At 36.0% G+C, this 69117-nt stretch overlaps 1 protein-coding gene across 1 annotated transcript; it reads right to left on the minus strand.

Annotated features, from left to right (window-relative positions):
- Window positions 1-25152: 25152 nt before the first annotated feature.
- LOC148954933 (toll-like receptor 6) lies at window positions 25153-60573 on the minus strand. Its single transcript, XM_089099204.1, has 2 exons — window positions 56902-60573; window positions 25153-25327 (listed from the first exon to the last, which is right to left on the minus strand). The coding sequence occupies exon 1, from the start codon at window positions 60498-60500 to the stop codon at window positions 56916-56918; it is 3585 nt and encodes a 1194-aa protein (XP_088955330.1). The 5' UTR covers window positions 60501-60573; the 3' UTR covers window positions 25153-25327; window positions 56902-56915.
- Window positions 60574-69117: the final 8544 nt, after the last annotated feature.

Genomic DNA, 69117 nt, shown 5'->3' on the forward strand with positions numbered 1-69117 from the left:
AGCCTACCCTCCACCCCCTAAATTGACCATGCGGATTCAAAAATACCAATGGCACTTGCTTGTGAGTAGTGGAACACTCCGAAACTTGACATTTTATTATATTTTGGTGTTTCATGCAAGAAAATGCACGTTCCACAAAGCTTGAGGTGCAGTTTTCCGCTCAAATAGAAATGCCTAGAAGCCATAGAATGTTTTCATAACAAATTAACACGATTAGTTACAAAAAATGGCAGAGGTAAAAAAAATGGCTAAACTATATGAGTCTTGAACAGTCTTGGATAGTATAAACAAAATCAAATTGAATATTAGATATATAAAGATATTAATTGTTGACAGATCCATCAGTTCAAGATTTTTTTTCACTGTAATTTTTATTTTCATTTTCAATGCTGCAAGAACTTGAAAATAATAAATATGTAATATACGAGTAATTCGTTTTCAGTGAAGTACCAATGGCGCAGAAGGCTTTAGGTTTTTACAGTTAAAGAAGGGGGCGGTATCCAAATTTTGCTTGTGGTGAAACTATATTTGTCTTGACCGATCTTGAAAAGAACTAATAAATTAAACTAAATATTTGATGCATAATGATATTAATTACTAAAAGCTCACCAGTTCAAAATTTTACTGTAATTTTAATATTTATTTTCAATATTAAGTACAAAAAAACATTTGTAATATAATTCGTTTTCAGTAAAGCGCCAATGACGCAATAGGTTTTAGGCTTCTCCAGTGAGACGATACCCAAACTCTTGTTTGTAGTTATTTTTATTCGATTCAGACTTGATTTGCATATTCAATTTAAGTTTCACTCGTTTTAAGATTTATTTATTCATTTAAATTAATATATATTGTATGTTTGTTCGCATTGATTGTTTATTTATTTTCTGTTCGTTTTAAGTTTCATTTATACCTTAATAGCAAATTATATGTTTTCGTTTTAAGCTTGATTTTCATATTCAATCTAAGCATTACTCGCTTTAAGATCTATTTATTCATTTATATTATTGCTTTTTGGATGTTTTTTGCTATGACTTTTTATTCAATCTGTGTTCGTTTCGATTTTCATTTATTCTTTAACAATAATTTCTGGTCGTTTTTGTTTTTAAATTTAAAAGGTAATTTTATATTCATATCTTAATTTTAAAAAAGCCTTTAAATTTCATTGAAAAAATTAATTTTATGAAATTTTTTTATATTAATTTTTGTTCGTTTTTGATTGCAAAAGTTTCAAGTTTTTATGGCATGGGGGGGGGGTGCTTACTGTCCGATTTTTCTTTACTTTAAAAAACGGATCTACAAATTTGAATTCAAATCGAATGAGGCTTTTTTCAAAGTCTATACGATTACCTCTTTGATAAAAACCTTATATATGAACAATAGACAGCTTGCATATCATGTGAACAGCGATTGACAACAATGAATGGATTGAAAAAAAAAGATCCAATAAGGGGGTTTAGACCATTTCAATTGCTGACACAAAGGGATCCCGGCTGTTTGGAATTGACCTTAATAGGAATTTGTGTGCCAATGCAATTTTGCATCTATCACAGAGTATGTATTTTGACCTTATAATTGGATAATTATAATAGATTTTCTATGTGTTCTTCCCATACAAAACCCCTTCCCATGAGTTATAAACCCTCCTTAATAATTTATGCCCCAGGGCACAACTTACAACGCCTACCCCTGGGCCCTGGTGGGCTGTGTCGACACCGGAGTTTTTTGTTATCAGAACTTTGAACTATTTTAACAAAATGTATACCTCAAAATTTTTATCTGATGCATTTAGAGCGTGGAGGAGGGAGAGGGGCTAGTTGCCCTTCAATCTCTTTTGACTCTTAAAAATTGAACAATAACTTTCAATTTTCAATCAAATGAGCCCTCTCTAAAGTTTATGCGAGCATCCCTTCCATAAGAAATAATCTGAAGGATTCGGATAATCCTTAAATTACAACCCTTGCCGTGGAAGCATTTGGGGAGCTGTAATCCTCAAAGACCTAATTTCCAGAACTTAAAACTACGTTTAATAAAATGGCTGTCTTAAAATTTTGATTGAATGTGCTTGGGGACAAGGTGGGCGTGAGAGGGGGGTTAGTTACCCTTATATTACATTTAACTATTATAAAAGGCACTAGCACTCAGAATTTCCAATCGAACGAGCTTTTTTTTAAGTTTATACGACGCTACCATCTATACAAACCTTATATGTCCCCAGGGCATAACTTAAAACCCTTGCCCTAAGGGTTGTGGGGGATTGTCTCCCTAAAAAACATATTTTCTATCTGTAAATCAACTAAGCTGAACAAAATGGCTGTATCAAAATGTTGTTTGGATGTGTTTGGGACCGATGGGCGTGCGAGGGCTAGCTACCCTCCAATCACTTTTAACTATTAAAAAGGGCACTAGCCCTTTGAATTTCCAATCGAATGAGCCTGTTTTGAAGTTTCTACGACAACGCCTTCTACAAAAACCTTATATGCCCCCAAGGCATAACTTAAAACCCTTGCCCTGAGGGTTGTGGGGATTGTCCTCCTCAAAAACACATTTTCAATCTGGAAATCAACTACGCTGAACAAAAATGGCTATCTCAAAATTTTGATTGGATGTCTTTGGGGGACTGATGGGCGTAGGGGAGAGGAGGGGCTAGTTGCCCTCCAATCACTTTTGACAATTAAAAAGGGCACTATCCCTTTGAATTTCCAATCGAATGAGCCTGTTTTGAAGTTTCTAAGACAACGCCTTCTCTAAAAACCTTATATGCCCCCAGGGCATAACTTAAACCCTTGCCCTGAGGGTTGTGGGAGAATGTCCTCCTCTAAAACATATTTTCTATATGAAAATCAACTACGTTTAACAAAATGGCTATCTCCAAATTTTGATTGGATGTGTTTGGGGGAATTATGGGCGTGGGGGGGCTAGTTGCCCTCCAATCACATTTAACTATTAAAAAAGGCACTAGCCCTTTAATTTCCAATCGAATGAGCTTTTTCTGAAGTTTATACGACAACACCTTCTATAAAAACCTTATATGCACCCAGGGCATAACTTAAAACTGTTGCCCTGCGGGCTTTGGGGGATTGTCCTCCTCAAAAACATATTTTTTTTATCTGGAAATCAACTAAGCTGAACAAAATGACTATCTCAAAATTTTGAGTGGATGTATTTGGGGGAATGATGGGCGTTGGGGAGAGGAGGGGCTAGTTGCCCTCCAATCACTTTTGACAATTAAAAAGGGCACTATCCCTTTGAATTTCCAATCGAATGAGCCTGTTTTGAAGTTTCTACGACAACGCCTTCTATAAAAACCTTATATGCCCCCAGGGCATAACTTAAAACCCTTGCCCTGAGGGTTGTGGGGGACTGTCCTCTTCAAAAATATATTTTCTATCTGGAAATCAACTACGCTGAACAAAATGTCTATCTGACAATTTTGATTGGATGTGTTTGGGGAAATGATGGGCGTGGGGGGGGGGTGAGGGTGCTAGTTCCACTCCAATCACTTTCGACTATTAAAAAGGACACTAGCCCTTTAATTTCTAGTCTAATAAGCATGTTTTGAATTTTCTAAGAAAACGCCTTCTACTAAAAACTTATAATCCCAAAGGGCGTAACATAAAAACTTTGCGTTGAGGGTTGTGGGGGAGAATCTTCCTCAACAATATATTTTCTATCAGGACATCAACTACGCTCAACAAAATGGCTATCTCAAAATTATGAGTGGAGGTGTGTGGGGGAATAATGGGCCGGGGGGGGGGGCTAGTTGCCCTCCAATCATTTTCGAATATTAAAAAGGGGATTAGCCCTTTAATTTCCAATCGACTGAGCCTGTTTTTAAGATTCTACGACAACCCCTTCTATAAAAAAATTATATGCCCCCCAGGCCTTCACTTCAAACCCTTGCCCTGAGGGATATGGGGGAGACTCCTCCACAAAAATCTATTTTCTATCTGGAAATCAACTACGCTGACCTACTTGGCAATCTCAAACTATTGTTTGGTGGTGCGTGGGGTAATAAGGGCCGTGGGGGGGGGAGGGGGCTAGGTACACTCCAATCACTTTCGACTATTAAAACGGGCACTAGCTCTTTAATTTCCAATCGAATGAGCCGGTTTTGAAGTTTCTACGACAACGCCTTCTATAAAAACCTTATATGCCCCCAGGACATAATTTAAAACCCTTGCCCTGAGGGTGTGGGGGAGTATCCTCCTCAAAAACATATTTTCTATCCGGAAATTAGCCACGCTGAACAAAATGGCTATCTCAAAATTTGATTGGATATGTTTAGGGGAAGGATGGGCGTGGGGGGGCTATTTTCCCTTCAATCACTTTCGACTATCAAAAAGGGCACTAAAACTCTCGATTTCCAATCGAATGAGCCCCTTTTGAAGCTTCTACGACGGCCCCTTCCATATCAAGCGCCTCTGGGAAAAAAAAAATAAATAATACATAATAAAACATTGGAGCCGTATGGCCTTTACTATAGGCAACGCTACAGCGTTGCCTCTGAAAGTTTCTCCCACATAAAATATCCCCAGAAAATTACATCTTCACTGAAATTCCTCCAGAAGAGTACTTGCGGATGATTTCGCCTTAGACTCTCCTTAGGATACTCCTTAGCATACAAAAATTCTCGCATAAAAAGGCTTGTTTTTTTTATTGAATTTCTAATTGCTTTTCAAATCATACCTGAAAATTTGTTCCTAAAATACCCCCAATAGAGATTTTGTCCCGCGGGAAATCTCTTCCCCACCCCCACAAAAACAGACCCCAAACAATTCCAGTACCATTGAAAATTTCCCCTGGACAATTCTCCCGGAACATTATCCATCTGTAAAATTGAGTCGCCAAAGAGAAAGTAAGACACATATAAATATTTAAAATAAGAATTCTGGCAAATTCTTCCTGTGTAAAATTTCCCCCGGAAACTTTCCTCCCCACGAAAGATTATCCCCGTGTAAAATTCCCCACAGGAAATTCCCAATAATAAATACCATATGTAAATAATGGGTAAATTTCGTAACTTACAGTCTTTTCCATAGAAAGAAGAGGGGCGGATCATGTCAGAGGAGGAGGAGGGTGAATAGGAGGATGTCTAGCTGCCCTCCAGTCTTTTTGGTAACTTAAAAAGGGTACTTGAGCTTTCTGTTTCGATTTAAATGAGCCCTTTCCTGATCTTCTAGGACTATTAGTCCGATACGATCTACCCTGAGAAAAAATAAAATAAACATGCATCCGTGATCTTTCTTCTGAAAAAAATAGAAAATTCCATATTTTAGCAGGTGGGAGCTTGAAACTTTTACATTAGGGCTCTATAATCCGTTCATTCTGCTGGTGCCGTTTTCATTAAGGTTTCTTGACTTTTTAGGGGTGTTTAACCCCTTTTTGAAAATTAGGTACATTTTCTCAGGCTCGTAGCTTTGGATGGGTGATATTAAACATTGTTAAATTTTTTGTATTTAGAACCAGCATAAAAATCCAACTAATTTGATGTACCTGTTGTTACAAAAATTCCGTCCTCATTACAGTTCATTACTATGAACTGTTTGATAAATTGTCATCAAAACACTTTTGTAGAATTTTGATTGCTATCAGAGCTAACTGTTTGCAACGAGCTTTTTTTCACAATATTTAGATATTCCATTCTTTGTTTTGCATAGATACGTTGACTTGGCTTTCCTATTGAAAATAAGTCTACATTGCAATTACTATGCTAATAACAGCAATGGTAGTTATGACCGAAATATTTAAATTTGAAAATTATAACTGCTTAAAATCAGCATTAGGATGACCAACATTCCCCACAATGGCTTGGAAATTAATACAAAAATATAAAAATAATCTTGTTTTTACAAGACAAAACTGTTTATCTCCAGAGGAATATTTGACAGAGAGGCAGGATTATTACCGCATCTCAGCTTGGGAATCATCAGCGATAGCGACTGGTTTTTGTCGGTTGCTTTTAGCATGCTTTTGTTTTACTAAGGAATTACGAATGAGAGAGAAAAAGTCGCCTTTTCTTTAGCAATGGTGAAAAAAGATATTCCTTCTTATGGAACATGGAAAGCGTCTTCCTCTGTCCTAAAATATTTCCGTTTATAATAATTTTATTTAGTCAGTGTTTTGGACGATTCAAATTTTGACATCAATCAGACTGCAAATTGTATTATGAGTAAACAAGTTCATTTTTAGCAAAGTAAGATAAAACGGGATTTCGTCAAGCTTGGTAACATGAAAAGGAAAATAAAAAGTTATAAATTCTCTCGAATAGTAAACGTAATTTTAAGTAGCCTGATTTTACTTATAATCTGATTTTACTTAAATCAAGCTTGTAATCGGAATGATGCATTGGCAGAATGAGAAAGCAGACATTTCTTCCTCTTTCAATTATAAGCCATCTGTATTCGGCCCTTGTTCACTCACATTTAATAATTGTAGCAGCTTTTATCTTGGTACGTTTCCTCCGATTATTCGTTCCGTACGCGCTGTACAAAATAACACTGTTCGATCGTTGAATATTCTACTGCCCCGGGATTCGATAAGAAGCACATATGAGCGTTTAAGGGTTCTGCCTGTTTCCAGACTATGGGCATTGTTTAGCTTTTTTTCACATGTTGTCTAAAACATGGTATTCCTTGCATGCGTGAGCCTGATAGCTGGTGTAGGGCGGCCTACTTGAGAACCTTGTATCACGATTATGAGACCCGGTTGTCTATAAATGTTAATATCCCATTGGTTTTTTTAGCACGTTTGATATTTTTAGTCATTATAGGTGAATCAGAAGTTGGACCCGTCTTGATCAAACTACAAAAAATATCCGTGAATTTTTTTTCGTGTAAGAAAATAAGTAAGAATTTTTTAGTAAATATGATTTTTGAACCTGTTTATTTATTTTGGGAATTGTTTCAATTTGGCTTGAGCACTCAGGATATTATTACTATGTGATAATACGACCAAAAATATTTACCAATATTTACCAAGAATTCAAATCGTTTACCAGTAAAATTTAGGATGGCAAAGATGAAATATGACCTAATTGATTACCACGTTTGTACCATATTAGTACATACAATTTACCACCCCATCGGAAAATAAAATTGCTTCTCGAGGTGGTTATTAAGCTGATGTTCTATTCTTGGTTACTCTGAATTTCTCTCTCATGAAAAAGAGCCTGTCTATTAACATAAAAAAGAAATGAATAAAACCATTTTGCACATATACTTTTCGTTTATGTTTTTATTTTCAGCATTCTGTATTGCTTCAATTTAAACTATAACTCCACATAAGATTCAAAGCTCGTGACTAAACGAAAAAAAAGTGAGGTTTGGATTTATATTGCTCTCTCTTCAAAGCAAAGTATAAACATATTCATGGTAAGTGTGAAATGGACAAGCACAATTTGTCCATTTCACCAAGTTCTTGATTTAAAGTTTTGGTTAAATTTCGATTGAGGGAGTTTGGTGGGCTCATTTGCAGTGCGAATAAAAAAAAAAAAAAAAAAAAAAAAAAAAAAAAACAATTTCCCAAGTAACATTTGAATTTCAGATGCCAGAGGATTAAAAAAAAACGTCTGGTCCCGCTGCAAAAACAAGAGAAGAAGAGGTCTGCGACGCGAATTGGAGTCAAGGAGAAGAGTTCGGTCTAATCAGCATGTCCCAAAATCTTGCAATAGAGGATATAGGAGCTGGCATTACTATTAGCATTAATACTGCTCTTTGAAGACGCGATCAAACGGATGCTTGAGACTGTCTTTTCTTTAGATTAATTTAAAAAACTTTTTCCACAAAATAAGTTTTTCAAAGAAAAGTAAAGAACTCCATTAAACAAAAAATGAGCAAAAATAAAATCAAATAATCTACCAAGCGTGAAACTACCACAAATCAGCATCTATAAATAAATGAAACCCAAAACGAACAGAAATTAAAATAATTAACCGAGTCAAACTCAAAACGAGCAGAAATTAACATAAGTTGGGCTCAAAACCCCTATGCCTTCCCAAGGCCAGAACAAAATTTGCACTTTACTGAAAAAATATAAATGTTTTTACTTTTATAACTTTAATAAATCAAATAATATTAACATTTTGATTACTAAATATCAGTACATGTATATTAAACTGACAATGCACATTTATTTGAATTTTTTCAGTAAAGTGCAAATTTTAATCTGGCCTTGGGAAGGCATAGGGGTTTTGCGCCCAACTTATGTTAATTTCTGCTCGTTTTGATTTTGTCTCGGTTAATTATTATAATTTCTAATCGTTATTGGTTTCATTTATTTATCGATGCTGATTTGTGGCAGTTTCACGCTTGGTCTCATTTTTGGTTTAATTGAGTTCTTTCTTTTCTTTAAAAAACTTTTCTGTGGAAAAGGTTTTTTAAATTAATTTCTGTTCTTTTTATATTTACATAGTCTTTTCAGGGAAAACGAAAATAATACTTTAAATCTTTTCGTTTTTTTAAGACTTTATAGTTTGGCCTGCTATTTGTATGCTGGAGAAAATTTTTCAGCAATTCTTAAAACATACACCCTTTTAAAAATCTGGACACAAATAATTCTGTTTAATTTAGTTTCATACCTCCTCTAGTTGCCCTGAATTGAAAAATTGATACAATTCACAAAAAAAATCTGTTTGCTTTCTTTGATAGCTTGGATACACTTACGCTATTTTGATTTGGTCAAATTTTAAGAGCAGAAATGGGAGGGTTGGCGTGGGAGGGTGGCCGTGGGAAGATGGGAGTGGAAGGGGGATTAGTTGCCCTCCTATCACTTTTGACTATTAAAAAGGGAATCAGGCCGTTCGATTGCCAATCGACTGAGCCTTTATGGAAGTTCCCCTGACTACTCCTTCGTTACAAGGTGCCCTGGTCTAAACAACAACAACAACAAAAAATAGTACATTATACCCACTTTGATCTTTAAAAATGTCAAGCCTTTCAATCACTGTCGACTAATTAAAAGGGCGTTAGGTCTTTCGATTCCCAATCAAATGAGCCCTTTTGGAAACGACAACGCTTTCTATAAACACTTTATATACCCACAGAGCGTACATTAAAACTCTTACCTTAGGGTCTGTTAGGGTGGTTATCAAACAGTTCGTGGTAACGAACTGTAAGTAAGGAGCGACCCGGCTCAATGGTAACCGAAACTCTAGAAAACGGGTTTTTGATACCAATAGATATATCAAAAGAATCAGATTTCAATGCTGATTTCAAATATATAACTTTCATCAAGTTTAGAGCTACCCATCAAAAGTTACGCGCCTGAGAAAATTTGGCTGATTTTCAAAAAAAGGGGAAAGACCCCTAAAAGTTATAGAACCTTAATGAAAATCACACCATCATATTCAGCGTATCAGAGAACCCTACTGTAGAGGTTTCAAGCTCCTATCTACAAAAATGTGGAATTTTGCATTTTTTGCCAGAAGAAAGATCAAGGATGCGTGTTTATTTGCTTTTTTTTTGTTTTTTGTTTTTTTTTTCCCCAGAGGTGATCGTATCGACCCAGTGGTCCTAGAATTTTGTGGGAGGGCTTATTGGAACGGAAATTAAAAGTTCTAGTGCCAATTTTAAGTGACCAAAAAATGGAGGGCAACTAGGCCCCCTCCCACGATCATTTTTTTCTCAAAGTCCTTTGATCAAAATTTTGAGATAGCCATTTTGTTCATCATTGTCAAAAATATGATAAAAATGTCTTTTAGGATGACTTGATCCCCCAAAGTCCCCAGGGGGAGGGCTGAAAGTTATGAACTTTACTCAATGTTAACATATAGTATTGGTTATTGGGAAGTATACAGACTTTTTCAGAGGAGATTTTTTCTGGTAGGTGGGGGCCGGCGAGGGTCGGGGGCGATATGGAAGGGACATCTGTCCCTGAAGGAAGTGTTCAGGGGGGACGGGACATTGCCCGGCCCGCGCACCCTGATTTCCCAGCATTATTAAAGAGAAAGAACAGGAATTAAATAAAAAAAAAACTAGTTTTTCAACTGATCAACTGATTGTGATTAAGAGGTCATTTTTAAAGAACTGGAAAAAAAAAATTGAACTATAGTTTAAAGAGCAGGGTATTGACTAGGGGGCGAACCCCCAAGCATACGTGTTAAAAATTTATGAATATAGAAGTTCGTTACGTAAGTTAATTCTAAGTTACGTATATTTATTACTAATAAAAACGTTCGTAAATAAAATTAAACAAGTTTCGAGAAAGCCATTTAACCAAATAATATGAAATTTTGTTTTAATTATTCATGTACGGTGAGCCACAATCAAAACCTGCATTAATTCAAAAACGTTCAAAAATTAAATAAAAAAAACAAGTTTTTTTAACTGAAAGTAAGGAACGACGTTAAAACTTAAAACGAACAGAAATTATTCCGTATATGAAGGGGGCTGTCCCCTCCTCAACGCCTCGCTCTTTACTCTAAAGTTTGACTTTCTCACAACTCTATTTTTTTAAACAATAAAAAAACTTTAGCGTAAAGAGCGAGGCGTTGAGGAGGGGACAGCCCCCTTCATATACGGAATAATTTCTGTTCGTTTTAAGTTTTAACGTCGTTCCTTACTTTCAGTTAAAAAAACTTGTTTTTTTTATTTAATCATCCTCTAAGACCGAATTTCCAGAACTTTCAACTGCGTTAAACAACATGGCTATCTCAAAAAATTGATTGGATGTGTTTGGGGAAATGGTGGGCGTGAGAGAGGTGTTAGTTACCTTCCAATCACTTTCGACTATTAAAAAGGGCACAAGCCACTCCAATTACCAATTGAATAAGCGCTTTTGAAGTTTCTACGACAACTTCTTCGATAAGAAGTGCCCTGCTTTAAAGGAAAAAATTAATAAATAATACATTGTGCCAACATCGTTCTTATATGCCCCCAGGGCATAACTTAAAACCCTTTCCCTGAGAGTTGTGGGGGAGTGTCCTCCTCTTAACTTAGTCCCCGTTTCTTGTCTCGTTCTTGAGTGTCCCCGTTCTTTACTTAAGCAGCGCGATCCCGCTGCCTATGATTTATACAACAACTTTCTATATAAACCTTATATGCCCCCAGGACATAACTTACAACCCTTGCACTGAGGGCTCTCAAGGGGATATCATCCTAAAAGACCTAATTTCCAGAACGTTCAACTACGTTGAACAAAATGGATATCTCAAAATTTTGATTGGATGTGTTTTGGAAAATGATGGGCGTGAGAGGGGCGTTAGTCGCTATCCAATCACTTTCAACTATTAAAAAAGACATTAGCCTTTTCAATTTCCAATTGAATGAGCCCTTTCGAAGTTTAAACGACAACGCTTTCATTAAAAACCTTATATGCCCCAGGGCATAATTTACAACCCTTGCCCTGAGGTCTGTGGGGGGGAGGAGGTTTCATCCTTAAAGACCTAATTTCAAAAACTTTCAACTACGTTGAATAAAATAGCAATCTAAAAAAGTTGAAAGAATGTGTTTGGGGATATGGTGGGCGTGAGAGGGGGGTTAGTTGCCCTCAAATCACATTATACTATTAAAAAGGGTACTAGCCCTTTGAATTTCAAATCGGATGAGCCATTTTTAAAGTTTTTACGACAAAGATTTCAATAAAAACCTTATATGCCTCAACGGCATAACTTATAATCCTTGCACTGAGGGTTTTGGGGGATTGACCTCCTCAACAACATATTTGCTATCTGGAAATCAACTACGCTGAACAAAATGGCTATCTAAAATTTTTATTGGATGTGTTTGGGGGAATGATTGTGGTGGGGGGGGGGGGGCTAGTTGCCCTCCGATCACTTTCAACTATTAAAAAGGGCACTAGCCCTTTGAATTTCCAATCGAATGAGCCTTTTTTGAAGTTTCTACAACAACGCCTTCTTTAAAAACCTTATATGCCCCCAGGTCACAACTTAAAACCCTTGAACTGAGGGATGTGGGGGAGTTTCCTCCTCAAAAACATATTTTCTATCTGGAAACCAACTACGCTGAACAAAATGGCTATCTCAAAATTTTGATTGGAAGTGTTTGGGGAAATCATGGGCGTGGGGGGGGGGTAGTTGCCTTCCAATCACTTTCGACTATTAAAAAGAGCACTAGCCCTTTCAATTTCCAATCGAATGAGCCTGTTTTGAAGTTTCTACGACAACACCTTCGATAAAAACCTTATATGCCCCCAGGGCATAACTTAAAACCCTTGCCCTGAGGTTTGTGGGGGAGAGTCCTCCTCAAAATATATTTTCTATCTGAAAATCAACTACGTTCCACAAAATGGCTATCTCAAAATTTTGATTGGATATGTTTGAGGGAATGATGGGCGTGGGAGGGGGGGGGGGGGCTAATTGCGCTCCAATCACTTTCGACCATTAAAAAGGGCATCAGCCCTTTCTATTTTCAATCGAATGAGCCCTTTTCGAAGTTCCCACGACAACACCTTCGATACGAAGTGCCCTGGTCTAAACAACAACAACAACAAAAAATAGTACATTATATCCACTTCGATCTTTAAAAATCAAGCCTTCCAATCACTTTCGACTATTAAAAAGGGCACTAGGCCTTTCGATTTCCAATCAAATGAGCCCTTTTGGAAACGACAACGCTTTCTATAAACACCTTATATACCCCCAGGGCATAAATTACAACTTTTACCCTAAGGTCTGTTAGGGTGGTTATCATCCTCTAAGACCAAATTTCCAGAACTTTCAACTGCGTTAAACAACATGGCTATCTCAAAAAATTGATTGGATGTGTTTGGGGAAATGGTGGGCGTGAGAGAGGTGTTAGTGGCCTTCCAATCACTTTCGACTATTAAAAAGGGCACAAGCCACTCCAATTTCCAATTGAATAAGCCCGATTCGAAGTTTCTACCACAACTTCTTCGATATGAAGTGCCCTGCTCCAAATGAAAAAAATAATAAATAATACATCGTGCCAACGTCGTTCTTATATGTCCCCTGGGGATAATTTAAAACCCTTGCCCTGAGGGTTGTGGGGGAGTGTCCTCATCTTTACTTAATCCCCGTTTCTTCTGTCACTCTCGAGTATCCCTGTTCTTTACTTAGGCAGTGTTATCCTGCTGCGTATGATTTATGCAACAACTTTCTATATAAACCTTATATGCACCCAAGGCATAGCTTACAGCCCTTGCACTGAGGGCTCTGAGGGTGTTATCATCCTAAAAGACCTAATTTCCAGAACGTTCAACTACGTCGAACAAAATAGATATCTCAAAATTTTGATTGGATGTGTTTTGGAAAATGGTGGGCGTGAGAGGGGCGTTAGTCACTATCCAACCACTTTCAACTATTAAAAAAGGCATTAGCCTTTTCAATTTCCAATTGAATGAGCCCTTTCGAAGTTTCAACGACAACGCTTTCAATAAAAACCTTATATGCCCCAGGGCATAATTTAAAACCCTTGCTCTGAGGGTTGTGGGGGGAGGAGTTTTCATCCTTAAAGACCTAATTTCCAAAACTTTCAACTACGTTGAATAAAATAGCAATCTAAAAATGTTGATAGGATGTGTTTGGGGAAAAGGTGGGCGTGAGAGGGGGGTTAGTTGCCCTCAAATCACATTCGACTATTAAAAAGGGTACTATCCCTTTGAATTTCAAACCGAATGAGCCCTTTTTCAATATTCTACGACAAAGATTTCAATAAAAACCTTATATGCCCCCAGAGTATAACTTATAATCATTGCCCTGGGGGTTGTGGGGGAGTGTCCTCCTCAAAAATATATTTTCTATCTGAAAATCAACTACGCTGAACAAAATGGCTATCTAAAATTTTTATTGGATGTGTTTGGGGGAATGATTCCGGTGGGGGGGGGGGGCTAGTTGCCCTCCGATCACTTTCAACTATTAAAAACGGCACTAGCCCTTTGAATTTCCAATCGAATGAGCTTTTTTTGAAGTTTCTACAACAACGCCTTCTTTAAAAACCTTATATGCCCCCAGGTCACAACTTAAAACCCTTGAACTGAGGGATGTGGGGAGTGTCCTCCTCAAAAACATATTTTCTATATGGAAATCAACTACGCTGAACAAAATGGCTATCTCAAAATTTTGATTGGAAGTGTTTGGGGAAATTATGGGCATGGGGGGGGGGCTAGTTGCCCTCAGATAACTTTCGACAATTAAAAAGGGCACTATCGCGTTGACTTTCTAATCTAATGAACTTTTTTTAAAGTGTCTAAGACAATGCCTTCTATAAAATCCTTATATCCCCCCCGGCCATAACTTAAAACCCTTGTCCTGAGGTTTGTGGGGGAGTATCCTCCTCAAAACATATTTTCTATCTGGAAATCAACTACGTTGCACAAAATGGCTATCTCAAAATTTTGATTGGATATGTTTGAGGGAATGATGGGCGTGGGAGGGGGGGGGGGCTAATTGCGCGCCAATCACTTTCGACCATTAAAAAGGGCATCAGCCCTTTCTATTTTCAATCGAATGAGCCCTTTTCGAAGTTCCCACGACAACTCCTTCGATACGAAGTGCCCTGGTCTAAACAACAATAACAACAAAAAATAATACATTATACCCACTTCGATCTTTAAAAATATCAAGCCTTCCAATCACTTTCGACTATTAAAAAGGGTACCAGTCCTTCGAATTTCCAATTGAATGAGCCTGTTTTGAAGTTTCTACGACAATGCCTTCTATAAAAACCTTATATGCCCCAAGGGCATAACTTAAAACCCTTGCCCTGAGGGTTGTTGGGGAATGTTCTCCTCAAAAATATATTTTCTATTTGGAAATCAACTACGCTGAACATAATAGCTATCTAAAATTTTGATTGGATGTGTTTGGGGAAATGATGGGCGTGAGGGTGGGTTAGTTGACCTGCAATCACTTTCGACTATAAAAAAGGGCACTAGAACTCTCAATTTTCAATCGAATGAGCCCCTTTTGAAGTTTATACGACGACCCGTTCCATATGAAGTGCCCAGCTCTAAAGGAAAAAAAATAATAAATAGTAAATTGTGCCAACATCGTTCTTATATTCCCTCAGGGTATAACTTAAAACCCTTGCCCCGAGGATCCTCCTCAAAAACGTATTTTCTATCTGGTAATCACTACGCTGGACAAAATGGCTATCTCAAAATTATGATTGGATGTGTTTGGGGGAATGATGGGCGTGGGGGGGGGGGGGGCGGGGCTAGATGCCCTCCAATCGCTTTCGACAATTAAAAAGGGCACTCGAACTCCCAATTTACAATCGAATGAGCCCCTTTTGAAGTTTCTACATTAGCCCCTTCCATATGAAGTGCCCTGCTCTAAAGGAAAAAAATAATACATAGTACATTGTGCCAACATTGTTCTCATATACCCTCAGGGCATAACTTAAAATCCTTGCCCCGAGGGTTGTGGGGGAGTGTTCTCCTCAAAAACATATTTTCTATCTGGAAATCAACTACGCTGAACAAAATGGCTATCTCTAAATTCTGAATGGATGCATTTGGGAGAATGATGGGCGTGGGGGGGGGGGGCTAATTGCCCTCCAATCACTTTCGACTATTAAAAAGGGTACCAGCCCTTCGATCTTCCGACAATTCCTTTTCTATCTGAAAATCAACTACGCTGAACATCAAAATTTTGATTGGATGTGTTTGCGGAAATGATGGACGTGGGGGGGCTAGTTGCCCTCCAATCACTTTTGACTATTAAAAAGGGCACTAGCCCTTTGAATTTTCAGTCAAATGAGCCTTTTTCCAGTTTCTATGAAAACGCCTTCTATAAAAACCTTCTATGCCCCCCAGGGCATAACTTAAAACCCTTGCCCTCAGGGTTGTGGGGGAGTGTCCTCCTCAAAAACATATTTTCCATCTGGAAATCACTACGCTGAACAAAATGGCTATCTCAAAATGATTGGATGTGTTTGGGGGAATGGTGGGCGTGGAGGGGGGGGGGAGATGCCCTCCAATCACTTTCGACTATTAAAAAGGGTACTAGCCCTTCGAATTTCCAATCGAATGAGCCTGTTTTGAAGATTCTACGACAACGCCTTCTATAGAAACCTTATATAGTTATTCCCCAGGGAATAACTTAAAACCCTTGCCCTTAGGGTTGTAAGGGAGTGTCCTCCTCAAAAACAAATTTTCTATCTGGAAATCAACTACGCTGAACAAAATGGCTACATCAAAATTTTGATTGGATGTGTTTGGGGGAATGATGGGCGTGGGGGGGGGCTAGATGCCCTCCAATCACTTTCGACTATTGAAAAGGGCACTCGAACTCTCAATTTCCAATCGAATGAGCCCCTTTTGAAGTTTCTACAACAACCCCTTCCATATGAAGTGCCCTGCTCTAAAGGGAAAAAATAATACATAGTAGGCTACATTGTGCTAACATTGTTCTCTTATGCCCTCAGGGCATAACTTAAAACCCTTGCCCCGAGGGTTGTGGGAGAGTGTCCTCCTCAAACACATATTTTCCATCTGTAAATCTTCTACGCTGGACAAAACGGCTATCTCAAAATTCTGAATGGATGCATTTGGGGGAATGATGGGCGTGGGTGGGGGCTAGTTGCCCTCCAATCACTTTCGACTATAGAAAAAGGCCATAGCCACTCCAATTTCAAATCGAATTAGCCCTTTTCGAAGTTTCTACGACAACTCCTTCGATACGAAGTGCCCGGCTGAAGAAAAAAAAAACACATTGTGCCCACATCGTGAGAGGGGCGTTAGTCGCTATCCAATCACTTTTAACTATTAAAAAAGGCACTAGCCTTTTCAACTTCCAATTGAATAAGCCCTTTTGAAGTTTCTACGACAACGTTTTCAATTAAAACTTTATATGCCCCAGGGCATAACTTACAACCCTTGCCCTGAGGGCTGTGGGGGGAGGGGTTGTCATTCTTAAAGACCTAATTTCCAAAACTTTCAACTACGTTGGATAAAACGGCTATCTAAAAATTTTGATCGGATGTGTTTGGGAAAAGGTGGGGGTGAGAGGGGGGTTAGTTGCCCTCAAACCATTTTCGACTATTAAAAAGGGTACTATCCCTTTCAATTTCAAATTGAATGAGCCCTTTTTCAAGTTTCTACGCCGAAGATTTCAATAAAAACCTTATATGCCCCCAGGGCATAACTTATAATCCTTGCCCTTTCCTTTTGAATTTCCAATCGAATGAGCTTTTTTTGAAGTTTCTACAACAACGCCTTCTTTAAAAACCTTATATGCTCCCAGAGTATAACTTATAATCCTTGCCCTGGGGGTTGTGGGGGAGTGTCCTCCTCAAAAACATATTTTCTATCTGGAAATCAACTACGCTGAACAAAATGAATAACTAAAAATTTTGATTGGATGTGTTTGGGGGAATGATGGGCGTGGAGGGGCTAGTTGCCCTCCAATCACTTTCGACTATTAAAAAGGGTACTAGCCCTTCGAATTTCCAATCGTTTGAGCCTGTTTTGAAGTTTCTAAGTTTCTATTTTTACTTTGCTGAAAAAATACAAATGAATGTACATTGTCAGTTTAATATACATATACTAATATTTAGTAATCAAAATGTTAATATTATTTGATTTATTAGTTACAAAATTAAAAACATTTATATTTTTTCAATAGAGCGTGAATATTATTCTGGCCTTATAAAGATATAGCAGTTCTATACCTAACGTATGTTAGTCTCTACTCATTATGAGTCACACATAGTTATTTATAGTAGGGTCTGTACGTTCTGACGTTCAGTTATTTATCGATGCTGATTTGTGGTAGTTTCACGCTTGGTAGACTATTTGATTTTATTGTTGCTCATTTTTTATTTAATGGAGTTTTTACTTTTCTTTGAAAAACTTATTTTGTGGAAAAAGTTTTTTAAATTGATTTTCTTAAAAACCAGACCCTTTCGACAAGCTTTGGCAAGGTAAAGCACTTTTGAAACTTCAAAAGATAAGACAACTCTTGGTAGAATATAAAATGCCATCCTTGTCAATTATTGCTCAGAGATCGCATGTTTTAACATTATGCTCAAACACCTCTGGGGAAACATTTAGGTTTTTACCTTTGTCGTTTAATTTTTCATCAGGCAAACTATTTAGTAATAATCTTTTCAAATTTAAGAGAGCATCACAAAAGCGTTTATTCAATAGCGGAAATTTTTATGCTAATCCTTACGACGTCTTTCAAATACCGCCTGATTCATCAATCAATTCATTTGAAAACTAACAATCCGAAATTTAGTAGCCAACTGGGATTGTGAAAAAGGTTCTGAACAGGGGCCAAACTTACTAGAATATATGGAAAGGGGGCGAAAGTTTTTTTTTCAAAAACCAGGGGGGGGGGCATTTTACTTTTTAAAAAATCAAGAAAATAGGAAAAAAGATATTTTTCAATCAAAATACCAAAAAAAGGTTTTTTTCGAAATCTAGAAGGACAAAAATTCTGCCCCCCCCCCCCCATTGTCGTCCTTATTTGTGAAAAAGGAAAGAAGAAAACTGAAAATTTTATGCAATACATGCAAGTTAGTTAAGCTGGAGCTTACACCTAAGTTAGAAAGACAATGAAAACGAGGAGGTAATATTGGAATTCAGGGGCAGTAGGCCTATAGAATATAACGAAGTCACTTATTTGTCGGTAATTTTTACTTAATTTTATAGTTTTTGTTAATTTTTGACGAATTGGGACTTCCGATATAAATTTATGTATAAGGTCCATATCTAAACTAATTTTCACCTTAGTTTATTAATTAATAAAAATTGAATTAAACCAGGTTAAAAAAGTAAATTTAAGATTAAAAAATAAACATTACCCTCTAAACTAATATTCAACTCTCCTTGTTTAATTCGCGATTTTAGTTGTCATATATATAATAAAAAAAAAAAATGAAATTCAGTACTAAAAAAAACGATTGTTTTTATAATATATAAACGGCTATACTCATGTATAGGCAATCTGGTCTTAGAATGTATCTACTTCAAATTTGGAGCCTTAATGCCAAATGAAAGATTAAGTTTTTAAAATTTAATCAACTTTTTTTTTATTAAGGTAACATCAAATAAGTGCTATATGTCTAATGTTGTGCATGCTAGAGCTATGGGATTCTCTTCACTTTGCCTTTAGTCACTAGTTTCTTTCTAGCATTCTGGTAACAGAGAAACGATAATCTCGTAAAATGTTAATCTATTGTTTGATGGGTTAATAATTGGGTTTCAGGCTCTGCCCCAGGATACTGGAAATCATTCCCTTAGGTTAGAAAAAAATAGCTGTTAATTTGGATAGACAATCTTTTGGTTAGAAAAAAAAATTACATTTCCTTGCCTCTGGAAGCGCTTACTTCACTTTATCTGCAGGTATTTGTACAGGCGTGAACCCAAGGAAGGACCTCCCCCCAGTGCCTAATGATGAATTTAGCTCCATACAAAAAAAAATCCTGCATTCTTCCTGGTTGTACGGGTTCCTTTTAAGGTAATATTTCTTCCAACTCTTCCTACCTATGAAAAAGTTCCTTGCGCTGCCCGTAACTCAGCCATTTTCCTAGGTTAACTTCCGAAAGAAATTCAACTCTTAGAAAAGGGAAGAGGATTGCCCTATTCTTTTTTTGAATTTTAGCTACTGTTTTCATTTTCGTTTTACTTTCGCTCAATAGCTTAAAATTGATTATTAATTTGCTTTTCCCCTTATAGTATTACTTACGTGAAATGGACTTAAGTTCATTTTGGAACTAATGCCTAACTTTAGATTTTGTAGCTATTTAAATGGTTTTATTTCTATGCATTGTTAATGAAGTAATCCTTTGTATTGACGGAAAAGATTAGTTTTTGCCTTCTTATTCGGTACTTTCTAAACTTTGAACTACCGAGTTTCACAGTAATTATATATTCTAATTTAGCTAACTTGATTAATTATGAGGAAAACAGTACACCGCCAAATGAAAACAGGAACAAGTTTATCATTAAGTTTCCAAATTAGAAAGCGATCCGGAAAGTTTGAGACTTTCTTGAAGTATTGAACCGAAATCAAACTACTCTCGTGGCACCTTTGTTGCTAGGAAAGGGTTAAAGAAATACAAAAATACAACACTGACGTACTTTCAATGTGGTTAAATCAGTAACTTATAACATCAAACTAAAATATTTTTGCCCCCCCCCCGAGTCTATCTCAGGTCTGTGCATACCTGAGAAATGCAATTTTCTCAGGTTTTACTTATCGTTGTTACAAAATTATGAAGTTTTTAGGACAGTACCACATTTTCATCAGTGTTGCCATCCTGAACCGTGAAAATAGATAACAAAAACTAATGGATTAAATTTGACAACGCTTTTTGTCATAAAAGTTCAAACATTAACAATCTATTGAAACGAAGGATAACTACAGCTCCAAAAAAAAGCTAGACCTTCTTAAGCCGCCTGGTGCCATATTTTAAATCTTTTTGTGACAATCTTTATACATGTTTCTTTTTTTAATTTAGTGCCTGCTTTTACCAAAAACTGTACAACGGCCTCTGAAGGTGTTTTCTAAGAAAAAATTTTAATTCCCAGCTTTTGTTGATTTTTCAAGATGCATTGGGTCATGCAAGTTTCCAATTAGCCAATCCAAAAAATCAGATTTAATTTTCGATATTCTTGGTGCTTTAAATGATGGCCAAACGAGTAGCAAACCTTTAATTAATTTACTATTCTTATGCAGTGGCACAGTGCCCTGTTTTGAGTGCGCTTATCCTGTGTGAATCAGCATTGTCACCACGGCCAGTTCCTAAAGTGATACAACCGCCCTAATTTGTGTACTACACAGCGATTTTTGGTACTCAAGACAAGAAATTGACTGAAATAGTGCTAATATAGCACTTTCGTGCTACAGCTGGCAACCCTGCTGTTAATGTTGACATTATTTTAGAATCACCTTTCCCGCATAACAGACTTTAGACAAGATACATCCTGGCTCACTTCAAACGACTTCACCTTCTGATTTTGAAGTTTGAAATAAATTAACGTCTTCTCTTTCCTATTAGTTAATCTCATAACGAGTGCCTATTCAAAGCTTTAGGATGCAAAAAGGCGAGACTCCAGGTAGTCTCGCCAGATTACGTCGATAACGTTTATAAAATTACGCCTATGAAATTGATTTTAGAGCTTATTCTGTTTTACCGCGTGTTTTACTGGCGATTGTCATTTTTATTATTGGAATTTTGCGTAACATATATTTTTTCTTGTTTTTTAGATTTTACAATTACTACTACTAATACTACTAACAACTCACTGTAGCAACAAGCCGTCGGAGGCCAACACAATTATGCATGTTTCTCTTCCATCCCTCTTAGACCATTTCAAAAAGTTCTGATTTTCGTTAATTCCTTCCTTACGATCTCCCCCATCTTATTTGGGAATGACCTGCTTTTCTTTTAGCCCTATATCGGTGTCCAAAAAGGATTATCTTTGGCAATATGTCATCTTTCAATCGCGGAGCGTATCCTAGCCATCTTAGCCTTTATCTCATTATAAATCTAATCCGGGTTGCAGCGGTAGCTAGCAACCTAGTAAGTGAATCTAAAAAGCTGGATAGAACATATTTTTCGCATCGCTTATTGTTTGAAATACGGTCAGTCAGACGGGTACCCAATGAAATCCAAAGACAAATCCTCTAAAAAAAATATGAAAAATACTCCTCTGACTTTCGGAGGGCCCACGTTTCAGAACCATATTTGACCACTGTCATCTTTGTAGCTTCCAATTCCTAATCTAGGTTCGCAGACTTATCTTCTTTTTCTTCCCAACCTTTTTCAAGTTGGAAAAAACACCCTGGATCTTGGCTTTCTAATTTTAACCTCTTCATCGCATCGCATCCATCATCTTTACTAATAATACTACCAAGATAAGTGAAGCTCAGATCCATCTTCACATTTCCCCGCATTGCATTTCACCGTCATTTATTCACAGTCTTAGCGACTTAGTCTTCTTAACATTAATTTTCAACCCATTCTTGCATCCTGAAGTCCCAAAACCTCAGCAAATTCTAAGTCGAAAAAAGTTTATTTACCATTGTTTCGATGCACTCTCATGGCCTTTGCCGTGTTCCTTAGGACAGAGTCTATAAAAATGATCCACATAAATGGGGGGTAAAAAGAAACCTGGTTCAATACGAAACAAACCACTAGCCTCATTTCCTGCCGTAACCGAAGTAATGCTATTCTTACGCATAGCACTAAATGGATTTATATGATTTCAAACAGTTCGTGGTAACGAACTGCAAGTAAGGAGCGATCCGGCTCAATAGTAACCGAAACTCTAAAAAACAGAATTTTGATACTAATAGATAGCCTATATCAAAAGAACTGGACTTTTATGCTGATTTCAAAAATAAGTTTCCGTAAGTTTAGACCTACCCATCAAAGGTTACGAGCCTGGGAAAATTTGCCTTATTTTCTAAAAAAAGGAAAACACCCTCTAAAAGTCCTAGAATCTTAATGAAAATCACATCATCAGATTCAGCGTATCAGAGAACCCTGATGCAAGCTCTTATCTGCAAAAATGCGGAATTTTGTATTTTTTGCCAGAAGAAAGATCCAGATGCGTGTTTAGGCTATTTGTTTTTTTTTTCTTCTTTTTGTTCCAGGGGTGATCGTATCGACCCAGTGGTCCTAGAATATCGGAAAAGGGTTCATTCGAACGGAAAGTAAAAGTTCTAGTGCCCTTTTTAAGTGACCAAAAAGTTGGAGGGCATCTAGGCCCCCTCTCACAACACTTTTTTCTCAAAATCGTCCGATCAAAATTTTGAGATAGCTATTTCGTTCAGAATAGTTGAAAGGGCGAATAACTATGCCTTTGGAGATATCATAATCCCCCACAGCCCATGGGGAAAGATCTTTAAGTTACAGAATTTGCCCATTGTTTACGTCTAGCATTTGTTATTGGGAAGTATGCGTACATTTTTTTTTTTTTGCTGGTGGGATTTTCCACGGGGATAAGTTTCCATGGGGAGGGACGTTTCCAGGATGTGAATTTTTCATGGGAAATTTTACACTGGGGGAATTGGCCAGAATTTCTATACGAAATTCGTCAATGTCTTGCTTTCTCTTTGCCGACTCAAATTTTACGCGTGAAGATGTCAAGTATTATTATCCGGGGTAAATTTTCACTAGGATTTAATTGTCTAGAGAATAAATCCGTGGGGAGGAGGGATTTTTCCGTAAAGGTATAGCCAGATTTCCTGTCATTATCTAAAAAAAGATCAGAAATAAATTTATAAAACACAAGTTTTTTCAACTGAAATTAAGGAGTAACATTAAAACTTAAAACGAATGAAAATTATTACGTATATAAGGTAGGTTGCTCTTTCTCAACACCTCGCTCTTTACTCTTAAGTTTGAATTCTGTCCCGATTGTTTAAGAAAGACTCCTGAAACGCTATGTTCGTTTAATTAGAACAATAAGAAGTTGTTTTTAAGTACTAAAAAACTTTAGCATAAAGAAATAGGCGTTGAGAAAGAGCAACTCCCTTCATATACGTTTCTGTTCGTTTTAAGTTTTAATGTTGCTTCTTACTTTCAACTGAAAAAAAAACTGTTTTTTTTTATTATTTAATACCATACAGAGATAGGACCTTCGCTAAAGCTCTTCTTTCGGCTGCAGCAAAATCTTGCTCATAATCTATAAAACTGAGGATTAGAAGGGTCTGATGACTTAAGCACTTTTTAATTCACAGTGAAAAATTCTGGTCGATGCAGCCTCTCCCTATCTTAAAACCACACTAATCTTCTCTTAAAAGTGTATTTACAGCATCTCAAGTCAAAAAGTATCATCATACTAAGCAATTTGCTTCTTTGAGAAACTAAGCTAATACCTGCTTTCTTATAGAGGATTTTAATTAGTGTTCCTAAAATCGCTAGGAACTTCCCCCTTTTCAAAATTCATATTTATAATCTTCAGTGATTTATCTCTAACTTCATAACCACCATGTTTAAAACTCATTTAAAACACAATCAGTATCTGGGGCCTTATTATTTCTTCCCCTTTTAGTACTGTCTCTAATTCTTCCCCACAAAATAAATCTTTCATGGCTTCAAAAGCGTCACAAATTTTTTCATTCATTCCTATATCATTTCCTAAGATAGAGTGCATCCTTTAATGGGAAGAGACCGTAACCCTTTCATTCTCAGCCTTCCATGTTCAAAACCTACGTTTGATGGCGTACACTCTTGACTATATACCTATCTAAGTACACTAATGCCTGGTACTTACTTTATATCCTAACTAGCTAAATATTATATCCTGCCTTATCAGTTTTTATCATTTCTCTGCTTCTTTGAGGAATACTTAGGAGTAATGTTTATCAACAGCAGAAACTACGGCACTCCCGTACAATCCATAACACACTCGAGAAGTGAAGTTAGGTTAATCCTAATGAAATATACCAAAATATGATGAAAATATAATACCTTAGAAACAAAATTATGGGAACCACAACTTAGAATTATGTGAAGCAGGCCGCCCAGAACGCATTATATTAGATATCTAACCTAACATAACATCAGCAAAATACCAACTCTATATATTAAATATTTAATTAAAATATAGCTACGACGTAGTTTATTTCATTGAGCCTAAGCTAATTGTCTCCGAATACAGAATGGCAAGGCCTTATCCAGGGGGGGGGGGGTTGAGGAGGTTAGACCCCCCTAGAAATGTTTGCCCGACTCGAAAAAAACATAACAAAAACGGACAAAAACAAATTTTTAATGCTTATTTTTTGTAAACCTTACTTCCCCCCCCCCCGAAAAAAACCTTTTGGAGAACCCCCATCCCCGAAAAAAAATCCTGGATACGACCTTGCAGAATGGTAAACCGGTTTTTCGCTGATTCACATGAGCAAGCTTCTCGAGTGTGTTCTGGATTGTACGGGAGTACCAAAACTGCTACTACTATTACTACTAACAACTCACTGCAACACCAAGTCACCAGGAGTCAATATACCTACGCACACTCCTCCATCCCAATCTATTCAATCATTATACAGTTCAATGACGTTTCATTTACTACGCTATTATTTCCTCAAACAGTGAAATTCCTCATGGTCAACCTGCAGCGCTGTGTGCAGTCACGTGTTTTGTTAGGCAAACTCTTGAGAAGTCCACCCCGACGTTACGGTAGCAGGCTATCTACACCAGGGCATTTGCCGAGGTAGAAAACTCTTAACATATGCCTAAAACTATTTTATAAAAATGAAATAAAGCATGCTAATTGGAATAAAGTAGTTTTACTGAAAATTGAACTTCGCGATAATAAGCAAACAAAAAAAAAAATAAAGTACGAGAACTGATTCGATATTTACACTAAATATGAACGACTAGATTATGCCCAAAGCATTGAAAAATTCTGCTCTTGCTCGAAGGAAGAAAACTGCGGTTCTTTTCTTCACCTAGAAATAAAAAAAAAGTGTAAATATTATATCACATACATGAATTGCATGGATTTTGTGTCCTAATTATTCAATATACCATTGGATATTTCCTATTTCGAAAATGCTCTGAGTACCTCACATTTTATTTATTCCCAGAAATAGAGAAATTAAACTGGACCTAAAAATTCCAACATTTTTATGTTTCTTATGGAATTTTAATTGGTATTTAGTGTCGGTGGTTCTGTTTTAAGACTTTGCTTACACGGACAGGTTATTTTTCATTGTTTTATTCCAAAAGAAAAAAATTGAAATAGAATAAGAAATGAAACAGAAAAGAAAAAATAACCGAGTTATAGATAAGTCACCAAAAATGACTTCTAAGACCGAATCCACATTTAATCTAGGTCGTTTATTAAATAATCTTTACGTAATTATAACTGGCAATAAGGGTTTCTAGCAAAGTTCCATTTCAAAAATATAACTCTCATAAACTCTTCAACCAATAGAATAAAAATTAAAACTGAAATTCATAGACATTTAATATCTAATTAAGCAACCATCTTTCAGACAGAAGGCCACAAATTCAACCCCAAACCATACTTAACATCACATGAATATCATATATGCCACAAAATAATTCTTTCCCGTCATTTTTCTTCCTTGGGCGGTTTAAGTGCCGCAGTAAATAAAAGTTTCAGTCATTTAAGTCCTAAAGAATGTAATTCTGGAGAGCTGGTTCCAGATTGCAATAAACAAAAATCATATTTTTGGAACACTAATAGGGTGCCATGCTCTTTGCTCCCGACAAACTGTCTTGTTGGGAATGTACTCCTATAAAGTAGTTAACGACATTTCTTTCACCTGTTCTTTTAATTTCGAGTGTCATTAATTTTCAACTAGTGTTCTTGTGTAATGGAGAACAAAATTGCTCTTTTTTTGGAGTTGTCTTTTTTGTGTTTTCTGCGTTTTTTTTGTGTTTTGTGGAGTTGTGTAAGTAGTTATCTTTACGATTAGGGTGCCATGATTTTTGCTCTCGGCAAACTGTCTTTATGGAAATGCATTCCCATAAAATATTTTACCGCATATCTTTTACCTACTCTAGTGCCATTTCATTTTAGAGCTGGTGTTCTTGTATAGTAAAGAAGTCACTTATTAAGAACAGCATTTGTTTCTTTTATGTGCAATAATAGTGGCACGTATTTTCAGCTGAAAGGTAGTGACAAGTTCACATTCATGGCATTTATGCTTATTGCGTTTTGAAAAAGAATAACAAACATGGTTAAATTATCACCATTAAAATTTTTTTTATTCTAAAATATATAAAATTAGACTATTATCACTCTACAAATTTATTTTACAAGTAACTGTTTTTGTCTTAGAATTGACTTATTTTAATGTATATAAAATTATCACTTACAATAACGTTATCACTCTACAAATACGAGTTTAGGACTTGTATCTAAATATCACTTTAAATCACTCTAAAAATAAAAGGAATGAAAATTACCGTGAGTGTTTTCCACCCTTTAATGCAGAGATAATAAAGAACACACTTCATTTTTTCTATAAAGATGTATCAATTTAGTCCAAGTTTTTTGGCTTTAAGTAGTACTTTATCTACTACCCCCCCCCCGTAATCCAAGAAAATATTCTCATTCTCTTAAAGGTTAGGATTCATTGCAACTACGACAAAAGCAATCCACCTTGTAATATTCCAGTTCTTTAAGGAAAAAGGTCTTTAAGGAAATTGAAGAGTTTCTAACTAGGAAGTAAATTAGGTTCCAAAGGCTAATTGAAAAGTCAAGTTTCCTCTAAGTTTAGGATTTTTCACGCAATATGGAGGAACGGCAATTTCCTTGAATTTTATCATTTTAATCAGCAAAAAAAAAGGAGAAGAAAGAGGCTTGATGAGGAACATTAAAGTTCGAGCCAAGATTGTAAAGTAGGTTTTAGAATTAGCATACAAAAAGATCAAGGACAAAGCAAAATGAAAAATACATGTAGGCTAATCATTTTGTCGATGGAAATTTGCTAAAATAGAAAGCTAAATTCAGCGTCAAATTTGTCCAACTTCAATTTTTCAGCTTGAGAATCTCAACTGGTAATTTCAAAGACAATGTGTTGAACTTGTTTACAGATCCCCTGGTCCCCTGTTGGTCTACCGGGCGCCAATTCATGACAATATAGGAGGAGGGTGCAATGACTTTCTATTTCTTACTGAATATACACACACAAATTTTTTTTTTGGAAATCGGGGGGGTTAAGGATTTTCTGTTTTGCTTCTCGATTGTTTTAAGTAAAAATAAGGAAATTTTTTATATTCTTTTAAATCTACGGGGTACAGGGACAATTCACACTTCCCCCTAATTATCACAACGTGTTGGACTATTTACTATATGCTAAGGAATTGTGCACTCAACCGTTTTGTGAGCAGTCTAGATATGGATGTACGAATCTCAAACTGAAGGTATGCTATGAGGTACAATAGGCAGGGTTCTAAGCATAAAATCGTGCATATTTGTTAAAGAAATAACGTAATGCACTCAATCAAAATAGATCCATCTAAAATCCTAGCAATATTGCAATGAGGACAATCTTAATGGACACACACACATTTAACCTTCAGAGACAGGAATCAAATAACTATCGTGGGGCGGGATCAAATTTACAGGAACGGTGTTTTTGGGGTCTCATGTTTCTCTTGTGTTTAGTCAATTTTTAGTGCAATTCCAAGTTCGGGACCTCTAACCCCCGATCCTTAAATATTTTATGTTCTATGGGGAGGGGCAAAGTAGTAAAAAGTCCAGTCTTTTTAACGATGTTTTTCTTTAACGGTGGATCATTCCGACAAATCTCAGAGAGAATTCTCGCATCCCCCTCCGCCGTGAGCAGATAAGTTTCATTCTAAATTAGTCTTACATCAGAAGGGACTACTGAGGCAAAAACAGCTACATGACTAGAAGCCCTTTTTATGCAAGATTTACAACTGAGCTCTTTATACGTCATCTAATAACCATAACACTAACCATTTGACTCATTACTTTGAAGCTAAATGGCTCAGTTTGATAGGTAGACAAATTACTAAACCACGATTTGCTCAGATAGCCAGGTAATTGTCTGTAAGTGATCTAAATTGTAGTTTTACGCCAAGATCTGACATTCCGATTGTAAAGAATTTTCTATTTGGGACGAATAAACTACTTACAGCAGATGGGCAATTTTATTCTTGAATGACATACCTGATCTAGAGATCTGTAATTAAAATCCAATAAAAGCTTTAAGATGTTTTGTTAGTCAAAATCAAAATGATACTTTTTGTTTAAAGAAATTAATGCTTAAAAATTTCCGTTAGAAACGTGTTTCTAACACGGAGTGCACCACACTAGAGGGCTAGTAGGCTACCAGTCCAAAAAAGTTAATGAATTTCTAAGCTTTCTTGGGGACCTGAGTGTTAACATTTTAAATACATGAAGTGAGTTGATAATTAATTGCAGAAAGAATGAACATATGAATTGGAGAACAGCAAATACCAGAAAAAGATCACCACACAAAAATTTTAAACATTCTTTTTTATACAAGCAATTGAACTACTTCATGTTATGCTAGAAGATATTTTAATTGGAAACCAAAGATGGAGCACGCCATCCATTGTGGGAACATGGCAATTTGACAATCTATTAAGCAAATTCATACATTCTTCTTATAATTCAGAGTTCAAATCTTTAAGAAAAATTTCAGTCAAATATTTTATGAGTCTAATCAAGCTTGAACTTCATTTACGTCATTGCGATTTTACCGAGAGAAGTTAAAAAAAAAACACCAGGCTTACTTCCGATTATGCAATTTTTAAGAAAAAATTGGCTTGCATTTTCAAATATTTGTTCTATTTTTAAATACAACCTAGTAAAACAGTAAACAATAAAATTAATATTTGCAATTATAGCCGATTTTTCATTTATAGATGGGAAGCACAAAAATTTGGGATGGCCAGTACAAGTATGAGGGCTGCAAGGGAGTATAATATCCCCTAGAACAAAGAAGACAAAAGCACCTTATTTTGAGACCTAGTTCCCAGTGTATATGCTCAACTCCCCCTCCTTATCTTCGGTTATATTTAAAACATGTTCGTTTCCATTTCAAGGTATTACTACAGCCCTGATATTCGTTTGATTTATTACCATCATATTCCTTCTTTCAAAAATTTCCCCCTCCCTCCTGGAATTTGACCCCTGGTTAAATTTCTTGGCGGCAAAAAAAAAAAAAAATTCGAGCAGGAGACAGTAATCAGAGGAGTTGACGTCAATCTATGCGTAACCCTACCCAACAGGATACAGAAGTAAAAAATGTCCAAACAATCCAATTTGCAGAACTTAACAAGGTAATAAACACAACTAGGGGTTTAGTAGGCAACTATTAAACCCCAAACTGTTTCAGTTTGGTTGACCCACCTGTATTTTTACCAATAATTGGCGACACTTCAATACGGATTTGGTTTCGCAAGGGAAGGACCATGCTCACAAATGCATTTATTTCGATTGAAGATATTTCATTGCTTTTTATCGTTTCTGTCGTTGTGCAAAAGTCTCATTGTCCAATCGAAATATTTGTTTTTTTTTGTGTCTTACTGCTTTTGAAAAGTTACTCAACCTCTTTCTCTTTGTTTCTTATTTAACGCCAAGGATAAAAATGCAACGTGTCTTTTTTGTGAATTTGTGGTTTACTTCATTTGTGAATTTAAATAAAAGTTCATTTGTGAATTTTAACAATAAATTTGACTTATACAAATGCAAACCGATTTTAATAGGTTAACCGTGAGCAAGCGAAAAGTTACTCAACCTCTTTCTCTTTATTTCTTATTTAACGCAAAGGATAAAAATGCAATGTGTCTTTTTTGTGAATTTGTGGTTTACTTGATTAATGAATTTTAACAATAAATTTGACTCAAAACAACTTCAAACCAATTTTAATAGGTTAACCATGAGCAAGCGAAAAGTTACTCAACCTCTTTCTCTTTATTTCTTATTTAACGCAAAGGATAAAAATGCAATGTGTCTTTTTTGTGAATTTGTGGTTTACTTCATTTGTGAATTTAAATAAAAGTTCATTTGTGAATTCTAACAATAAATTTGACTAACACAAATGCAAACCGATTTTAATATTTTAACCATGCGAACGAACTAAACGAGCAAGCGAACTAAACCAGTCGTTCTAATTCTCTAGTTAAACAATACGTTATTTTGATAATTTTCTTTGAATTATATATTTATTTTTCGAGGATAGACTATATTTATAATGAACCATTTGAAACAAAACATTCAATTACATAGGCCTATAATAAATTGATTATAAACTTTAATTATTGGTTCAAACCACCGTATGTAAAATTTAAGTATAGGTTTGCTTAGGCTACATATGAGCAAATCTGTTCTCTTGTTACACACAGCCCAACATAGTAAACAGTAGAAACTAGAGACAGACAGTTACGAGAAAAGGTGACAATGTGCAATACATATTTGTTTGATAACCGGATACGCAGTAAACATACTATCACTGCATAATTTATTTCAAGAATGTCAACAATTAACAGAACAAATCTAAAAAAGGAATCTCCCGAAAGGAACAGTCCCCAAAAAGGAAGTCTAACTTTTGAGCAAACAATAATAACAGTTTTATGGGAACTCAAATAAATTGCCTCCCCCGCATCGTAAAGTGCTCGTGCCGGGTAGTGTTGCAAAAAGGGGCGATTTGCACCACTTGAGACACTTGATTTAGGAGTTTGCACATTGAACTCTTCTTATCCTCACATTTCTCAAACTGACTTTGTCTGGCAAACCATGTATTTAGTGCCTTTTCGCTCGAGAAATGGTGCTTAAGGCCAAGATGTATCCGAATGGGCTATCGGGCTTCCCTCTCCACAAAATTTGTGTCCGATTCGTAACAATTATCAAAAAACCTTTAAACTAAAAGCTAATGTGTTTAGTATACCCCCCCTCCCTAGCGACAATACCCCTCCCCAAACAAAAATAATAGACACATCGTTGCTTTCAATACATTTTCACTTATATGGCTGCTCTATCTTATGCCGAACACTGATACCGGGTTTTATACCGAACACTGACACCGGGGTTTATGCCGAACACTGATACCGGAACACTGAACACTGATGCCGAACACTGATATTGGGTTTATGGATGCACGTACATGAGGCATTCAAATTTTCAAGTTAGTTGTGTTATCAATTAGTTTGGTCGTTAATTTTGCAATGTTAATATTTAGATGTTCACAAAGTTTACCCACAATCAGAAATCATGTACACAGGCGGTGCGTGCCAAGCGTGGCAGAAGTGTGCGGCACACGCGGCATTCCAAGATGTACTCTAGGTCGTGAGAAGGGGCCAGCCCCTTGGATTTTCGTTCAACAAGTTCATTCACTGAGTTCGTTTTTCAGTTCAGTTTATTTCAATAGTGCTTAATTTGTATGGGGAACAAGCGTATTCGTATAATTGTTTCGATTCATGTAAATTAATGTGTTAACTAAACTATAATCTATTCATTTTCATAACGATCAGTTAGTCAGTAATCGTTTTAAAGGACATAACTTATCATTGAGATTGTTGTACAACGTTAGTCAATATTGACTATTCACTGATTCCATTCAATTTGTTCACCGAGTCTGTATTTTAGTTCAGTTCGTTTAATAACGTTTATTTCCCACATTCAACACAGAAACTCGTGAAAATGAATGTATAAATACATTTAAATTAATCATAATCATTTCACTTGGTTTTAAATGTATCTAAGTGTGCTTGCTTGATTTGTTCGACATTCGTTTTTAGTAAACGTTATCAATTTCGTCCAACTCATTCACTGGGCTTGTTTTTGAGTTCAATTTGTTTGAGTTAACGTTCAGTTCCTACACTTAACGTATAGATTTGTATAAATTAATGTATAAATTCGAATAAATTAGCTACAATCAGACTATTTAAAAGCCGTTCTAATCGTAAACAATTGTTTAAGCGATACAGTTTATCTATGAAATTGTCTATTGTTTTGGTCAACATCAATTTTTGGTTCTCATTTTACTTGTTTTAACTATCATTCACTAATTGATTGATTTCGTTCATGCACTTTCTATTTACTGATCATTTAAGCTATTCGTTTTAGCTCTTTCAGTGTTTTGTTTTAATTCTTTTCATAAAGCACTGCCCGTGAGCTTTTCTTTCTTGAAATATAGTTGATTTCTTATTGTATCAAACATACGATTTCTTATCATATCGTTGATTTCTAGGATGGATGGATTGATGATAGACTATCTATCAACAATTGGAATGCCATCTTTTTTAACAATCCTAAAAAAAGGCTTATGCCAGAACAGACACTATTGCATCCCTTAATATCAAGTTCAAATCCTCTTTTGTAGAGCTCTTACTCAATGCAAGTATTTTTAGTAATTAACTCTCAGTGAAATATTGGCTAATACACAAACTTTTTCTTGCTTTAATTGTTTCCAACAATAAATCACGTGGATTCAACAGATTAGTGAAATGATGATGACTTTGATTAAGATATACAAAGTGACATGAAACACATAATTGTATTAATGCTCTGGATAATGAAGTTTGCTTTTGGGTGAATAGAAAAATGTAATATTGTATGTGTATTTCATGATGGATAAATAGTATCTTATCTTTAAGTACCATGGACAGTGAAAATGAATTCTGACTGTGTGAATTGGTTATGTAGCCTCAAACAGGAGCGCCAATTCCCTAATAAATGTAAGGGGGAATTTTACAATGAACATATAAAAAAGGTATTTCATAAAACCTAGGGGAGGGGTAATTATTTTGTGAGGGGTTGTCTACTTTTCGCCACTTGGTGTATATCTAAAAGTGTCATATGTGCCACGCACGGCCAAGTGTGGCACAGAAAATCTTGGCAAAGCCCTCAAAAAGCTTGGCATAGGCAATAAAACGCTTGGCACATTTCGGTTCTGCATGGCACGCTTTCGCTACGCTTGGCAGGCACCACCTGGTATAAGTGAGTTCTGAAGGACGGCGACATATCGATTACAGAATTTGAATATTTTTTTTATTAACATATAATGATTTTTACAGAAATGCTCAATCATACGAAAACATTTTCCTTTTTTCAGAGACTAACGAAGACAAAAAGAGAGATTACAGTTCTATACTTTCGTGTTAAAGTGTTTTCATTGCATTGATTTATTTTTGTGTTATTAATTGTCAACGTTTTTGACTCACTCACATTATTTCTTAAGCGTAAGTCAGCCCCATTTTTTTATTATTATTTTTTTTTATTATTATTGCAGAATTTGAATATTTTTTTTTGCGAACATATAATGATTTTTACAGGAATTCTCAACCATACGAAAACAATTTCCTTTTTTCAGATACTAATGAAGATAAAAAGAGGGATTACAGTTCTGTACTTCCCTGTTAAAAATTGTTTTCATTGCATTGGTTTATTTTTGTGTTATTAATCGTCAAAGTTTTTTACTTACTCACATTTTTTCCTAAGCGCAAGTCAGCCCCATTTTTTTATATTTTTTTTTTATACCCGTTGTGCTGTGTCAAATCGAGAGCCAGTAAAAAGAACACACAACCTGATTGGTTCTTTTATCTGAAATGTCTGGCCAGTGAAAAGAATGAAACATTTTTAGTTAAAGCGTTTTTACATGTAGACTATCAGTTTGTCTATGGGGACACCCTGACCAACCGAGCTTCTTATTGAGTTTTAAGGTGACCACACCCTAAAATGTAAACTGTATGTTTAACTTTATAATTAAGCTGTAGTGAGTATGCAAAGAGTGTTCCTAGAGCTTGAAAGACCAGCCTATGATAACTATCTATCGAATTGTTTCACCAGCTCCCATGGTCATTAATTTTTTTCTTCTGAAACTAGCCTCCTACTTATGTTGGAACCATTTTTACAACTTGGACCTTAATTACAAGGTATAGGCTTTTGTAAGAGCGTCTCAAACATTTATTTTAAGATAGTATCACATTACAGATTATCTATTTTCTTAAGTAATGGTGGTTCTTTTCTTGTTCTTACAAGCTTATCGATAACGGATTTGTACTTTCCATATAGTAAAAGCTAATGCTTGTTTCTTAAATTTCTTAGTCTTCCTTTCGATAGCGCGATATACCAATTAGCACATTTTAAGAGTGCAGTTATATCTAAGGTTCTTTATTTATGACTAAGGTTCTCAGCTTACTGTGTTGCAAAGAAGCAGAATTTAAAAGTAATAAAATATGCCTTCACACAGGAGATGGTAAGACGGATAATATGAACACAAATAAGAGTTTAGTGGCATATGCCTTTTTTCATCAATTTTTTACCTGTTTTGGTAAAGCGTGACTTTTACCGCTCATGCACAGGGCAATTGTCAATGGATAAAAAGTGTGGAACTTACGTGTTCTAGTGACTACACCAAAGATCTGAAGCTAGGTTATCCTAATGAAATATACCAAAATGTGATGAAACTATAATACTTTAGTAACAAAATTATATGAACTACAAAAGAGAATTATGGAAAGCGAGCCACCCAGAACGCAGTATATTAAATACCTAACCTAATCTAACCAACTCTACATATTAAGTATTTGATTAAAATATACCTGTATAGTAGTTTCTATCTCTGAGACTAAGCTAATTATCTCCGAATGTAGACAGAGAAACCGATTTTTACTCAGATCAAGAACTTGAGTGTGGTCGCTATAACACGTAAGTTCCAAAGATATTTTTCCGATATCTTAAGAACGGAAGAGTGTATTGATGTGTATTTGCTTTAAACAAAACAGGTATCAGTTGAAATGTTTAAAAAGATAACTAAATAGAATTAATCATATAAACACAATTAAATAAATGAGTAATATATAAAGAATGACATAATGGAGCATTGTATAATGAATAACAAAATAGATAAATAAAAAAGAGAACCAGGGTAGGAGGGCGGGCGTGGGCTGGGATATTGTAGGATTATTCTATTGCTTGACCGATTTATGGGATATTTTTGCATGGTATATAAGTGAAAATATTAAAATACATTCTATAAACTCAATAATAAAAAATAAATAATATAACGATTAAATAAAATAATAAAAAAAATGAGAACTTAAAATGAACAAACACTATTCCGTATTTTATTGGCACCACACCCTTCCTGTACGCTAAAAATTGACTTCCTCCCCAATGCTTTAAGAATGACTAGTCTTGTACAGGGGCAATTAGACGAGAATAAAAATTACTGATGTGTGAATAGAGTAAAAATTAATGAAACGTTAAAAATTTATTGATGTGAATTTAAACAATACGATGTTCAGCTCAAACGTTTTAAAAGGCAATCGGCTGCACTTTTATTACACTCACAAATGCTTTCAGCACATAACTATAAAACTTTAATGTAAAGAGCAAGGATTTTAAAAAGGGAGCCCCCCCCTTCATATGCGGAATAATTTCTGTTCGTTTTAAATTTTGATGTCGCTCTTTACTTTCGTTTGAAAATAATTTTTTCATTAGATTAAAATTCCTAGACTTAAAGCTTGCCCCCAAAGATATATTTTGAGGGCGCTCGTGATTAAAATATGAAATGTGGAATATGAGAGAAGCATAAGAATTGCAAGAGTTTCTATGGCTGAAATGGGATACATTTCCAAATTATCCAGGCTCCTTACATATCCAGAATGGAAATTCTTAATTTTGAATTTGTCTTTAAACTGAAGCGTAAATTTCAAATAAGAAAAGAAGGAAAGGAGTTCTAAAAGCAGATTATAGGATGAGGAAAAAGGTCGAAGAGTGTATTTAGTGTAAGAATATTATTCAAGAGGAGATTCGGGAAGAGAAAGATGAGTGTCAAGAAATTTCACTCTAGGTCAGATAATATAAGGGTATGCATACCTTGGATACGGAAAGTAAAACTGCACTGTCAAAGACACAGATTAAACGAACATTTTTGAAAAAGTGGTTCTGAACATCTATGCACACTAAGGATGATAGAAGAATGCCTCTACACGGTCCGATTGAACTGGGCACAGGAAAGCTTAAAATGTAGGCCTACAAAGGAATTATCTGACGCATACTACTTCGACCCAAGGGAAATTATTCTGACCCTACCTTTCCCCTGTCTAAAGGCCACAGTTATCTGAACTTATGACTCAGTTGTATGTAAGGTGGTTTTAGGGTGGTTCAGTATACGGTTGTATGTAGGATAAAGTGGTTTTAGAGGTTCAGCTTAATGATTCACTAGTGACTTCCTTTTATCCTTGATCAGAAGAGAAATTTTCCAATTGTTTCTCTCAACCTATATGCGTATTGTGTTTATTTTAGTATAAATTTTTAACAATTCAAGTTCAGACACAGACAGTAGTCTACTGCTACCAGGTTAGTCTTGCTTGCGCCAATAGGGTGAAAAAAATTGTCTAATTAAAATCCAAAACAAAAATGCGTTAACAGTTAGCTCAATTATATAAAACATTGTAGAAACTTCCTAGTTTGGGCTAATTAAATTTGCCATTTGAGCACATTAATTTTGCGATTTAGGCCAGTACAATCGAAGAAAATTTGGCAACCGTGACTAATTTTTGCTTGTTTTTATACTCATTCTGGTCTTTCTTAAAGGCGAAGATCAGCTGTTCCATGATTAGTAGGCCGCTCTGTGAAACTTGAGTCTAAACATTAATTGACCATAAAAATTCTAAAATGTGCCGACTACGAATGGCAACAAGACGAACGTCAAGATGATTTTAAAATTTCCAGAAAAAAATCTCCAGACACTGGTACAGCCTATTTACAAGATAAAATTTCGTGCCAATTAAAATTTCCAAATGGTAATGATGTAAGATAATAGGTCTACACCGAAATGGAATATTTTCTAGACCTTTGAACGGTTTCGTGTCCATTAAAAATGTAAACAAAAATATTTTTAAAGACAATTTTTCAACTTTTTGATAAAAAAAAAAAAAAAATACCACGGGAAATGGAATTTGAAAACTGATAGAAAATTGTAAAATGAAATGTTAAACAGGCTTTAAATAATAAAATTACAAGTTGCAGCAAATATTTGCCAAAAATTTGATATATGCATATAAACGGTTATTGAATAGTACCTTTGCTGGACAAGACTCAGAATGCCCTCAGTCAGCCTTTGATACTTTTGGATGAAATAGTCAAAATAAAACGAAGAAAAATAAATCCGAAAAAAAACATGACAGCAAATTTGAAGGATTTGATTACAGAGAGTTCACAGATAATAAAATAAGAAAATATATGAGTGAAACTGACGTTAGATGCGGGGGAGGGGAATCAATTAATACATTTTACACTGCGATGTCAATCCCTGAAAATCCACAGGTAAGAAATGCGTATCATTTTCTTATTTGATTGAATATATGTCGACTATTTTTGACTATATGCGAGGGAGCGCAGACTTCCTGCTACCTGAAGTACATCTCCGAACACCCTGTATCCCACGCGATTCCGCCACGTTTGGCACAGTTCCCAAAACGCTTTGCACACTCCCAAAACATATAGCATTGTTCCGCCGTGCTTAGCATCCGCCACTTGGTGTATATGATTCCGGAGAAGAGCGACCTCTCGACTATATGTTGAAAAGATAAATAAATTGATCAAGATTTAAATTATATTTAAAGTAATTACGACTAATAAATCTATGAGCACGTTACACTAAAACCGTTTACCCGAGAAACATATTCATATAGCCTATGTTTGAATGTACAGCTATGAGAACGCTCAATTAAATACGTCGTGGGAATAAACAAAGCATAAGTTTTTAATTTTTATTTAGGAATTAGATTTTTCCATATGCCACACGTGGAAAAAACAATAAATTTTAGTCATTAGTCAACATCACTAATACTGCATCTAGAATAGACCTAATCCGCAAACACGTTCCTGTGTATGTTCTTAATGTAGAGGTTTTTAACATGTTCATGTAGGCTACCGATTTACATAACTTAAAAATCAGAATTGTTTAAGAAAAAAAATTGCAAGAAGTGCATACACTGTAAAAAATAAATTGAATTTCCAAATATTTTTTTTTGCTGGAATTTAAACCTTTCAAAACAAAATCCAACAAATTATTGTCCTCCAGCTGTTGAAATTTAAATTTTTTGTTTATAAGCATTACAAACAATTCTAGTTGAATCTTAAACAATTTTCTTTTTACAGTGTAGTTTATGTTTGTGATATGTCATTGAAATGACTATTCGGTACCGTACTACGAAATGTACGTAATGAAATGTACCAAAATATGATGCAAATATAATACTTTAGTAACAAAAATATGAATTAAACATCTAATTAAATATACCTGCATAGTACTTTATCTCGCTCTGGCTAAGCTGATTATCTCCAAGTGGACACAGAAAACCAGTTTCATTATAGATCAAGAACAAAGTTTGGTCGCTATAATACGTAAGTGCCGACTATTCTACAGCTATTGGATATGAATAAATAATAAAAAATCAGTCATTTATAACACTGTATCAAAAATTTGATCGGATCATCTTACAAATTAGATGCAAAACGGATAACAAACATATGACGTTGGCGGCTTAAGGTATATCCATAGATACCTCAGATACTAGACACGTACGAAAAAAAGGCATTGGGAAGACCCAGGGCCGTCACATATGGGTTGGACAGGAGAAGGGGGACGCCCCTCAATGTTTTGGTCACTCGGTAAAAAAAATAAGTAGGTAAAATTGTGAAGCGAAGCGCCATGATAATTCAGGCGCCGCTAAAATTCTTTGTTCGGTTAAATGAAGGCCACGAAAATACTGACGTGTCATCTACAGAAAGTTCGAACTTGGTCGGTAAACGCAGCAGTTTTGCCGACTCCTGCCGTGAGTTTACAGATGGTGCCACAATTTTCCATTTGGTTAAATAAAGTTCATTAAAATAGTGACATGATATGTACCAGAACCCGAATCATTGTCGGTAAATGCAGCGGTTTTACCGACTCGTTCAGCGAATTTATGTACTGTATTCGAAACGAACATTATGCTAATTATTGACAAAAAACAGTCAGTAAAATCCCTTGCCCCCCCCCCCCCCCAAATGGCTAGTAACGACCCTGGGAAAGCCACCCCAAACTCTCACCACATTTATGACTTTTCCAACATTTTTTCAATGCTTGTCATGTAATTCGTCTGTCTTTTACAATTCTTTTCATTTCCCAGCTCTGTTCGATATTAAGTCGCGCCTATATGCCTGATGACAACAAACACACGGCACTTGTATAGTTTTTAACTCACTCACAGGTGATTAAGGATTTTAATCGCCCATAAAGGAACTGTTAAGGTGTATTTGAGTGCTAACTAGTTATTTTTTTCTATTTAATTAAACTGTTCATATAGTTTTATCAGCGTTTGGCCTCAGGTTACATTATTAGTTTACCTTTCCGCATATGACAAATTCTCAAAAAACAGGCAATTTTTTCAAACTCTTTTTTTGACCTATAAAAGTAAAGAGAACAGATATTTTTATTTAGGCTTTAATAATTAACCTGAGGATCTTTCTGAGTAGCAGTATACAGCGAAAGCAATCTTTCTTGGAGATGAACTTAGATACCCTTTACTAAAACCCGCCCATACTTTATAGGTACAATGTCCCACTGGCAGCACAAACGATACCATTTTCTCAAAATTTAGCAAATGAAGTTTTCTTGATTTAAATAAAAAGTTAGATTTTATATAAAAGATGATAAACTTCGGTACTTGTGTAGAATCCGGTAAGTAGGCTACAAGAGAAGTGACGTTTCGCTATAGCTAATGAAATAAAACAAAGTAGGCTGAAAATATAATAGTTTATGAACACAATTGGGCTATATATTTGCACATTAGGGGGGGGGGGATAAGGTAAAGCATAGCATATATTAAATACGTAATCTAACCTAACCTAGGTACCTTTTATTACCCCTAAACCCCCAAAAAACTAAAGTTTAAATATAGTTCGAGGAGTGAGAAACCCTTTGCTTATGCAGCATCTAGGCAGTACCCGGTAAAATGCCAATCTGTTCTCGCAATACAATTCCTTATACTTACCGTATTCTACAAAAGAACCTAAACTTCTTATGTTAATGCTAAAGTGAGGTTTATTAATTTTTTGTGTGCATCCCTTCTTGTGTTATATTAAATCCATAATTCTCATAAAATAAATTTGATATTCGAATTCTATTTATTTTCGTTGGTTCTCAGTGATTTTTATTTTTATCTCGCCATTAATGTAAATTTACTATGGCTGCAAAATTTCAAGGCTTGCAGACGAATATTTTGTCATACATAACCGCAACAAGGTCCTTGTTCATAAGAATATATAAGTATAATATTTTTGAATGTTTCAGAATTGAATGTAAAAAATGCACCAAATTAACTGTTCATTGTGATTGTGAGCTATGATTAAGAATTTATGTTCTCTGGTTTCTCACGGTCACCCGAGCGCCATACCACACAGCATATTCATCCAAACTTAAACCCCAAATTTTGATATATTGACCCGAACAAAGCGTAACCTGTACTTAGTGGGAAAAAGGCAGACATAGGCCATTTTGGGCTTCATCCCAATCAACAGTTTGAATGCTTCGTTTTATTCAAAGACTTAATTATCATAAAGATTTGGAATCTCTCTCTTTGAAAATTTTCTTCTGGCAGACATGAAGAATGCAAACAAAATTTGTGAAAATTTAAGCTCTTGTGCAGGCAAATTTAATAAACAGTAGATTAATTGATGATATTGAAATACTCTTTTACATTAATGTACCAGGGCCAGTGAAAATAAGATTTTATGGTTTAAATTGCATAGGCCTAAGTGAAAACTTAGCCGACTATATATATATATAAATATATATATATATATATATGTATATCTTCAGGGAAAAGAGCAAATTCAAGATTTAATGAAAAAGACCTCAATATGCACCTTTGCAGTTCGGGGGCGAATCACCAGCAATTTATTGGGGGAGGGGGCAAGAGGGGTCCATATCTGGATAGTCAAGGGGCATGAGATACATAATATATTTTACTCCACATTATTGAGGGGCAACTGCCCCCCCCCCTACGAACGACGCCCTTAATGCAGTTTTTAGTAGTAGCAGGTGCCAAGTTTTAAAAAAACGAGGGTAAAAAATTGCAAAAAGTAAACTAAAAACATGCTTCATCCAACAGCTCAAGAAAATGCAACTTTCATTTGCATGTGTAGTTGTCTTAGCAATCAATTGTCAACAGCTAGTTAGTATTTGCATTTTTATGAACCACAAGTGTTGTCAAATTAAGTGTTGTAATTAATTTTCCTTTTTTAATTTCACCGCTCAAAGTGACAACACTGACGAAAATACTGTAGGCCTACAACCGTGCCTTAAAACTTCATAATTCTGAAATAACAAAAAAAAATAAAACTTCGAAAATAACCGTTTGCATGTATGAACGGCCCACAAAAGACGGATCCAGGACCAGAATGTTTTTAGCCTATTTTGATGTCTTTCAAACAGTTCCTGGTAACGAACTGGAAGTAAGGAGCGACCCGGCTCAATAGTAACCGAAACTCTAAAAAAAGAGATTTTGATACCCATAGATGCATCAAAAGAATCAGATTTTAATGCTGATTTTAAATATATAAGTTTCATCAAGTTTAATTCTACCCATCAAAAGTTACGTGCCTGAGAAAATTTGGCTGATTTTCGAAAAAAGGGGGGAAAGACTCCCTAAAAGTTATAGAGCCTTAATGAATATCAAACCATCAGATTCAGCGTATCAGAGAACCCTAATGTAGAGGGTTTAAGCTCCTATCTGCAAAAATATGGAATTTTGTATTTTTTGCCTGAAGAAAGATCACGGATGCGTGTTTATTTGTTTGTTTTTGTTTTTTTCTCCAAGGGTGATCGTATCGTATCGACCCACTGGTCCTAGAATATCGTGGGAGGGCTCTTTGGAACGGAAATTAAAAGTTCTAATGCCCTTTTTAAGTGAACAAATAAATGGAGGGCAACTAGGCCCCCTCCCACGTTCATTGATCTTTCCATGGATTATGGAATTATGTGGAGGATAATGTGGGAGGATCTTTCCATGGAGGAAGTTTTCATGGGTGAAGGGAAATTGCTATGAAGAGGGTGCCGGATTTCCCAGCATTATTTAAAAAAAAAGTTCAGAAATTAAATATAAAAAAAAACAAGTTTTTCAACTGGAAGTAAGGAGCAACATCAAAACTTAAAAAGAAACAGAAAATATTACGTATATGATTGGGTCCGCCCCATAGTCAATACCTCGCTTTCTTAGCCAAAGAATTTTTTGATTGCCTTCATAATAGCTATTCATTCTAATTAACGGTCTTTGTGATTAAGGGTCATTTTTAAAGAATCGCAACAAAATTTGAACTCTAGCGTGAAGAGCGAGGTATTGACTAGGGGGCGAACCCCCTAATATACGTATTAAAAATATATGAACATAGAAGTTCGTTACGTAAGTTAATTCGTAAGTTCCGTAAATTTCTTACTAACAAAAGCGTTCGTAAATAAAATTAAACAACTTTCGAGAAAGCCATTTAACCGAATAAAAGTAAAATTAATATACAAATTTTGTTTTAATTATTCATGTACGGTGAGCCAAAATCAAAACCTGCATTAATTCAAAAACGTTCCACAAATGAAATAAAAAAAACAAGTTTTTTTAACTGAAAGTAAGAAGCGGCGTTAAAACTTAAAAAGAACATAAATTATTTCGTATATGAAAGAACTGTCCCCTCCTCAACGCCTCACTCTTTACGCTAAAGTTTGACTTTATCACAACTCGATTTTTTTAAACAATAAAAAAATTTTTGCGTAAAGAGTGAGGCGTTGAGGAGGGGACAGCCCCTTTCATATAGGGAATAATTTCTGTTCGTTATTTAATATTTCTTTAATTATAATTTCTTTAATAAATAAATTCTGTTAAATAAATAATTTTTTATTTAATATTTCTTTGCGAAGCTCCCATGCTCGTAAACTCCTTAAACAAAAGATTTGTTGATGATATTAATAATAAATAGCATTCTCTTACTAAAGAAATATAGAATTATGAAGGTTCTTCGTAGCCTAGTCAATAGCTTGTTCACTGAGATAACAAAATAAATTCAGCACCACGAAACAGTAGCCTATTTGAAGAAAAAAAAAACTGATCTATGGAGCCAAACACGTTCAGTGGCACAATTTTCAAGCAGGAGGGGGGGAGGCAAATTTAGATGCAACACCTGATTGAATTACATGGTAAATATAAAAACTGTACAGAAATCGTAACAAGCTTAAGACTAGGGGTTGAAATTCGAATACGCAAAGTTCGTATTCGAATTTCAAGGAACAATAAAATGAGTTTGCACTAGATAGTGTCAAAGAGACTAGTACACAAAAGCAGATTCCGGTTCACACGTTGGAGGCGCACAAAAGAGGTGCAAAACCGTCGTCACTATGATGGACAGTGATCACCCTCTTAGAAATTACTTAAGAACATATGAACGCAACAATTAAAGTTAGAAAGAAAAGAGGTATAATACGATTTAAATCAAGAATATAATATACAACAATATACTATAATAATATACAACCAATGAGAACGCAAAATTCACCTTCGAGTAATGAGGAATGTCGGTCGTGTGTTTTCCTGAAATTTTGGCCAGGATAATAATGAATTTGGCTTTTTATTACATAACTGCAGAAAAAGCAAAGATTCTTGCCAGAATTTTTTACTTAAGACAAGTATTTTAGATTTCAGGAGATTAGTAACTGACAAGAGAAAACAAGCGATAGAAGAAGTAGGCCATTCAACAATTTTCATCAACTAAATCAGTTTTACCCATATTGCAGCTATCATTAGTATGAATCACTTTATCCTTCTTACTGTGTCACAACTTCCTCAGTTTTTAGCTCTAGTAAAACTCAAATTTAACGTTTTCAGAGAAAGAACAGACTAAACCTTCACACGGGTTAGCCAACCATAAGTTTTCCACAACTTGCTTGAACAGCATTTCATAACCTAGTATAACCTTTTAGCATTTCATAACCTTTTAAGACTCATTCACGATGAGATTTTACTAACACTGAGACGTAACTAGTGCTAATTAGGGCCGATCACAAAATTCTATGAAAAATATGATTGGCTTAATAAGTATTAGTAAAATTTCGGTACTGTTTTAGTAGCCGGGCAACAAGCGAAATACTGTATATTGAACATGATAAAAGAAACTAGTCAAGCAGGTTCTTTCAACGGAGAATTCCTATACCGAGCATTGCACAGGGGTTTCTTACTCCGTTTACAATATTCAAACTTTCGTTTTTTGGGGTTGAAGGGGCAAATAAAGATACCTAGGTTAGGTTAGGTTACGTATTTAATATATGCAATACTTTACCTTTTCCACCCCCACCCCCCCTAATTTGCAAATAAAAAGCCTAATTTTGTTCATAAACTATTATATATCTATCATGCTTTGTTTTATTTCATTACCATTAACCAAACTTCACTTCTCGCGTGTTGCCCGGCTACTAAAACACTACCAAAATTTATGGGCCTTGACATCTGTAAACAGACATTATCTGTTCTGTAATGCTTCTGAACGAAGTAAGCGCTTTTATATTATTTGTTGAGGGCAACTGCCCTTCCCAGACGTCACTTCCCCCTCCCCCCAAACCCACAGTCCCCCCAGCTGAAATTTAGTTTCTTCAAAAATATTGTCAAAACTAAGATAACCCTGCATAATTCTAATCCACAGAAACGGGTCAGTTTTTATAGTACATGCCAAGGGCGGATCCAGGATTTTTTTTTCTGGGGAGGGGGGGGTTACAAATTTTTGACTTTTTTCTTGAGGGGGGGTTTACTAATTTTTGACTCAGTTTTCGATTTTTCTGATTTTACTGAATTTTTACCTAGGTTTTACTAATTGTCGACTTATTTTCGACTCGGTCAAAAATTTCGGGGGGAGGGGGTTCAAACCGGGTAACCCCTCCCCTGGATACAGCCTTGGTATATGTTTACCTTTATGTTACCATATGGCTCATTTTTTCAGTTTTCACTGTCATTTAAACTTAATTTGGGAAAAGTGGCTCAGACTTTGCCCCACAACCGAATTTTGACGAAATTACGCCACTGCTCCACCCTGCGCATATATCACAGCGACAAAGTTGAAGTTCCTTTCTGTAGATCTTATTAAAACGATTCTTACCCTTATACGTACAGCTTGTTAAAATTCCAAGGTTAACTTAGCTGAAAGGTAAATAATAGGCACATTGTGTAAACATTGGAGAATGAGATTTATCAAGCTTATTATAGTGATTACGCCTATATCAGAAGACTATTGAGGAAAAAGGGATCTTGAAAGCAATGTTGTTAGCTATTCCAATCACGTATGAAGTTAGATTCTTTGGAATACGTGAATTAAAAATACAAGTTTTTTTTTAACTGAAAGTAAGGAGCGGCATTAAAACTTAAGACGAACAGAAATTATTCCGTATTTGAAAGGGGCTGTCCCCTCCCCAACGCCTCGCTCTTTACGCTAAAGTTTTTTATTGTTTAAAAAAATAGAGTTGTGAGAAAGAGTCAAACTTTAGCGTAAAGATCCCAATTTAGATAGTGACAGAATTTGGGAGTGGTTTTCCGAATATCCCCAGTTCGTGTGATCCTATCTACGGAGAAATTCATGTTGTCTCAGTATCCCCTCCCCCGTGAAAATGTGAATACGAATTTGTTTTTCAAGTTTGGCAATCACTAAGAAGAATCCTGTATTTCTCCCGAACTTTCCTATGAGATGGACTCGTGAGCAGCTAAGACTTAAAACACACAGTAATTTAATGAAGGATATACAAAAATTGTTTCGTCTTCACAAACACTAGGCATTAATATAAAGTCATTCAGAGGTAAGATAGGGTCAATGACAACTCAATTAAGAATTTAGAAAAAGGAATTGTCTGTGGTGTTCCGTGACATTTAAATATACTAGTCACTCAGATGCCTTTAAAAAATAAAGAAATGATCTATGCAAATTATTAACATCAGTCAGAGCGCAACCTAGAGGCTTAAAGCATTTAAAATGCTAAAACAGACGTATTTATGATGTCCTTTTAAAATATTAATGGAATTCTCGGTCTTTTCGGTAAATCGGGCCTGCGTGACAAATCGAAGAAGACTTCAACTGTCAGAATGCAACCATGGCTAGGTTTTATGAATGGAAAGACTACCCTTCGTGAACACAGTGTGTCTTTGGAGAAAAAAATCTCCATAAAAATAATATAAATTTCTACAAGGTTCTGGAAATATAGCAAAAATAATTGATTAGGAGGCTGTCGTTTCTAAGACGATCCTAAATCTTGATAATATATTTGTTGGGTACTTCTTGTACAATATATCGACCAAAGCAAGTATCAATGTTAAGACAACAATTCATGCTTCATAATATGCAGAATAATCCTAGTTAATACATTTTGCATGCAGCCTCGCTATGCTTTACACCCAGCCCCCCCCCCCCCTATAATGTGCCAATGTATAGTCCAAAGTATATATTTTCGATGCTTTGTAACTTGTTTTTCCAGTTTTTGTTGCGTCACAGTTGATTCAATTTACAGGTACACGGGTTGAAACAACCGAGACGGATAGATAAGAAATATATAATTTGAGCTATATATTTGCACATCAGAAGGGCTTGGGGTAAATAATAGCGGGGCTGCATGCAAATGTGTTAACTATGATTATTCAGCATATAATGAAGAACGATATGGGTAGTGGTGCGTTTATATTGTCACCTTTATATCTATATACAAGGAAACCAGTCACGAAAAACCCGCCAGACGGGTTAATTGCAAGAGACCGCTATAGAGAAATGCAATGCAAAACGTGGTTTTCATTGCGTTTTACGATATTTGAACTGTTGTTTTTGGGGGGTTTAGGGGGGAGGAAGGTACCTAGGTTAGGGTAGGTTACGTATTTAATATATGCTATGCTTTACCCCCAACCCCCCTAATGTGCAAATATATAGCCGAAATTTGTTTATAAGCTATTATATATTCATCCTATTTTATTTCATTACCATTAACCAAACTTGACTTTTTAGAAGTGACCATATAATGCAACAGTACCACGAAATGTTTTGTTAACATAGGTACTTGTATCATATAACTGTGGTTGGTATATCATACAAGTACCATTTTTTTCTATTAAATAAAAAAAACAAGTTTTTTAAACTGAAAGTAAGGAGCGACATTAAAACTTAAAACGAACAGAAATTATTCCGTATATAAAAGGGACTGTCCCCTCTTCAACGTCCTGCTATTTATGCTGAAGTTTTTTATTGTTTTAAAAAGTAGAGTGGTGAAAAATAGTCAAACTTTCGTGTAAAGAGCGAGGCGTTGAGGAGGGGACACTCCCTTTCATATACGGATTAATTGCTGTTTGTTTCAAGTTTTAATGTTGCTCCTTACTTTCAGTTTAAAAAACTTGTTTTTTTATTTAATTTTTGAACGTTTTTGAATAAATGCAGGTTTGGATCTTGGCTCACCGTACATGAATAATTAAAACAAAATTTTCATATTAATTTACTTTTATTTAGTTAAATGGCTTTCACGAAACTTGTTTAATTTTATTTACGAACGTTTTTATTAGTAATAAATATACGTAACTTACGAATTAACTTACGTAACGAACTTCTATATTCATATATTTATAATACGTTTATTAGGGGGGTCGCCCCCTAGTCAATACCTTGCTCTTTAAGTGAAAGTTCGAATTTTGTTCCAATTCTTTAAAAATGACCGCTTAATCACAAAGGCCGTTAATTATAAAAAAATCTTTGGCTTAAAGAGCGAGGTATTGACTACGGGGTGAACCCAATCATATATGTAATATTTTCTGTTCGTTTAAAGTTTCGATGTTGCTGCTATTGCAGTTGAAATACTTGTTTTTTTATATCAAATTTTTAGATCTTTTTTTAAATAATGCTGGGAAGTCCGGCGCCCCCTTCGTAGCAATGTCCCTTCCCCCATGAAAACTTTCTTCATGGAAAGATCCTTCCACATAACCCCCGACCCCTCCCCCCCCCCCTACTACCAGGAAAAATCTCCCCTGAAAACGTCTATATGCTTCCAAATAACCAATACTATATGTTAACATTGGGTATAGTTCATAACTTTCAGCCCTCCCCCCGGGAACTTCAGGGGATTGAGTCATCCTAAAAGAAATACTTATTATATTTTCGAACATGCTGAACAAAATGGCTATCTCAAAATTTTGGTCAAGTGCCTTTGGGAAATAATGAGCGTGGGAGGGGGCCTAGTTGCCCTCACATTTTTTTGGTAACTTAAAAAGGGCACTGGAACTTTTAATTTCCATTCTAATGAGCCCTCCCACGATATTCTAGGACAACTGGGTCGATACGATCACCCCTGGGAAAAAAAAAACAAAAAACAAACAAAACAAATAAACACGCACCCGTGATCTTTCTTCTGGCAAAAAAAAATGCAAAATTCCACATTTTTGTAGATAGGAGCTTGAAACCTCCACAGTAGGGTTCTCTAATACGCGGAATATAATGGTGTGATTTTCATTAAGGTTCTATAGCTTTTAGGGGGTATTTCCCCCTTTTTTCAAAAATCAGCCAAATTTTCTCAGGCGCCTAACTTTTGATTGGTAGGATTAAACTTGATAAAACTTATATATTTGAAATCAGCATTAAAATCTGATTCTTTTGATTTATCTATTTGTATCAAAATACCGTTTTCTAGAGTTTCGGTTACCATTGAGCCGGGTCGCTCTCATTTACAGTTCGTTACCACGAACTGTTTGATAGAATAGCCTGTCAAATCATATTGACAGCTGCACCTTCATAAAATAACATGAAATTTGTAGGCAGTACAGGATAAATACCGATTTTTTTTGTGAGTTTGACGTTTTTAAAACAATCACAATTCTTGATAATATAGTAAGAATAGATTTTTTTTGTAATAATCAAAATTAGTCTCTAAAAAATACGAATAGAGAAAAAACAACTTGGAATATAGTTATTAATATTAAATGACTTTAAGATAGGAGTTACTGTATAGCTCTATATTCATTAGTTTTACCATTGTCATTTAGATGAGTCATGAGCGCAAGAATTTATGGTACTGTTGCACTAGCTGGCACCCACGCGAGAAGTCAAGTTTGGTGAATGCTAATGAAATAAAACAAAATAGGATGAAAATATAACAGTTTAGAAACAAAATTTGGGCTATAACCTATATTTGCACATTAGGGGGGTGGGGTAAAGCATAACATATATTAAGTACGTTCCCTAACCTAGGTACCATTTTTCCCCCTTAACTCCAAAAAACAATATTCTAAATATTGTAAATACAATGACAACCATGCTTTGCGATCCATTTCTCTGTAGATAGATACCCGTTTGACTAGTTTCCTTTTGCATTTCCCTGTACAGTGTATCGCGTATGTACCAGCTAATGCAACAGTACCGAATTTATATTTGACGGAAGTAAAGCTTATAGAAATAGGAATTAGAAAGAAAAAAACCGGTAAATTTTATGGGAAAACAAGAAAGTTAGAGGAGAAACGGAAGATATTCAGATTTTTTTTTAGGGTGAGCACAAGCCTGAAACCCCTTCCCTTCTCCGTATATTGTTGTGCTGGACCTCTTTTTGCTCTTCAATTCAAGTCAAATTATGTGTCACCTCAGTCATGTTTGCAGGGATGAGGAGCGCCTTCACATCCCCTCTTAAAACTCAAGGTTTTCAAGAATCCTCCGGTCAGCTCTGGTATTGTCCATGTAATTTTTTTTACATTTTTTTTTCAATTCTTGCCAACACCAACCCCTCTGAAACAAATTCCAATGTAGGCCAAAGCATCTAATTTGGTGATTTTTTTTCACCGATTCAGATATTTTATTCTTAGTAAAATTAAAAATACTGTAGTTTATTTTTAACCTAGAGCAGCCATAATTCAGTGGTAGACCTTTGGGGAAAAAGATATGCGAAGGGGGCTAGTTGTCCTCCACTGTCTGGATACTTAAAATGACACTTCAACTTTCAATTTTTTGTTCAAATGAGCCCCTCCTGATCTTCTAGGACCTTTGGTTCAATACGATCTTCCCTAGGGGAAACAAAAATAAATAACAACAAACAACACACATCTGCGATCTTTTTGGCAAAAAAATACAAGATTCCAAAATTTTGTAGAAGAAAGCTAAAAATCTCTACAGTAGGGTTCTCTGATCGTTCAAAGTTAGAGAGAGGCAGAGCCTTCAAATAAATATAGAAGGCTCCATTGAGCCTTCAAATAAATATAGAATTAATTCTAACGCAGGGGAGGTAGAAATTGATCCACAATCCCTTTTGATTTTCGGGAATATTTATGGTCTACGTCATTATTATGAGAGTAAAGATTTATGTTAAACCGAAAAACGAGAAGAATTTATTCCATATTGGAGGGGTTATACCTCCTTATCCTCCCACCCGATGTCATAGAAACTTCGAACGATGATCATTTGATCGGAAATTGAGAGTTTTATTCCTCTTATTAAAGTCAACAGTTATTGGAGACCAATGAGCCCTTGTCGTAGAAACGTTTTTGATATCTGGTCGTTTTGTTACCCCATAGGACAACTGATAAGATATTTCAAGGTATATAGATAGATAGATAGATAATTTTATTCACCCACTCGATACAAAACCACAAATGGCACGAATGGAGTATAAAGAAGAAGAAAAAAAAAAAAAACAAAAAAAAACACTTAACTGCAAAAACAAAAACAAACGTTACGATACACCGCCAATAAATAAAAACAGTATTACAAAAACACACTAAGGACGAATTGCAATTGCCAGACTAATAGGCCCAAGCGACCCCAAAAATTCAGAACGACGTTTCGTCACAGCAGCAATCGGATCTGTGATACCGAACCTTGCAGACATCTTGGAATTTTTAACCCACGGTGGGGTATTTAAAAGAAATTTTGCATATTTGTAAAAAAGTGATCGAAGGTTTCTTTTATCACTAACACTAAATATATGCCAAAACGGTGATAAAGCCAGAAAGTGTGGGATCACCAGTGCATTATATAGCCTAGCTCGAATTTGTCGATTATATTTCGCTTTAGTTGAAGATAGCGCCCCGTAAGCCTTACGTGCCTTTTCTGCGAAATTACTTATTTGGCGAGCACGTGTAGATGCCATGTTATGACCTATAGGCATTCCTAAGTACATTATGGAGTCAGACAGTGGAACCTCTTGAGCACCAAATTTGACAGCAAGATCTATACAATCTGCATTTCTCCTATTGAAAGCAACAATCTCGCTTTTACTTGCATTAAAAGATAGGCCTATCTCTCTATAAGCATCATCTAGAATCTGAAAATTTTCTTCAATACGAGACAAACATCTACTTAAATTAAAAATATCATCTGCGTAATTAAGTAATGTTACATCCAAACCTCGGAAAATGCAGCTCATTTGCACTAACTTTTGGGCCTCGAGAACACTATTATTATACACCCGGGGTGACGAAATTGCACCCTGCCTAATGCCCTTTCTAACCGGAATAGCTTTTGGTAATACAATCGGCCCGTTAGGAGACGGGACTTTAACTTGGACTCGAAGCTTCTTATACATATCCCGAAAAGGCAAAATAACCGATCGGTCCACACCACGTTTATGAGCAGACACTAATAACTGGGGATGTATCCCAGAATCAAAAGCACGTCTAACATCGTGACTCGCTAGAGTAAGGGATTCATTCAGTTCATCAGCTTCTATTAATATATTAGCAAGAATATAATGGACGTGCTCGCGACCAACACCTTTTTTAAATCCGAACTGATTATCGGGGGTAGAACATTGAAAAGCAATATGATCTATAACTAGCAATTCCATAAGCTTACATAAAACCGGCGAAACAGTTATAGGGCGGTAAGATACGCATTCAAACGGATTTTTCCCTTTTTTCAAAATAGGTGTAATTACTCCAGTACCAAAAACGTCGGGAACGAGACCAGAATTAAAGATAATTTGGAATAGAAGCTCTAAATGACTCAGGAGACCAGCAGTACCATGTACAAGATGCAACCCACACAACTTGTCGACACCTTTCGAGTGTTTCTTTTTTAATTTTGAAATTGCACGAATCAGATTAGGAACAGTTACTATGTAGCCAACACCAGAACTAGGCAATTCCATGAACTTATCAAGTTCGACTTCATATTTATCTTCAAGATCTTGTTCGGGTGGAGAGAACTCAGAAGTAAAGTGGGACACCCAATCTTGCTCAGAGATCACAGGTTCGACACTATTCTGATCACCATTACGTTTAAGAAATCTCCACACAGCATTTGGATCATTACTTATCAATTGACTATGTTGATCGATCACTTCACATTTATGCTTAGACAAAATCTTAGCAAATCTGCGTTTGCTGAACAGCCGAACTTCATTTACAACACCTGATTTCGGACGACCACACTCGTTCCAGAGCCTAAGCCAAAATTTTGCACGACCACATGCTTCACTTAGAGCAGGGTTTTCGGACCACTTTGGAATTTCCGTTCCCACTCGGACTTTACGAATGGGGACCGCAGCGGCCTCGGCAGATAACAGTGCGTGAGATATTTCACTACAGTAGATGTTTAGTAGCAGCTGTTTCTCTTCATCTTGAATACATACACTCTGCTGTAGTAATTGGAACGGCACTTTAATCTTTGTGAGAATCTCATCCAATACGTAATGATAAGTAGCCAGGTCAATTTTACTCCAATTAGTTTTGATTTTCCACTTCTTTTCATTAGTTGGGGGGTTAGGAGAGGCAGGAATTACTCGAAAAGTGTTTATAATTGGAAAGTGATCAGACGCGCTTACGCTCAGATCTACGTGCGAATTGCCGCAAGCTGGAGATTGGATGGAACTTAACATGAAGTCGAGAGATGAAGTCGAGCCTGAGTTATGGATATAAGTAAAACACAGATCATTGTTAGCAAGACGAAGACCGTCACAGGAAGATAGGAGGATCTGTGCTCGAGCGTTAGACTCATCAGTCAAGTCACAGTTCACGTCACCAGCGACTATACATACAAGGCCCTGGCTAGAACAGCTGCCCACCGAACTCGATAGCTTACTGCAGGCTTCACTAAATTTTTTTTCTGATTTACTGTCTCTGTAGTCTGTTGGCATGTACACAGAGTGGATAACAGTTTTGTGCACCTTAACAGCAACAAAAAAGTCTGAAGATTTATACAGAATGGGATTTAACCTGCTGCTAACAAGAATGGCGATTCCACCGGACGGCCTTCCCCTGCCCGATGACTTTGCAGGAGTAGCAAATACTTTGACGCCATCGTTTAGCTCAAGCAGACTAACGGCTTGATTCGAGAGGAAGTGTTCCTGCACACAGAGTACATCATTATAACATAACAATCCTTCTAACAGTGGCATTTTATCAACCACTCCACCATTTAAGTTCCATGAAACAACCCGTATAGAATCACCGATCATTGTTTAGAAATTAGCTTCTGAGCTACTGGACATTGGAAGCTGTAGCACGGGTGTCGAGAAGAACCACACAGAGCGCATTTGGGGGCATTTTGGCATGGAGTGTCCCGAGAGCTGGAATGATCTCCACCGCACTTTGAACATTTTGGGGGATCTACACAAGATTTTGCTGCATGTCCGTAGGACTGACAGTTGTAGCACTGCATCGGTAAGAATTTAAATTCTGTAATGGGTAGTCGCTCGTAACCAAAAATGGGCGGAGAGTTCATTGCGATAAAGAGATGAGCTTTGCTTTCAAACTGTAATTTGAATGACCGAGTACTACCAATTTGTACGGCCTTAACACAGTTCGGTACAACTGAGCGCAGTTCGTCATCTGAAGTTTCAGTGGGAACGTGGCGGATTATTCCGAAGAAAGCGGGAGTTTTTACTTTAACACTTATAGTTGAGTCACTTTTACCCACTGCCTCAGCCAGGGACTCGGCAGCATTCTTGTTGTTCAAGACTACTCTCCATTCAGATTTCCTAGGTTTCAGCTCCACAATGTTCGAACTAGTATCACCACATACTCTGTCCAAATAGGATTTCCGAGCGCTAGGGTTCGAAAGATCTTTCGGGGGATTCTTCAAAACAACCGCATATGACAGTTTCGACATGATCGTGTTGGTTTCTGCCGCAGGCATAGCAGAGACAGAAGGAGAGGGATTAGAATCCACGTAACTATCGAACTTAGCACACAATTCGTTTACTTTCCGGGTTAGGGTAGCCGTCACTTCTCCCGGGATTATCGGAACTTCATCAGGTTCGAAAATCACAAACCGCGGCAACGAGATATTTTTATCTTCACAAACCCGAAATACTTTTAATATGTCCAGGATATCATCGGTGTTCTTCGATCGCGCAGTAACACGTGTGGTAATTCCTGCTAGGGGCCACAATAACTCCTTCGCCATTGCAATTGCTTCCTCTGAGAAAAACTCGACTGCTTTTTTCGCTATATCCTCCGAGCGATTACCAGCTTTTATCGCACGGAAAGCATAATTCAGTAACGCATTCCAAACCAATTTCTCATTACTCCCCATCGCAACAGCCACGTCACAATCCGTAATGCAAAATCAAAGTCCGAGGGGAGGAGCCAGTTCAATAAACTACGACGTAATACAGAGCTATTTAAGCTAATAAGCGAGGGAAGCGTAGTCTCTTGCTACCTGATCCCCGCAGTTTAAGGGAGTCACACTCCCGGCAGGTACAACGGCCCTTGCGACAAGAAACTCCCCTCTTCTGCTCGCTTATTAGTAAAATTTAATAATATGAACGCACTCTAGAATCCGCTATTAAGAATTATTATTAGTATTTCAAACTAAGTCACTGAATTAAATTCAAGCCCAAGCAGTGAATGAATGAATATCAATAATCTAGGTCAAGTTCAGGTCAAATCACCAAAAGTCGACTGTTATTTATTCCAAACTAAGTCACTGAATTAAATTCAAGTTCAAGCAGTGAATTAATGAACATCAAGAAACTAGGTCAAGTTCAAAGCAAATGAATTAATCCTGGTTGAGAGCACGCTTTAAAGTTCAAGAAATCCAAAAAAGATGTTTTCACTTGGGAGACTGAATCAAGACTGAATTTTGTACTTTCTCTAAGACTGCTCAACTTTTGCGTAAGGAGGAATATTCTATGGAGGGAGAGTTGAATTTTCCGTGAGGAAACGCCAGCTCTTCTATAAATTAAGTAAACCCTTAGATGAGATTTACGGTGAGATTAGATATAAGTAAACCATTAGAAAAAGACAACCATTAGATGGATCAATCCAAATTGCCCACAAAGTGTTTCAGAGACAAAACTACTTAGTCATAATAAATCCATAGCTTCAGTTTGGAAAGAATAAAATTTAAATTTCAAACAAAAAAATTATATTACATTTCTACAAACCTCAAGTATATTTTAGCCAATGAAATCAAAAGTTATTCCATGGGGTTGCTCACCCTTCTTCCCTTGGTGTGCATATTGGGGAGCCGTTTGCTTTGACGTGCATGACACACTTCCACGAGAAAACGGTTCTTCATGTCATGCAAAACATATTTTGGGGTACACATTGCTTGCACCACTTGTGTGCATAATTTTGGAAAATGGGTGACTCCTCAAGGTATTGTAGGCCTATATTATATTGCTGAATTATTACTAGCAGCTCACCGCAACACCAACCCACCCGAGGCCAGCATAGCTATACACTCTCCTCCTCTATCCCAGTCTATTCAAAACATCCCTCTTAACCCCCTCCCAAGAAGTTCCAAATTCCTTTTAAATTCTTTCTTATACCCTATTCAAAACCCTTTTGGGGCGGTATGCTTATAGTTTTACCCTAGACGAATGACCGAAAATGACGATCTTTGGCAATTTGTCATTCTCCATTTGCAAAACGATTCCTAGTCACCATAACCTTTCTCTCATTATAGCCCTAGAAAGCGATATTGAAACACTTTTGTCGTAGCGGTTCGTAAGGTCAGTCAAATGGTCAAATTTGTCGTAAGGTCAGTCAAATAGGTGCTCAAAACTATCAGCAGGCAATCCCTCTGAATACATCTAACAGATCCTTATACATCTTTTGAAGCGTCCACGTTTCAGAACTATAGGCATTAAAAAAATTGTTAAGGCACCTACATATTATGTTGATTTGTAATAGGTGTTTTGATAATGGGAAACAATTTCCGATCAACCAATATCATAGTGATGGCACGAAATTTCAAAAGTCGTTATGACCAATATAGCAAAAAATTGGTTATCAGGAATATTTGATGCCTTACTATAATCAAAGTGAACAGTTTGAACATGCTTACAAAGAAACCGGCTCGACTGAAACGATTAACTATGCTCGTTCATCTAATTCAAATTCTTCATAAAAAGTGAATATCTAATAGAAAGAACAAGCAAGCGAAACGCAATCTATGCGATTTCAGCTCTTGTTAAGATTGCCCGATAATTACACTAAGAGTTACGTCTGAAATAACGACAACCATGAATACTAACAAGCTTAATTAAATGTTAATATCCAAGCAAGAAAAATTAACACCAACCTGGAGCTAAATAATCACGCCCATTGTTGATGAAAATGATGTTGGTGCTGATGCCTTTGAATTGTTTTTATATCTTCGTAATGATGATGATGTCGAATTGGATGAATATGATAAGGTGAAATTGAGGATCTACTTCGCAAGCTAATTTCTGGAAAGTAATATCGGAGCCGCGTCCAAAAACACTTATCTTTCCATCTAATAACTGTAGATGACTTTAAAACATGTCTTAGTTCTGTATCTATGTCACTATCGTTTATACGATCAAGTTGTATCACAATTAAACGATGAGACAGGTCTCGCGCAATCTCACCCATTAGGGTGCGGACCCCTGGTCTGTACCACTCACTTTGTATATAATTATTACTAAGAAGAACGACAACTCTTCGAGACGCGTTTGTAGCTGCATATATTGCTTCAACGCCGTAAGCGGTCACTGGCAAATCCCTGTGATGTAAACACAGTCTGTACGAACGTATACAGCCTTCAAATTGCTTACAAACATTTTCTACTAAAAAGTTTTCGTCTTTTATACTATAACTTATGTAGGCATCATATAATTTCTCACTATCATCACAACAATTGTCTTTCCGTGATATTCTGACGTTAAACCAACTGAAAAAGCGGAAATAGATTTCGTCACGGTGATAAAAAAGGCAACAAAATAGAACAAGTAAAATGGCTGCAAGACTGACTCCAATTACTAAATAGGAAATATAGTCAAAGTCTAGACCAGCTACAGTGAGATCATTTTTTGTTTGTATATTAGGCTGTATTATTGATATACAATTTGTCATATTTTTTTGTAATATATAAATATCAGATCCCTCTTTGCATTCAAGCTGGTTGAAGTCTGATACTTTTGCACGATTGGTCGTGGTCCATTCTTGAAAATCAACCAAAAATCCACAATCACACCGCCAAGGATTATTGGAAAGATGAAGATTAATTAAGAATGCATTTCTGGATAAAAGCCACACATCCATACTATGCAATGAATTTCCATCAAGTCTCAACACTTCCAGCTGCCTAAGATGAAGAAAAGTTGAATTGTTAATGTGAGATATTCTGTTATTTTGTAAATATAGAAAACGCAAACTGTCTAATGGCTCAAATTCGAACCCATGCAGCCGTTTTATCATATTATCTTGTAAATGTAATGCTATTAAACGACGAAGCCCTGCAAAAAGGTTTCGAGGAACTATATCAATAAATGAATTATTCATATATAAAGTCCGTAAGTTTTTACGACCCAGAAAAACATGGCTGCTTAGAGATGACAAACGGTTACCATCAAGGTGAATCTCTGATGCGTCCATGGGTATGCGATCTGGAATGCTTCTATAAGGCCCGTTCGTGCAGTCTACTATATTGACTGACCATGATGAATCATGCCAGCACGAGCAATTACTAGGGCAGCTCATTTCACAGTCACACGCTTCGAAATCACAACAATGGCATAATGAGAAACAATGGGTTTTATAAGGACACAGAAATTGGGAGCTGTCAATTTGGCTAATGGGCATAAATTGGTGGTCTTGGCTATTTTTTAAGCGACAATACACAGTTTCAATGTCCATGAGCCGTGGATAATTTGGAGCAGTTCTCACTTTTTGGAGCCATTCCATATCACAGTCACAAACAAATGGGTTGCCAGCTACATAATATTCAATCTTTTGGAGGCCATTATTAACCTGAAAAGCAGTGAGCTCTAGCTTTTGAAGCTGATTAGCAAATAAATCAACTCGCGATAAATTATGTTTGTCAGAAAAAGTCTTAGCACCAATAATCGAGATTTCGTTATCATTCAGGCTAATGTGATGTATACAATTAGGTATATTGATAGCAGAAATGATTTTGATTTTGTTAAAACTAGCATCAAGGTACTCAATCACCATCTCCTGCAGTTTGTAAAAATTGCCCAACTCATTTATAGTATTACTGTGAAGGTCGAGCCACTGAAGACCTTTCGGCATAAATGCATAATCAAACACTTCGATTCTATTCTCTGATATGTTCAACCATGAAAGCTTAGGTAGGTTGTTAAAAATCCCATTTATATTCACTAGTTGATTACTATCGACTCGCAAAGCTTCAAGCGTGATAAGGGGATCGAAAACTCCGGGTTCAATATTTGAAATTCGATTGCTCGCTAAATTAAGAATCTTTAATCCTGACAGGGTTTCAAACGTCTCTTTTTCAATCGATCGAATCCTGTTACCACTAAGTTTCATTGCAAACAGTCCTGATATCCCGGGGAAAGATCCATTTTTCAGTTCTTCAATGCTGTTATCAGCTAGGTCAAGAGTCTTAAGACGGTTCAAGTCTCTAAGGGCGGAAGGAACTTCCTTTAGTGCGTTCCCAGAAAAGCTCAACTCTTGAAGGTTTGTTAGATTTCGAAATGCATTTGGATGAACATAGGATAAACCATTTCTATCCAAATACAAGCTAGTTAATAAAGGCAAGCCTAGCAAGGCACGGGCATCTAATCTCGCCAGCTTATTATTTGAAATAGATAAAGTATGCAAATTAACAAGGCTTGAAAATGCTGAATTTGGTAAGCTCTCAATTAGATTATTATCAAGGTGTAAAATTTGTAAACTCTGTAAATCACTAAATAATTGAGAATCTACATGCGTTAATTTATTGTTAGACAGTTTTAATATAACTAGCTGAAATAGGCCTTTAAGGCAATCTTGCTGCAACCAATGAGATGTTAATTGATTATGTGACAAGTCAAGCGCAAGAAGCTTATCTTGCTTTGAAAGTAGCTTTGAAGGTACAGCAACAATCATGTTATTTGATAGGTTGACTTCTTGAAGATTTTTGAAGTTTTCAAACAGGCTTGACGGTAAGGAGCTTAACTGATTTCGTGATAAGTCAATTGACTCGATAAAGTCTGATCCACGAAAAGCCTCGCCATCTAACATGACAATGCCATTATCTGAGAGAACCAGAGTCGCTAATTGCCGGAAGTTCTTGAATGAAAAAGGTTTCAAGACAGACAAATTGTTTTTCGAGAGATATAATACCTTTACATGTGGCTCGCAGTCCAAGGTCTCACTTCCTCCAATATCATCAGTGCTCGTAATGGCATTATAGCTTAGATTAAGGGTCTGCAAACTGCTTAAGCTGCAAAAAATTGGCCCTGGAAAGAGTGCTAGATTAGCATGAGTTATTTCAAGGGTGTCGAGATTTGATAGCCCTTCTAGGCTATTGACAAAAACATGCAATATAACAGCACTAGACCACTCACTATTATACGGGCGGATTTCAATATTAGTGAGGCTGTTCAGCCCCATAAAGGTCGAAGATGGAAGAGTAGAGAGCTTACAATGTTCAATTACAAGTCTTTGTAGCCGATTTAAGTGCACAAAATTTCCAGGAATCAGGGAACTCATATAATGAAATGTAGGACTGCATTGTATCCCAAGAGTCCCGGCAAGGTCTGAAGGAATCGCACTGAAGTTTGATAAATCGATATCACTATTTATAGTCCTTAATTTACATTGTAGATCACTTCCGTCCCTTTGACAATCCTGGGGAATATCAAAACTTAACACTTGATCAAATAAGAGCACAACACAAAGTAATATCCACATTCTTATTTTCTAGTTCTAATATATCCTAACGATTCTCATTTCCACTGTTGCTCCGTTGAGCTTTGGTTTCAAACTAAATCAGACTAGAAGAAGTTCTCTTTGACAATCGGCGGTGGTATGCGAAACAGTGTCCCTTCAAGCGGCTAATTTGTGACGGCTTTAACTGGCTGAAGCCTCAGCAACTTTACTGCGCCTGAAGGCTTAAATAGTACTTAGAATGGTCAGGCAAAAATGGTAAAGCATGGGTTATTTGGCACCCTTTCCATTTGTGTAATCTATGGAATGTGCATGTTTTCCTCTTTCGGTTTACCCAGTAAATGTTCCTAGATTAAAAAGCGGAAATACTAAAACACTTTGTTCTTTTGAATTGTTATAGATAAGGGAGCACACACAAGACAAATAACCAAATAGAATAGTATTCTCCTTTACTAATTATAGGATTTGTTAAATTGATACCTAAGGAAGGGGGATAGGGGCCGTTGTCATGGACGTTTGTGGAATGGAATAGGGCGCGGTGTCCTGTCGCCCCAATCCTTCGAGATCCGAATTCTCCTGGATTTCTGGACACTTATTATTCAAATTATACAAGAATGTGCTACCCTCCATTCGAAAAAAATCGTTCTTACATCCCTGGCCGTTTCTTTAGGAAAATCAGCAAACTGCTCTTTCCTGGCTCATAAAAGCCGTAAACAGGGGGAGGGAACTATGGGGTTTGAGCCCCCTCTAAATGATTGTCTGACTAGTAAAAACGTAACAAAAATGAATATAAAAAATTTTTGATGTGCTTTTATTTTTTTTACCCCCTCCCCCCCAAAAAAATAAATCACGGATATGACTTTGTGGCTCATACTAATTATTCATAATTTCAGTCATGGAAGTGGGATTTCGGAAATATAGATAACCAACAATTGGTCCTTCAAAGTGTGTTTTATTAATAGATCTTATTTCCCCATTAGATATTTTACACATTTTAACTGTTGTATGAATATAACGCAACTTAATTCCTCAAATGTCTAAATTTATATCCATTCGAGCTCCCATTGCTAAGGGTTAGACATATGCTAAATGGACTTCAACCCAAGCAAAGGTCCGTCTTATTTTATTTTGTCCAAGACGAAAAATCCTAGGTATGTGCTTTGAAATGCACATATTTATTCGGACATTGGATCCGATATAAAAGATTATTTAGATACTCCAAAAATTACGGCTATTTTGATAAAGAATAAATATAAAATATTGTTCTAAATTAAATTTGAAAACTCGTACAATTTATCCTGTCTTACAGACATTTTAATGCCTTTTTTGGAAGGGAGGGGGGGTGGATACCAATCATTTTCCAAGGAGAGGTATAGGTTTCCCCTATTCGGAAGCGGATTTGTTCAATTGTTTTACTGTCGAATGAATTTTCTCTGCCTCGAAGGGATCTTTGACCCTTTTACCGTACTCCAAACGGTTAACGTACTCCAAACTTTAGCTTAAAACAGAATTTTTTCGGAGGGAGGGGGAGGTTTACGACAGGATTTTTTTGGAGGGGTTACAAAATAACTCCAAAAAAGCATAAAAAATTGTTTAAATTCATTTTGTTATGTTTTTACTATTCGGACGAACATTTAGGGGGGGGGGGTCAAACCCTCTCCCCCCTTCCATGGATACAGCCTTGGCTTAAAACCTCTGAATCAGGTTTATAATAGGTCGAAACATTTGAAGCATTCCTACTGAGACAATATCTTTTTTTTTGGGGGGGGGGGAGACAAGGGCCACAAATATGCCAGAGAGGTGCAGACTATTACCTCTTTCTCCCCTTTTTACGTCAGTTTGTGAGGGTTTCTTCAACTTAGGTAGGCCATGATTACATGAATTTAGATCCTTTGAAGTGAACTTGATCTCTTCGACCATGCCCCAAATATTTCTTCTTTTCCCTTTTCTTTTGTTTTCAAACGCTTTATGAAAGAGTATGGGTTTTTTTACATTTTCACTTCAACACTTTAATCATAAACTAAAACAAAATTCAGGGCTTGAGTCAATTAGTTCACCCGTGAACCTATTATAGATAAATATAATATAAATGGAGCCCATTGCACTGTAAAAAGAAACGTACATCCGACTTTTTTTTAGGTTCAGGAAGACTGAAAAAAGCATAAACAAGCAAAACATACGAAAGTATGGAAGAATCTTATGTTTTTACGAAAAAGGGTCAGAAGGTTCCACTGGGTACTTGTGTAACTGTGAAGCACTTGGCAAAGGTCTTTTTCAAAATTTAAATCTATTATATCTACCGATAGGGATAAAATGAGTCAATTCTAAAAAACAACTGTGTAAGATTTTGAAGTCATAAATACGCCTTTTATTAGTTGGTAGGGAGGGGGCTCAAAAAAGTGCAAAACAGGTAAGCTAAAAACAAAAATAAAAGTAATCTTAGGAAGAATTGTAAAAATAGTCATAGGTCAGAGAGCCTCAAGGCTCTCCATTACACACATATTTCGAATGAAACCACTTTTTTATATAATACTCTGTAAATAAATAAAAAGCTGATGGCACAAAGATAAAATTTATGTCTGTTCGCCGCGTTAGAGATTCTCCGTTTCATCCCAGGGAACTAATTTAATTTTTGTTCTGCATAAATGGGACCAGGACAAGATTATAACCAGGGAAGAGTTCTTAGCTGAATCCTCTCCTCCCTGGAAATTTGAAAGACTTCATTTATAAAACAGAGTTTCCGTATATTTCCGGGCCAAAATAGTCTTAAAAAAGAAGCGGTTATTGGATGGATCTAACTTTTTTTTTTACCTCCTCTATTATTTTGCGGAAAAACAAGGTTTAAAATTGGGACGGTTAAGATCTCCTAAGGGCAAACATTTTCTAACAGAAACCCCAAAAACTGGTTTATACGCCCTTTCATCCTTTTAATAACAATTCTAATACGGATGAGGACCAAAGTTTTTTTTGAGGGGGGGGGGGAAGCTGATACAGGATTGCCACCCGATGAGGAAAAATATCACTAGCTTTTGCTGATTTTCTGGTTGATTTAGTGATTTTCTTTCAATAATTTTATTGAGGCAATAATAAATCCCTAGAAATAGTGACTTTTTGAATTGACTTTTAATTTTTATTAACTTTTATTTAAATTTTATTTAACTTTCATTAACATAATAAACAAAATATAAATTATTACAGATATAAATCACTACACTAGGGAAAATTTTGAATTTTACTAATGCGTAGCGATTAACTACATAAACATTCCTAAAGTCATCCTAAATTAATACAAGCAAAAACCAAATAAATAAATAAAACATACATAAACATTCCTAGAAGCATAAATCAGGTTTATCCTGGAGTGATTGAAGTTTCACATCTCCAAAAAATTATTTTTCAAGGACCATATTGAGTTTATTACACTGAAGGTGCGCAGAAGCCTTGGCGTTCTAAAAAATATCAAATATATTTTACCCGAGGCCATTTTTGAGAATCATCTTTCAAAGTTTAAGTAAATTCACGATTGAATTTTTCTTCTTATCTTTAACCGCTTTCTAACTATATTTTAATAAGGCTATAAATCTTAACCAAGAAACAAATCCTTCAGCAGAATTGAACCCTTACTTGATTTTGAAAAACTTTATGGTCTCTTGTGTATCTTTAGTTTTTCTTCAGATCCACCATGGCCTTCCCAGGTCAGGGACTCGCGCAGGAAGGGGAAGCTTGGGCCCAGGACTCCCCACCAAAATCCTAAATTCTCCCGAATTTTGAGGCACTTCTTATTGAAATTATCTGACTATTTTTTTTTTATTACCCCCTACCTTGAGTACGTGCCTGTGTAAAATCCCTTAGATTTACTTTATCTTTTGTGTCGAATCGGTCAAACCATTGCCTTTGTAGCTCTCTGAATATTCAGGTTGTGCCTACTTAGTCAGTAAAACTTCGTTTTAATCCTGCAGTCTTGAGTCAGATGGAACGACCCTTCCTGATTCGGCACGAGAATTGGCACCTTTAAAAACATTTTGAAGAAAATTTGGTTTTTGTATAATTTTCTTTTATTATTATTGTAGCCTTTTCTTTTATTATTATAATAATATTTTTGATATTTTTATATTAAATATTTAATATATTATATTAAATATTATTATATATATATTATTATATTATTATTATTATTATATTATATATTATTATTATATATATTATTATATATTAATTTATATTAAATATTAAATATTATAAAATATTTAATAATATTTTTAATATTTTTATATTTTTAATATTTTAATAATTATTATTATATATATTATATTTCTCCGTTGGAGAATGTTTAGTTTTTGCTGAGTGAATAAATTTTTACAAATCTCTTAAATCTCCCTCTTCGCTTTCTTTCTTTCCCTTTTTATTTGTCTTTGAGTTAGTTTTTTAATCACGTATGTGTCTTTCCCCCTCTTTTACAGGCCAAGGAGCTTTTGTAAGGTTCAGTGCCTTGTATTTGTTGTCTGACTTTTGTCTGTTAATAAACCTTTTCTAAAGAGAATGTTAAATTTAAATAATATTTAATTTAACATCAATTATTAACAAAAAATAACATAAACACATCCCCTCCAAATGCCAGAGCATGAAATGGAGGAGGAATTACAAAAAAAAAACACAAAAAAAACATTAACCTCAGAAGGGGCTTAAAAAACAAAACGTAACTACAGCATCATTTACCCTCTAAAAAGAATAAATAGCTGTCACCAGTGCTGGAGCTACTTAGGGATCACAATGTGATTTTGAAAAAGAAACATCCCTACAAAAAAAAAGAAACCCCAGTGTAATAATACTAACCCTTAACGTTAGCCTATCTGATGATCCCGTGTTCCAATTTTAATGTTTATTCTCAAAGAAAAGAGAACTTCACTACCTGATTGAAATTTGTCTTTTGCTTCATTTCTTCTCCTTTTATATACATTCTCGTTTTTTTTTACATTCTTCTACAGATGCTTTTTAGGCTTCGTCGCAATGAAGGCCGTAGAAAAATTATCTAGCTTTGCCTAATGCGTAATTTGACATAAATTGTCTTTTCATCATCATGCTGCACGTATGGAGGTCCCCTTGGGTCTTGAAATTCTAATTTCAACCCGTAGATCTGCAGGGTTTTTATGCCAAAGGACAAATTTGGGAGAACTTCATTTTAAGGTTAATGTTTCCCAGGCAAGTTTTTTGGCTTTTTTTCTGCAAGCACACCATTTTCATGTCAGAGGCAGCGCAATAGCGCTGCCTAAGTAAAGAACGATGTTGGCACAATGTATTATTTATTTTTTTGTTTGTTTGTTTCCTTTAGACTAGGGCACTTCGAATGTAAGGAGTTGCCGTAGAAAATTGGAAGGGGGCTCATTCGATTAGAAATTGGAATGGCTAGTGCCCTTTTTAATAGTCGAAAGGGATTGGAAGGCAATTAACACCCCATCCACACCCCCACTTCCCCTAACACATCCAATCAAAATTTTTAGATAACCATGTTGTTCAACGTAGTTGAAAGATCTGGAAATTATGTTTTTGAGGAGGACATACCCCCACAACCCTCAGGGCAAGGGTTGTAAGTTATGCCCTGGGGCACATAGGGTTTTTATAGAAAGCGTCGTCGTAGAAACTTCCAAAAGGATTCATTCAATTGGAAATTGAAAGGGCTAGTGGCCTTTTCAATAGTCGAACGTGATTGGATGGCTATCTCAAGAGGCTTAAAAAAAATCTCTTTTCCATACCATCCAAGAGGAAAATATCTCGGTACTGTTTTTTACGGTTTCGGCAGTTTCTTTTTCTCGTTAAGATTAGTCAAATATTGCTTGTAAATTGTTCAAGTAAGTAAGCCAACTTACCAGTAGCCTTACCAGTAGCCAGTAGTCAACTTACCAGTTGTCTACTGTAGTCACTAATCCTCTCTTTGATTTTACCAATTATATTTACTCAAGTTCAATATCATAGCCCAAGTTTTCCCAAATGAAGTAACTGTATGAGGCATGCTTATTTTTTATAATTTAAATAAAACACTTTAAAGTCAGCATAACTAAAATAAAACATTCCAGTGTTCGTACCATTCTTATAGTTGAAAGTGATTGGAAGGCGGCTTACGCCCCTCTAACGCCCACCATTTCCCCAAACACATCCAATCAAAATTTTGAGATAGACATTTTGTTCAACATAGTTGAAAATTCTGGAAATTAGGGTTTTGCCAGCGTTGTCGTAGAAACTTCGAAAAGGACTCATTCAATTGTGAACTGAGAGGGCTAGTGCCCTTATTACTAGTCAAAAGCGATCGGAGGGCGAAAGCCCCCCAGGCCAATCATTTCCTCAAACACTTCCGATCAACATTTTGATAAAGCCATTTTGTTGAACGTAGTTGAAGGGTCCTGAAATTACGTTTTTGAGTATGACATCCCCCTCCAAGCTCTCAGGGCTAAAGTTGTAATTTATGCCCATGGGGCATATAGTGTTTTTATAGAAAGTCATGTCGTAAAAACTTCAAAAATGGCTCTTTTGATTGGAAATTGAGAGGGCTATTGCCCTTTTTAATATTCAAAAGTAATCGGAGGGAAAATCCCGCCCCCGCAAATTTTTTTTCCAAAAATTTCCGATCAACATTTTGATATGGCCATTTTATTCAACGTAGTTGAAAGGTCTGGAAATTATGTCTTTGAGGATGACAACCCTCCCCCCATAGCCCTCAGGACAAGGGTCGTAAGTAGTATGCTTAGATTGAATTTGCTTGCGTATATAGGAATTTCCATGTTATTTGCTTGCGTATATAGGAATCTCCATGTTATTCTATAGAAGCTCTACACCTTTTCAAAGAGAGTGAGTATCCTCTCACATGGGCTTATACCTCTACGAGACATATAGGAAAACATTTCTACAAAACATATACACCTTTTCAAAGAGAGTGAGTATGACTTGATTGGTGATTGGGATTTGAATAAAAGGAATAGTTTTCTTTTACAATTTATATTAGTAAGAGAATTGAATTCAAAGAGAATAGTTTTTATTTGAGAAGATATTAGTAGAGAAAAATGAGTGGTGCATTTATATTATGGGAGATTAATGATGGAGCCGACAACAGCAGCAACGATATACGAGTACCCAATGTGGCTGTAGAAATAACCGCTGGCTGTAGACTATGTCTTGAATGGGAAACTATGTATGCTAGATACGTGATATCATTAAGCAAATTTAAACAGGAGAGTAGAAAGCTATCTTATACTCGTGTCACCCACCCTTGCTGCCACCTACAACTTTTTTTAACACCATATATTGGCACGAGAACCACGTAGTTTATGGTTTTTTGTCAATGTGAATTTGAAAAACAGGAATTTTGTCACATTTATGTATGTTTTCTTGGATGGTTATGTGTGTTGTTCGATTTATTTGATGTTTTTCATGGATGTTTAATGGTTTTGGTCAGTGAGAATTTGAAAAACAGGAATTTTCTCACTTGAAAAACCAGGAATTTTGTCTCTTTTATGGTTTTTGTCAGTGAGAATGAAAAAACATGAACTTTCTCACTTTCATGGATGTCAACAGCAATTTATGTATGTTTCATGGTTTTTGTCAGTGAGAATGGAAAAACAGTATTTTTCTCACTTTGCTGTCAGTCATTAATCAAATTGTTTCCGGGCAAAGTTTAGTAATGTCTGACAGCTACTGCTCCAGGAATAGATCCAAATCATTAATGTCTTTGCCTCGGGAACAGTTCTACTGGTCGAACTCCAAAAGATATTAATAACCAAAGGCCATGGAAACAATTAGGCAAGAAACATCTTAGCGATGAATTGTTTTAGCGCGCGAAAAGGTTTCTTATTAATTTGAAATGCATTAGCGCAGAGATGTCAATAACAAAGGAACACGATGAATTTACGTTTAGGGATTATTTGGGCGAAACTGTTTTAGACAGGTTATGGAACTATTTCGGCGAAACAGATAGAGACATTTTAAAAGAAGATTTTTGAAGAGATTTTAGAAGAGAATTTAATGGTGAAACTCTATGGTCGTTATAATACACAAGTTTCATTTGAACAGTGTTGTGAGGTCCTCTAACCCAACCCCAAAGGGTTCCAATCCTCCTACCCAACCCCGAAGGAAGCCCCCGGTCCTCAAAGGCCCCCCAAGCTCCCCAAGGGCCACCGGCGCCCCCCAAGGCCCCCCCCGCCCCCCCACGGCCATCCCCGGGCCCCACAAAGGAATTATTTACTGACCTTCAGTTGTTGTGATTTTAAAAGTTCTGCTTTTGTTTTCTAAAATCATCGCCTAAAATGCCTCAAACTGTTTCACACAAAGAGACACATACACAAAGACACATACACAGAGACAAAAACAGAGACAAAACCACAGAGACACACACACACAGAGACACGAACACAGAGACACACGCACAGAGACACACAAACACAGACAAAGACACAGAGAACTACAAAGACATAAAAACGAAGAGAGACAAACACACACACACAAAAGAAGACAGAGACAAATACACAGACACAAACACAGAGAGACACACACCGAGACACAAACACAGAGACAAACACACAGAGACACACACACAGAGACACGCACACAGAGACACACACACAGAGACACACACACACAGAGAGACAAACACACA

The sequence above is a fragment of the Artemia sp. Qi Xiang Cuo genome, chromosome 2, assembly GCF_049724085.1.
Source record: "Artemia sp. Qi Xiang Cuo chromosome 2, ASM4972408v1, whole genome shotgun sequence".
NCBI lineage: Eukaryota > Metazoa > Arthropoda > Branchiopoda > Anostraca > Artemiidae > Artemia > Artemia sp. Qi Xiang Cuo.

Excerpts from the sequence above, each read along its gene's own strand:
- LOC148954933 (XM_089099204.1), bottom strand. The coding sequence starts at position 60,500 with ATGTGGATATTACTTTGTGTTGTGCTCTTATTTGATCAAGTGTTAAGT.